Source organism: Mixophyes fleayi, chromosome 1 (assembly GCF_038048845.1).
Source record: "Mixophyes fleayi isolate aMixFle1 chromosome 1, aMixFle1.hap1, whole genome shotgun sequence".
NCBI lineage: Eukaryota > Metazoa > Chordata > Amphibia > Anura > Limnodynastidae > Mixophyes > Mixophyes fleayi.
Genome location: NC_134402.1, coordinates 454,166,386 through 454,227,333, shown reverse-complemented (window position 1 = coordinate 454,227,333; position 60,948 = coordinate 454,166,386). Strand labels below are relative to the sequence as shown.

At 44.3% G+C, this 60,948-nt stretch overlaps 2 protein-coding genes across 7 annotated transcripts; both read right to left on the bottom strand.

The window, feature by feature from the left end:
• Positions 1 to 1,521: 1,521 nt before the first annotated feature.
• On the bottom strand, positions 1,522 to 18,409 carry VCP (valosin containing protein). The gene is made up of 17 exons (XM_075186841.1): positions 18,235 to 18,409; positions 12,574 to 12,685; positions 12,226 to 12,398; positions 10,436 to 10,578; positions 9,729 to 9,859; positions 9,362 to 9,493; positions 9,168 to 9,270; positions 8,838 to 8,971; positions 8,615 to 8,750; positions 8,382 to 8,494; positions 5,812 to 5,976; positions 5,556 to 5,678; positions 4,418 to 4,630; positions 4,001 to 4,309; positions 3,689 to 3,844; positions 3,408 to 3,562; positions 1,522 to 2,296 (listed from the first exon to the last, which is right to left on the bottom strand). The coding sequence occupies exons 1-17, from the start codon at positions 18,249 to 18,251 to the stop codon at positions 2,194 to 2,196; spliced, it is 2,418 nt and encodes an 805-aa protein (XP_075042942.1). The 5' UTR covers positions 18,252 to 18,409; the 3' UTR covers positions 1,522 to 2,193.
• An 18,360-nt stretch (positions 18,410 to 36,769) lies between these two features.
• Positions 36,770 to 57,516, bottom strand: FANCG (FA complementation group G). 6 transcript variants are annotated; one of them, XM_075186775.1, is made up of 16 exons: positions 57,452 to 57,516; positions 56,455 to 56,618; positions 56,114 to 56,204; positions 51,992 to 52,123; positions 46,855 to 47,039; positions 46,051 to 46,210; positions 44,276 to 44,406; positions 43,544 to 43,690; positions 42,967 to 43,127; positions 42,398 to 42,464; positions 41,301 to 41,593; positions 40,324 to 40,364; positions 39,929 to 40,075; positions 38,810 to 38,934; positions 38,597 to 38,677; positions 36,770 to 37,347 (listed from the first exon to the last, which is right to left on the bottom strand). In XM_075186775.1, exons 2-16 carry the CDS (start codon positions 56,545 to 56,547, stop codon positions 37,225 to 37,227), a joined length of 1,977 nt encoding a protein of 658 aa, XP_075042876.1. In that variant the 5' UTR covers positions 56,548 to 56,618; positions 57,452 to 57,516; the 3' UTR covers positions 36,770 to 37,224. The 6 variants fall into 6 exon arrangements, with proteins under 6 accessions (XP_075042876.1, XP_075042883.1, XP_075042907.1 ...); XM_075186797.1 differs by having other exon boundaries at positions 37,258 to 37,347; positions 38,802 to 38,934; XM_075186782.1 differs by lacking the exon at positions 38,597 to 38,677 and having other exon boundaries at positions 36,770 to 37,345; positions 38,802 to 38,934.
• Positions 57,517 to 60,948: the final 3,432 nt, after the last annotated feature.

Below are 60,948 nucleotides of genomic sequence, written 5' to 3'. Positions count from 1 at the left end.
ATCTCTCCAAAGTATGTTCCGTCCCAGATGTGAGCAGGTCACGTTTATCAGATGCACAAACTGCACATTGGGCATCTGGTTCCTGTCATCCATTTGGCCCAACACTCAGAACAGGTGACGTAAACGAGACTTTCCTCCGGTGGCCCTGGAGCTTAAAACTGAAGCAGTAGAGATGAGAGGCAATAGAGATGGAGCTTTTCTTCCAAGACGTTAATTCCCAAGTGTCCAGCTCCAGCATTGCCCTCTAAGATTAAGCTAGTACCCTCCAGAATGGATTACAGAAGTTTGGATTGTCGTTGAGTAAACGTATAAACGGAGAGGAGGTGCACTGCAGTGGGGACATTGGTCAAAGTATTTCCTGGATTATCTCAGAAACGCCAACTGTAATTAGACAGCTTTGACAAATGAGCCTGTAGAACATGAGCTTTGCGTATACTGAAGACTGTACGATAAAATATGAACAATTCTGGTCATCATAGACCATCGCTTAGGGACATAGAGCATTGTGTTAAGATCAATATTTGATATTTTGTATATGCAACCAGAAAAGGCAAGCAACAGTATTATTGTCTGAACATTTTATTGTAGGTGTACAACTGACTGAATGCATTCATACTTCAACATAGGAAGAGAAAGGGAGGTTTGTACCATTATGTAAAACTCAGTGACCACAAAATAACCATATTACAGTGCTCTGTGGCTGATGGCAAACAACTTATAATCAGCTAGATAATGATACACTGAAAATGTGAACACCTTTATATAGTTATGAAGGTTACCAGACACCTTTTCATATTGGATCGATTTATGGATAATCAGGCTTACCAACGCATGCTCTCATTTACATATATTACCCGTTGGCTAATTTTGGAATTGTGAAATGCTTCTTCGTATAGTACCTGCATCTCAATATCTAGGGTCAGAGATGTTCTGCACAGGTTGTCATACACACGGCTAATGGTATCCAGCATTCCGGTATAATATAGTGGCCCCCTGTCCGAGAATGGTACAGTCCAGCTCAGGTCCATCTCCAGTACCCACAGGCCAGGACACCTGTACTGCACCATAACTGGCCAACTAGAACACACATCTTGGATTATAATACTTTAATTATATTGCGCCGACATATCACACAGCGCTTTTGAATGAATTCATTCAGACAATAATATCATAGCACTAATATATAGCCCTAACACTACTATATTCTGTACTGCTCTTCTTTGGAGATTAATTAATGATATGATGCTTTGTGTCAGAGGCAGAAAATTTACAGGAATTCCCGGTCCTGTTTACCTGCTCATCTTGCAAGAAAAGAAAACCAATCCTGGAAATTGCTGCTAACTAGTGAAACTGGCTTTATTGCCAGAACACGCTGCACCTCTCCCCAATTATTCGACCACTCTACTCCTATCCCCAATACTGCACACATGATTAGGTGTCAACAAGGGAAACTAAAACCAAAAGGTGGGGACAGTTATTTTTAAAGCTACAGTAGAGAAATGAAATGGGACAGCCAGTAAAATCGGTGATAAATCAGTTTATTCTCATGTTAGACGTCAACCTGCGTTTTGTTTTATTTAATCCAATCACATTATATGGCCAATACTAAGATAGAAAAAAAATCCACTGCACGTTCATTTTCTGTTGTAAGATACCCACAGTGAAGCATTCAATTAATATGGATCCGAACATGTATTTGTTGCTTGATCCTCCTCCACAAATCGGACATAAATATTAACCTTCTAAAAGCCAGAGGCCAGCACCAGCATTCTGCACGCAAAGGCAAATAAACGGTTAACTGCGACTCTGCTCGTTGAAGGTCTGGATCCTGGTTCTAGATCGGACGAGTGGCTGAAGGCATTAGCGTTGTGGGCCTAGACTATCAAGCAACAAATTACAGGCCAGTTCCAGGTACTGCGAGTCATAATATCAGTTCTGAGGAATGGCCGCCCTGCGCTCTACGGCTCCTAAGCACAGAGCTGCTCTGGAACAAGGAGATGGAAGGGAGGAGGGGGAAATAAAAAAAAAAAAAAAGTTTCAGCCCAAGAGACCTGTCGCCCGTCTTCTCACACCCAGATAACAAAAACAAAAAACAAGGAGGGGTGGGGTGCGCAGACTGAGGAATGGAAAGCAGAGTGTCCATTAACGTAGGAATTTCCTTGCTGTACAAGTAGGACGGCATCAGGGCTTCGTCTAGCCGTAGAGGTCGTCTTCTTCTTCAGTAAAGTGGCTGCCACCAGCACCGCCCCCTGTTCCTTGGCTTGGACCGGCTCCTCCCTGGCTTCCAGAGGGAAATCTGAGGACAACATGGATATTTTAATGAGTAAATCCACCAACACATAGAACCCATTTAAAAAGATTTGTTCATAGACTCCAACAATGATCAGGAACACCAAAGCAGAGAATGATCAGCGATTTTATATACTGATAAGCCCTACAGGCTCTGTTGATCAGTAAATGAGTGTTTATACAAAGATTAAAGGAGGGGGTTTAGGACCTATCTGTCACAGCATCAGCACCAGGGGCGGGCTGGCCCGGGGGGCATGGGGGCATCGGCCCCCCGGGCAGCTCAGCCAGGCCGCTATTAGGGCCGGGGGGTAGGCCGGCCGGCTGCAAAATACTATGCTTTTCCCCGCGGCCGCATCTGACATCAATGATGCGGCCGCATCCCTTTTCATGGGATGCGGCCGCCTGTGTGCCCCCCGGCCACGCCTCTCCCAGCCCGCGCCTGATCAGCACCTTCCTAATATAACAATACCTCCATTCTCATGACAAACATTCGCAGGACAGCTGGACTGTAAAAATTACCCAGTAAGTTCCTTGTAGTAACCAGTGAGGTTACAGAGAGAACATTATTATTCATCTTTCTTTATATGGCGCCACAAGGTTTCCACAGCGCCATACAAATACAAAAGAAAAACAGACCAAGACAGTACTGGGTAAGACAGAGCAAAACAAGTAGAACCAAGACTCCAAAAGCTCCAGACACAGCAAATACAGTGACGTGAGAGAAGAAGAAATGAAATGGAGACAGAAGGGACGAGGGCTCTGCTCGTAGGAGCTTACATACTAACGGGAGGGGAAACAGACATTATCCCACATATAACTTATTTAACAAAGAAGGAGATCACCCGGCTAGCAGAGGATGTGGACATGGAATACACAGAGCCTCGCTAAACATTTCCAAGACTATTTTATAGTGGGCCCCAAGAAGAGCTTCATTCATTTAGTGCTAAACCCTTCCCCGCCATTAGTGGATCCAGTTATTATTCACTCACACTTCTGCCCGCTACAAAGATATCATAATACGTAGTTTTAAGCTTTTGCCGATAAAAAAGTCAAACATGATGATTTCAGCCAGTTACATCACCACGGTGTTAAGAGGAAACTGAACCCCAACAACCTACCTGAAGCTGCCGAAGCCGCGGCTCTGCTGCAAGGTCTGTGCGAACATTTCATATTTTCTGATGTCATTGTCACTGACTGAACGACGGGCAAAGCGCATCGCTTCCTCAAAGTGGTCGCGGCGGATTTCAGGGACAGGGTCATCCTCTTCTACCTCCTGCATTGAAGAAACAAAAAAAAGTGTACAGATAAGGGGGTCACTAATATAGAATACTAACATTAAATACAGGCAAGTAAACGATGGTATTGTTTTACAAGGTCTTCTGGTTTCTCCGAAACATACCATGGCTGAAGGGTTCGTCTGTCTCTCCCGCTCCCTCCTGATTTCATTCTCAATGGATTCACGGATGGCCAGCTTACAGGCCCGCTGACAAATCTCTGTCAGGTCAGCACCAGAGAAACCATTGGTCATCTTGGCCAGGAAGTCAACGTCCACATCCTACAAAACAAAAGGAGGATCAATGCTAAATAATGCACCACAACACTCTGCAGGGCAATCAGATAGGACTACTCAAGATAGTTAACATAATTTATAAAAATTGTGATAGTTACATAGTAAATGGGATACTATCTGAATATAACAGGGGTAGCTTGCCTTGGCAACTGGAGACTTCCTGAGGTTGGCCTTCAGGATAGCAATGCGAGACTTCTCATCTGGCAGTGGGATGTAGATGAGCTGATCCAGGCGACCGGGACGCAGAATGGCCGGGTCAATGATGTCAGGTCTGTTGGTGGCTCCGATGATGAAGACATTCTTTTTGGTAGACATTCCATCCATCTCGGTCAGGATTTGGTTGATTACTCTGTCAGCTGCTCCACCACCATCACCAATGTTACCACCACGGGCCTTGGCGATAGAGTCCAGCTCATCAAAGAAGAGGACACAGGGAGCAGCCTGTCGAGCCTGAAGCACAAGATACAAACATTAAAGTCTAAATAAAAATATCTCAGGAACTCCTTTGAAATACAAAGACCAGGATCTAATTTCTGCATAGAAATAACAGTTTCTTACCTTGTCAAAGATCTCCCGGACATTAGCCTCAGACTCTCCGAACCACATGGTGAGCAGCTCAGGGCCTTTGATAGAGATGAAGTTGGCCTGACATTCATTGGCGATGGCCTTGGCCAACAATGTTTTACCACATCCGGGTGGCCCATAAAACAGCACGCCCTTAGACGGAGTCATCCCAAACTTCAAGAACTTGTCTGGATGTTCCACTGGGTACTGAAATTACAGGGGGCAAAGAATGAAAAACAGCACAACGCCAACCGTCAGGGTGGACCTTAAATAAATTTAACCTCAACATTGCAGCCTGAGTGAGAGACTAATTGAAATGTACAGTTAATATACAATCTTTGAGAAAAATTGCCTTAAACAAAAAACGAAACCCATCCTTATGGTCATTATACCCTTAGGCATCATTAAAGTCCTGTTGGTGTGGGCAGACATTGCTGCTACACTAAGCTTAGGTCTTCAACTAAACCACTATAAAAAGTGTCAACACACGTCGAGGCAAAGAAGACAAATTTCATCAAATTTGGGCCCCCTGGCTTTATGCCTAAGATCCCCGCAGTTTTTTCTTCTTCCAAATAATCTCCCCCTACACAATTCCAGATAACATTGACCCCCTTACTACTTTAAAATACTCCCATGCAGACCTGATAGCGCTCCCTTCTGAAGGTGAACATGCTTTTCTTAGTATAGCCCATGAGACGGCCATTTCCCCCCCCCCCCATCCCCCCATCCCCTTGCCTACCCTAATACCCCCCTTCAATGCCCACTTCCTTTCCCTCCCGCCCCTTACCCATTACTATCTTGTTATATTGCAATACATTTTACTGTTTTGTGAGTGACATTGCTGGATATCTACTCTGCTCTGTGATTACTTCAATCAAAATGATTGTTTTATGTTTATGTCATTCATACTTTATTATGCAATAAAATTTTGAGTTAAAAAAAGTGTCAACACAATTGTTAAATGGAAGTCTAATAAAATGCTCAACCAACAATGTTACTAAACATCTACACTACGAGTTGTATGATTTAGATTAGACAAACTTAGTTTGAGGGCGCTAGATATTGTTTAGCAAGTGCCAGTCATTAGCACAAAGGTGGACCTGATACGCGACAGGCGTTCTGAGTAACTTACCTGTACCAGCTCCTGCAGCTCCCTCTTGACATCTTCCAAGCCACCAATATCCTCCCAGGTAACTTGTGGGACCTCAACCACCGTCTCACGCAGTGCTGAGGGGTTACTCTGACTTAGCGCCCACTGCCGGAGAAGAAATTAGTAAATCACTTGTAAACATCCATGGTTAATTTGTCACAACGTTTTGTTAAGAGAATGGGTCAGAATGACTGAAGACACCCGACAGATGGATGGAAAGTGAGAACGTTTTACGTACCCTGAAGTCATCCATCGTGACAGCCAAAGAATTCATCACTTCAGCATCTATGGTTTCATCCTCCAAGTCTATGAGGTCCATCTTCTTGCGGATGGCTTGGAGAGCAGCCTCAGAGCACAGCGCAGCCAGATCGGCTCCCACGTGACCGTGGGTCTCATTAGCCACCTACATGGGGAGAACAACAGTCAGGCAGGTCCTAACAGAATATTTGGCTTTATAGGCTGAATCTTAATATTACAACATTTATATTAATTATCTTCTAAAAATGAATCCTTATTCTATGGAACCGTATCACCCCGAATCATCACAGATAAACATAGTATCCTCTTCCAGAAGATGAAGGTGTGAAATGCCATTCAGGCTTCCTATATTTCGATATGCAGCCTCCCTAGAATGTACAGACCTTCTTCTAAAAGGGGTACCTCACTATAGAAGCCTGTATTTGGCAATGTTGCTCTCAAGCAAAATGAATGAATTTCACATTGCTTTTATGTAATAATGTTTATATATTTATCCTAACCTTGGCAGATGTGCTCTCAAGCAAGATCTAAATGCATGTTCACAGTAGTCCGTTGCTTCATACGTTCCAATAATGACCACTAGATGGTGTATGAATACAACGCATGCAAAAAGGTTTCCTTGAAATTGTCAATGCTGGCCACATAAAGGGTTAAAAGCTATTGTTACCTCATGCATAGCTTATTACCACTGTACAATTATCTGTCTTCATCCTATTTATATAGCACCAGCAACACACTACAGCGCTTTACAATTGGGAAGAACCCGTAATAAAATACAACAGAATATTAAACAACCTAAGGGGTAAATTTATCAAGTTGCAGGTTTGAAAAAGTGGAGATGTTGCCTATAGCAACCAATCAGATTCTAGCTATTTTGCATCGGCAACATTTCCACTTTTTCAAATCTGCAGCTTGATAAGTTTACCTCTAAGAGTTAAATGTCCTGCCCATAGGCTGACAAAACATCAGAAATGGGAGTTTGATACATGAGGTTAAGTGGCAAATAGACGGCAATGGGAAAAAGTACCTAGTGAGATTAAAGGATCTGGTCACAGCAATATTGCTTCGGGGGTCAGAAGGTTGATAATAAATGTAAGTAGACTGTGAAGAGTGGGGGTAATTGGGTACTATATCCCAAGGAGGTCGGGTAATTTGATCCCACTGCTTGCAGGTTACACACTGCAGTAGGGTTGGGTGAGCTCGGTTGGAGGTCCAATCTAGCAATATGTGAGCTGCGTAAGCACCTGTTATATGCTACATCTTGTACAGCTAAGGAGTGCTAAGCTACTGAGGATACAGAGCAGTCGGGACAGTATTGTTGGACATTACAGGTGAGCACATCAGAGACCGCTGCACTGAGTGTCATTATATACATATACGTTCATCTGAGATGTGGCTTTTGCCCAAGAAGAATTAGGCTGATTGTTGACATTGTATAACTACCAGCCACACACAAAGCGATTAATACCGATAGCGACATATTCTGTGGACACCTGGATCGGATTTATTACAACTCATGAGGAAATATGTCCATCTTCCTTTCATCACTGACCAACTTTTTTTGCCATTTTTTTGTGACAGCCGTCTAACACTGATTTTATATTGTAGCGATAAGTGGGGATTGATGTATTCAATTATATTTGTCAATTTCGCAGTTCACTGTGCCATTCACATTTTAATGGTGTTTATCCATTTGATTGTGTTTTTTATATTATTGTATTTTGTGTTTTATGGTGTATTTTAGGTTTTCAACATTCATTTTTCTAACATTCTATTTTTACATAGTATGTTTCTATGCTGCTAATAAATATTTGCTATGGTGATTCGTGACCATTTTTTCATGGTTTATTACATGATGTATTATTTTAGTCATGATCAGCCTTAGAGGTTTTTAGCGCTGCAATTTGTTCTAGTATATGTGGTGTTTCGTTTGCAGCCACCTTGTATATTGCAGCTGCTTGACCATTAGGTTATATACCAGTAGAGTTTGATATGGCGCCTAAAAATTGTGAAATGCAAAAGATTTTGTTTTGTTTTGGGCAATTTGATACTCTGCCTGGGGAGTGGACTTTTCAGGGACAACTAGAAGGATTCTAGGCGGGGGGGGGGGGGGGGGGGGGGAGTCTTACACAAAGGAGGGATTTCCACAGAGTGAGAATGTCCCGAAAAGATTCCTGTGTAAGCAGGAATGGGTGCAAATAATGAGCCAGGGGCGCAGAACAGAAGGATTATCCTCACGGATTCACTCTTCAGCTCTGGCCGTGAAGTGGAATAGACGGGAAGGTTCTGGAGTTTTTAATGGGCATTGCTATTTAATGATAAATTGCATTAAGCTGGAACAACGCCTTAGTAATTACATGTACAAATACTAAACTCTGGTGGCAACAAAGTCACTGACTATGAGACGCTCCTGTCAATGAGATACCTCCGTCCAACAATGAACAGATTGACAAAACCTAATGGACAAAGCTACACATTCCTCACCACAAACTCTATCACTGTGTAAAACACCCTCCGCTATGTCCGAGTTCATGAACTAGATGAACTGACCTGTTCTAGATCAACATCATCTGCTAATTTCATGTTCTTAGTATGAATCTGTAGTATCTCCAGTCTGCCGGTAGCATCAGGGATCCCAATATCAACCTCTCTGTCAAAGCGGCCTGCAGGGAGCACAGAGCAGCTTAGAGGAACATAAAGACAGTAGAAGAGGCGCCTGTGGAGCATACAGGTCACCACGGATTACACATTTCAGCAAGACCTGTTCTTGGTTGGGGACTTACCGAAACGCCTTAGTGCTGGGTCAATGCTGTTGGGTCGGTTGGTGGCAGCCATTACAATCACGTGCGCTCGCTGTTTCAGACCATCCATAAGCGTTAGCAGCTGAGACACAATTCGGCGTTCAACTTCTCCGTGTGTCTGTAGATGGACAAGAGACGGTTACACCATTATATGTACCCAGCAGGAGCCAGGAATCCTGTACACACCGTCAGCTCCTACACTCACCTTCTCTCTCTTGGGGGCGATGGCGTCCAGCTCGTCTATGAAGATGATGGCGGGTGCGTTCTTCTCCGCTTCCTCAAAGGCTTTGCGCAGGTTACTCTCAGACTCACCGGCCAATTTACTCATAATCTCGGGTCCTGGGCAGAGCAGCAGATATTATTACACCAGGTTACACTCGAACACATATAGCAGCAGAAAGCCACAGTTTATATAGAAAGGACTCCGAGCAGGATATCTGTTTACTAAACACTATATAAAGGTTACGTACAATGTGAGGAGGGAAGAGACACATTGATAGAGAATCAATCTTCCGTCCAATCCAAAACCTCTTACCATTAATGAGGAAGAAGAAGGCGCCAGTTTCATTGGCAACAGCTCGTGCAATGAGGGTTTTTCCAGTTCCTGGGGGTCCGTACAGCAGGATACCACGGGGAGGCTGCGTGTCACAATTAGATACGTATGTGTCACTTGGAAAGATGGAGACTCTACATCTTACAGGCACTGATACAGTAAGACACAAAATTTACCTTCACGCCAATAGCTTTGAAAAGCGCCGGGTGTCTCAGCGGCAGTTCCACCATCTCCTTGATCTGAGCCAACTGCTTCCTGCACCCCCCAATGTCGTCATAACCCACTTCATTTAGAGACTCCTCCTCATCCTGTCAGTACAGAGATTATAGAACAATTGAAGCGTCGCAGTAGGGAGCAGTACATGTTGGTCAGAACAGAATGAACACATCAATCACACAGATGTATCTCGCAGCCTCACGTGACACTTTTGGAAGGGGAGAAGTTGATAGTTACTCCCAGCCATGAGTGACTGACGTGAGCCTACAGACCAGACATACACTTTAGCACCACCTATATGGTTCCCGGATAGGTCAGTGTACCTACCTCACGTTTAATAGGCTCTCCTTCACAGTGGATTACAGTATCCGGGGCCACTATACAATATGGGCTGGGATCTGTCTCCACCACCTTGAACTCCACCGCACGCATCCCACCACGTACCAGGAAGATGTCACCTGAGAGACAGCACCAGTTACACCGCTTAGTAAATAAACCCACACAGGTTGCTGCAGTTTTCTTATTACAAACTGAAAAAATAAGTGTGCCAGAGCCCGAAACCACAATAGGGAAAAGATGGGCAGAAGTGCAGACCAAATGTAACGCTTAGTCAGCGTTTCCTATCATCAGGACATATAACAAACAAATGTATGTATATCTTATACAGGATTATAAATTAAAAAAATTATAGCAGAAAAGGATACAGCATCTATTGTATTTAGCATTTATCTACCAATAAACGTTACACTGCTATATTATGAAGTATGGTTAGGTCATAACAGCGTACTAGGAAAAGACGTTAGCATATTATAAGTGTATAATAGAGCTATTAACCTCCCAAAACCTTTACATGTATGACTGTATATGGCGTTATCAGAAGTGAAGATTTGAGATAATGTGATGGGAGTTATTTTAGTAAATACTGTACACGGCCTTGTGAGTTATCCTTATAAGAGGCTGAGCCGGTCCTCCGCCGCTCAGCAAGTGCAGACAATAGAGGGCGGGGCTTGTATGGCTCCTCAGCGGGTGATTACCTTTTCTGATTGGCCTGTAGGCTTCCAGGAAGTAAGGTTTGAGATACACTTCAAACAGATTGCCGGTAATGCCCTCAACAGTGTCATCTATAGGCAACACATGGATCCGTTTGCCGTACTTCACATCTGGATATGGCTGAATGCTGCAGACAGAAACGAGTACAAAGAGAGAATGTACATTTATCATTTACAAACATAAAACGAGATATAAAAGATAAAGTTGTACACAAACGTTACGAGTAGCTCTGATCACTTTCACCCCAATTTAGCTCAGTTTGGAGGAGTCCATATTAATCCTATTAAGAACTTGAATAAACCCAGTGTAAGAGTAATATACTTCCACCAGGATGCACAGCCACTGCTGCTGGGGAGTAAATGATCAGTATTGCATTTAATAAACCATACATCTGCTCAATTCTTCACATCATGATTGGAGAGTTTCCCATTCCCTCGTTCTACTAACTGTACCCTTCAAATCACCCAAAACACTGAGAAAACCCCCCCAAAAAAAACAAGGGCTGAAGCTAAAGTGTGACGACATGCGTGACTGCCTAAAATTAAAGATATATTTAAATCCTTACTCTGTCATTAAAAACAGACTCGTGTAAACGTCCATTTTTTCGGCGGGTTTGAAAAGTAGAGATGTTGCCTATAGCAACCAATCAGATTCTAGCTGTCATTTTGTAGAATGTACTAAATAAATAAGTAGAATCTGATTGGTTTTTCAAACCCGCCGGAAAACTCTATGCTTGATACATTTACCCCGAGGTCTGTGGATTACAAACGATTACCTAACCCTTCCCCATGACCGAAGAATAAAGAGCAAATATCACGTCAATCCAAGGAAGCAGAATTTCTGCAGAAAAGGACTCAAATGTGAAACATTTTTTATCAAACTACCTCGTTGTTCCAATTCCTCCTTGACCCCATCTCTGACTATGCAAATCTGCTGGAGACATCAAGCTATTCAGCCAGTGATATGCTACAAGTGGCTCAATCCCTGGCCCACAGAAGGAGGTCCCATTTTCCTAGCGCCTAATCTGCTGGAGGTACTGGGAACTATGCCCGATAATGTAACATCAGAAAATAAATGTATCATCCCCAGCACTGCCCTCTATGTATGCTGGATCTAGCAGACAGATCATGCTGTACAGTCCTCAGTAAGGAATGGAGCACAAGAGTTATGTAGTCAGACTGATCTTGCATACCAGCTATTAAATCAATGAATGTGACCTTTCAGTCCAGTAACAGATCAGCACAATACAGTCATGCAAGTAGCTGAACCAATAGGGTAATATCATCATCACCATTTATTTATATAGCGCCACTGATTCTGCAGCGCTGTACAGAGAACTCATTCACATCAGTCCCTGCCCTAATGGAGCTTAGAGTCTAAATTCCCTCACACATACAGACAGACACACAGAGACTAGGGTCAATTTTGATAGCAGCCAATTAACCTACTAATATGTTTTTGGGGTGTGGGAGGAAACCGGAGCACCCGGAGGAAACCCATGCAAACACAGGGAGAACATACAAACTCCACACAGATAAGGCCATGGTTGGGAATTGAATTCATGACCCCAGCACTGTGAAGCAGAAGTGCTAACCACTAAGCCACCGTGCTGCCCTACATAAGAGCACTTCTAATACACAGAACCAAACCTAGCGAAGTCATTGGTTCTTTGACATGGCTGCTCCACTGCATGCAGACAACATGTAAACATTTGCTCTATAAGTAGTCAGCTGAAATGAACTCTTAAAGAGGCTGAAACACTGCAACACTGTACCTCATAACATCTCCAAGCCGCACCCGCAGGTTATTACGGACAACCCTATTCATACGGATTTTCTCATCCGGGCAGGTGTCATCGGACAGGACTATGCACACAGCTTCTCGTCTCTTCTTCCCCTTCAGAAGGACCGTGTCTCCCCGGAACAGCTGGAGCTCGTCCATTTTACACTACAAGAAAGAGGAGGCCGAACTTACTAAATGTTATACTTATCAGCCTAGAAGCGGCTAACTACAAACCCTGACATGTATTACTAGTCCCTCCAGGTTATGGTTGAAACAGTGTAGGCCTAGCGCACAGCGCACTGACCAATAGCGGATCCTGAAGCTGAGCCCATATACACACCTGGGACAGAGACACCACACTGTTGTCTTCATTGATAGCTTCATCTACAATTAATCGATTGGGTCGGCTTTTTTGTTTCAAAATTGCAGTGGATAAATCATCCGCTTTAGAGCTGTGGGAGACAGAAGAACTGGTGAGAGCGGCAAAGGACAAAGATCTTTCCAGAGATAATCACTGACATTTTATATGGATGGTTAATATCAAACAAAAACATTTGTACAAATTTATCACAACTTTATTAAATCACAGATAAAACAAACTAGTTATGTTTTTAGGGAAGGGGAGTACTGGCCACTTACTAAATTGGGTTGTGTCTGTTACTGAATTAGGATGAAGGCTATAAATGAGCAGAACAAGGGATTACATAATACATATACTGAGACCTCTTGTGATATACCCAGCATAGTACCAGTCTAACGGCTCACAGATACATGGGGACAATGTTTTGCTATAATAGAGCTGTGTGGTGTTTTACTTCCTTTACCAATATAATACCAAGCTAATTTTTTTAGCTTGTTTTTTATGCCAGTATATGGATTCTGCAGGAGTCCGAATAAAGTACCAGCAATGTAAGATGATAGTATGAAGATGCAGCTTGTATATCAATGAGGTCACAACTCACTATATAGACTAATCTATTAACACTGCTTGTGTATAACACTACAGCATCATACCTAGTACAAGAGACGTACATCAGGATAAGTGGAAAGAACCTATCTAGCCAATACAAAGCAGTATTGCACCAAGATACGGACTTGCTGGATGAGATGAGCCCATAAACAATGTACCCAGACCTATACGTGCCCTCTAACTGGACAAAAACTCCACTAAGGAGGTTGTTCTGGGCCTCAATACAAGAAATAAAAAGCAATAGGTCTCATCCATTCAGATCTAAACCAAAACCAACACAGCCCAGAGGTGGGACTGGAGAGTGGATGGGTACAATCTATATACAATGACTTCTGCTCAGTGAATCACTGACATATACATTCTAGCTACAAGCTGACGTGTTACTCCAGCACTATGGGAAAGGAAGGTGATTTCTACACTTCTTTGCAACTTGTTCTCTGAAACGAAACTGGTGGCAGCTGTGTGACGGCCGTATTCCCTCCCACCCCAGGGCAGGGACAAGTGAAACCTGAGCAGGATCCCTACAGGGACACCAGGGAAACAAACAGCTTATATAGTACTTGGCAACAGAACAACTACAGCAACAGAGAGACTGAATCCACCGAGACTCCGTCACAACACAAAGCAGACGCCAAGGCAGGTCCTGGCACATATTACATCACTGATAAGAGGAGAGGAAACGTGCTGGGAAAGATCCTTCATTGGCTGATAAAGGGACAAATGAGATCTGCTCAACCTCGGCTTTCAATTTAATATGAAAGAAAATTACATCTAAACACCTTCTGTAACAAATGTAGAATACAGCACATGGTTGGTTATAAGTGGACAGGAATGATATGTAATCGCACTCATTAAAATAAAATGACATTACAATTTAGTCAGGAGTAACAGTTATTTGTTTTTCAATTACAACATGTTGATGATTAAATCTTTTTTCCTTGTGTATACACTTATCAAGAGCACCCAGAACGCAGGTTAACACAGCCATCTGCAGAATTGTGCTTCCTATATGTTGCTTTAAGCAAAATGTCAACTGTCAGTGACGACTGTCCTGTGGACTGAAACCCCTGACACTTTGCAACTTGCTGCTGTTCGGTTAGGCTGGGTACACAATGGAGCATTATTGGCCAATAACCAGGTAAATCAGCCGACATACGACCGTTCGGTCGGAAGTCGGGTTTAGTGTGTATAGTGACACGATGGTCAAAAGTTGTGCCAAAGTGTCAATTGTCGGCTCATTTGGTTGGTCGTTCGGTTTAATATTTTCCAACCAATCAGCTAACGATCATGTACTGTGTATGCACTCATGCTCACGATCCCCATATAGTTTACAGAGTTGGGTCCTTTTCAGCCGTTTACTATTATTGTTCTTTGTTTATATGGCACCACGAATGTCTCGGTGAATAAATGTAGAGAGTGCTTTAGAAGGAATAATTAATTTGTTCGTTCTGAGACAGAATGTTTTGTTTCCGAGTCACTGAACCTAACAAAATTTGTTAGGACATGTGGATAGCTATAACAAGGCGGTTTTAATCAGTATGACAATAATGAATGAATGAATATTGTGCTGTCATTCTCTGAAGACTAGAGGACCAGATGAAGAGCACAGATCTGAAAGTAAATCGTATCAGTGTGTATGGATGAATCATCAGACTGATCGGACCTTCAGTCGTAGGTATAATCGTTTGAGATAACATGTCGGTCGGAAAATTCTTCAGTGTGTACCTAACCTTAAGACTCAGCTAGTCAGTGTAATATGTGATAAGGAGCAAGACAGAAGTCTGTAGTGTAAAATGACAATTTATTTACGCTCTAACACTTGCCACAGTCTGGGGACCATTTATCTACAGCAGATCTCCTGTGTGATTAGTGGCAGTACAAATAAGATGTAGTACAAGATTCTATATTTAGATGATGCTTGTTTGGTTATATCGGTATGAGACCCATTTCCTAAAATTCTTATAATTTAGGGTTTTCTGAAAAATGCCTTTAGTATACTACATTACTTTTAAAAATAATATCTGATGGTCCTCACGGCACCTATATGAAACGGTTTATTGGTGCTCCTCACAGTGACTGTATGAGTAAGACACACTGTGATTATGTCCGTCTATAATATCACCAGAGATCAGCACACACTTTATTTCTGGTTTACAGGACGATCAAGATAACTATTTGAAATACAGTCTGTACTCTGAATACCCAACTACAACCCAGGATCTTTAAGCTCTGTCTGTATTATAAGCTGCGTTACAATCTGCAGGTCATCGGACCATCACTTCCTGTAGTAACAGTCATGTACCCAAATTTGAGTCTGGGTAAAATCAGGGATTCTGTATCTCATCAATGCACATAATATTTGTAACAGAGAAGTGTTTTACTCTTACACAGAGGGCTGCAGCCTGAGTGATTAAAGAAATCTGCAAGGATAGGCTTAATAGGTGAATTCTTTCTATTGCTGGTCAACGAGGCTCCTCAGAAAGAAAGATTGAATTTGATGGGAAAAAGTGTTTTTTTTCAATGTCAACAACTATGTTGCTCCATACACTAATGGAGGTGCAACTGTTCTAAATACACTGACAAATACTTTTAGAGCTTATAAGTAAGTCTAACATTGTAAATAGCACATACTTGTAACAGTGACTATTATATATATATATATCTATCTACATACATACATACATATACACACACATATATATATATATATATATATATATATATATATATATATATATATATACACACACAGGTGTACATAGCATAGTGGCTGGTGTATGAGTACATGAAACAAAAGCATCTTAGTAAAAGCCTCAGAGCTATATTAGGTATCAATGACAAGAAAGAACGTGTACAATGTTTCAGGAAGGCTCCACCACCCTCGTCAGACGCATCTCCCAAAAACATTGTGCTCGCTCTTTAAGAATATCTTTTTGCATTTGTTTTGTGTACCCATACACCAGCCAGTAAACTGTATAGATCTACACAATCTAATATTCATTGTACTTCAAAAGTACATATTTATATGTGGGTAGAATTGCATGCTGCAGTGTTCAGACAGCTTCTTGCATCCGTAATAAAGAGCAATAGCAGGAAGGACCTTGAATGCTGTAGTATTTTTGGTCCTTCCTGTATTTCAATAACTGAACTTCTATCAATGATCCAGTGAAGCTGCAGCCACTATCTCCTGACCACAATACAAATAATGTGTAGCATATACATATCCGAATCAGCTTACTGTATGTGTAATGCTATATATAACAGGCCACACTATCAAATTAGTCTATCATGTGTGTATAATAAAATACACAAAAGTAAAGGTAACATGTTAAAATTCCTATGAATATTCTGCATAAATGCTGAGTCCTCAGATCATCACTTCAGCATTCATTAGGAAAACTGTCTAAGAAATGATGTATTCCCTACTGGGAATTGTTATGGATATTAAATATTTTTTATTTCCTTGACCTGGATAAACGACCTCAGTGTGGAGCTGTTAGATGGTAACGTAACTCCACAGTGTTATCCAATATTCTTAAATGGGGAGGATTGTAATCCCAAATATTAAGGAATTTCAGGGTCTATTGTGAATATGACAATGAAATACGTTCTGTATATCCTACACATGTATCTATACCCCATATTAATGTACTATGGCACAGTTTGACATAAGTTCCCCTAGGCTGACAGTGGGCATAAAAAGATGCCATCCCTGAGTAATGTCCACATCACAGCTCACTATAAGTGATAAGGTGGAGGGTCCCTGGCGGTCCCTCCCAGGTGCCAGAACTTATGTATGTAGCAGTAACACACAGAGCCACTAGGGCTCAGATTTAAAGTTATAAACACATGGGGCTGTGTATGATCCAGGGGCCCTAGTGTATATATAATGGTAGTGGGACATGGGCTGTGTATGAGTCAGGAGTCCTGAACATGAAATATATATAAATAATGGTAAAAGGATATGGGGCTGTGTAAGAGTCAGGGGTCCCTGGATATATATATTGGTAATATACACCACATGTCAGGGGGCCCTAGCCTGTATATAATGGTAATAGAACATGGGGCTGTGTATGAGTCAGGGGCCCAGTGTATACATAATGGTAATAGGACATGAGGCTCTGTATGAGTCAGCGGTCCTGGTATATAGATATATATAGGTAATATACACCACATATCAGGGGCCCCATGCCTTTATATAATGGTAGTAGAACAGAGGGCTGTATAGGAGTCAGGGGCCACTGAATATATATAATGGTAATATACACACGTCAGTGTCCCCTGGATAGATAGATATATATATATATATATATTGGTAATATACACACGTCAGGGGCCCCTGTATATATAAGGGTTATATACACGTCAGGGGCCCCCAGCCGGTATATAATGGTAATAGAACAGGGGGCTGTGTACGAGTCAGGGGCCCCTGAATATATATATATATATATATATATATATATATATATATATATATATATAAAATATGATAATATACACAAGCCAGGGGCCCTCAGCCTGTATATAAAGGTTATATACACATGTCAGGGGCTCCTGTATATATAAAGGTTATATACACACGTCAGGGACCCCTGTATGTATAAAGGTTATATACACACGTCAGGGGCCCCCAGCCTGTATATAGTGATAATAGAACAGGGGGCTGTGTACGAGTCAGGGGCCCCTGGATTTTTATATATATATATATATATATATATATATATATATAATATGATAATATACACAAGCCAGGGGCCCTCAGCCTGTATATAACAGTAATAGTACATAGCTCTCTGTAGGATACAAGGGCCCCGGCCACCATCAGCCTCCACCACTGGGGGCACAGGGCCAGGCCCAGCCTGCATGACACAGCAGGATGCAGGAGGAGGGGAGGGCCGTGCTCACTAGGCCGCACTCGGCTCCGGCCGGCAGTGGGGGGGATGGGCAGACAATCAGCCCCCACCACCCCCGGGGACGGCTCAGTCACAGGCCCCGGCCTCCAGCTGCGGCCTACCGGCATCCCGCACTCACTCTGATCCAGAGGCCATCCTCAGTGTCCGGGCTGTGCTATATGCTGAATCCCGGGATCCCCGCTGCTGTCGGATGCTCCTCCCTCGGTGTCCGGTACAGGCTGCTGGATACGGTCGGCGCCCGGTCTCTCTCACTGTCTGACTGACTGCGGCGAGGGGGAGGAGCCTACAGCACGGCAAAGAGCTGCGTCACTCACCGCCACTGCGCATGCGCACTGCCACCGCAGCCAATCAGTGGGTGCCAGGAACCGGGGAGGAGACTGAGAGGAGGCCACGAGCCGAGAAGCCCGCCCCCTGCGTTCTACCCGGGGTCCGCCTCCTGTTGGCTGACTGCACTGGTCGGGGATAGCATTTGCCTGCGAGAGCTACCTAGCAACTGACGCTGCGGCTGCTGATAGGCCAGATATTGTGTAGAGAGGCGTGGCTGACTGAAGACAGAGAAAGCAAATTCGGTCATTGGAGGAAGTTGTTATCTGGCTGCTTATCATTGGATAGAATGCCTGTCAGTCATACTAACTGCCATATAACAACCTGTTCTCAGTGCTTAGTCATAGACGTGTGGGAAATTCAGGTTCATTGTGTGCAGTCAGGGCCAGGCCCTGTATCTTACCTGAGAGTATAATAAGGGGCTTCATATGTACTGTAACACCATGACTGATATATTGTCCTGGGGATAGTTGTATGGCTGCTTCCATTCATAAACCTGCAGATAAATAAACATCCCTCTGTGCAATGTCACATGTTTAATAAACATTTATATGTTACCACAAAGTGTACATAACGCCTTATAGATAACAGTCTAGTTTACTGATGAACAAGAGCTTATGCCTTCCCCGGGCAATACAGAGCCAATGCTCCACCTTGGCCTCTGCATTACCTAGACCTCGTCTCGACCCCACTAGTCCTCTGCTCCATTTAGAGCCCCGTCTAGACCTCTGCCCCATCTAGACATCTGCGTTACCTGGTCTGCCCAATCTAGACCTCACATCTGCATTACCTGGTCCTCTGCCCAATCTAGAGCTCTGTATTACCTAGACTTCTGCCTCATCTAGATCTCAGCCCCATCTAGACCGCTGCCTCATCTAGTCCATTGCATTACCTGGTCTTCTGCCCCATCAAGACCTCTGCATTACTTAGACCTCTCCCCCATCTAGAGCCCCGTCTCAACCTCAGCCCCATCTAGTCCTCTGCATTACCTAGACCTCTGCCCCATCAAGGTCTCAACCCCATCTAGACCTCTGTGTCATCTAGTACATTCCATTACCTAGTCCTCTGCCACATCTAGTCCTCTGCATTACCTAGACCTCTGCCCCATCTAGACCTCTGCATTACCTAGACCTCTGCCCCATCTAGATCTCGACCCTATCTAGGTCTCAACCCCATCTAGACCTCTGTGTCATCTAGTACATTCCAGCACCTAGTCCTCTGCCCCATCTAGTCCTCTGCATTACCTAGACCTCTGCCCCATCTAGATCTCGGCCCCATCTAGGTCTCAACCCCATCTAGACCTCTGTGTCATCTAGTACATTCCATTACCTAGTCCTCTGCCACATCTAGATCTCGGCCCCATCTAGGTCTCAACCCCATCTAGACCTCTGTGTCATCTAGTACATTCCATTACCTAGTCCTCTGCCACATCAAGACCCATCAGGCAGGGGACCTACTATGTCCACAGCCACTCGCTGGAAAGGTTCCCCAACTATTGACAAGGAACTGAGTGGAGCACGAGCACTGGGGCTCCCAGACACACATCACAGGACTTACAGTAGGCCCGGATGTCATCTGATACTCCTGGCCAGAAAAACTTCAGTTTTAGGCGCTTCAGTGTTCGGTCTCTTCCCTTGTGTCCCACCATAGGGATTTCATGGGCAACTGACATCAGTTGCGTGTGAAAGCTCCATGGTCCCACCAGTTTAACTTGTTCCCAGACTGGTCTATCCCCATCTAACGTCTTAGCTACAAAGCACCCATTCTTTCACCTCCAGTGCGCATTGGCGGTGAACCTGCTCTTGGCACATTAAATCTATTACCTCCTCCCGGTCTGGGCACCAGCTCCGCGCACCCACTTCCTGGCCGACTTCTACAGCAGGTTGGCAAACTCCGCATGGGTGGCATGGAGGTTTCTGGCAAGGTCCAGGAACGTCTGACAATAGGTCTCTGGGGTAATAGTGTACCATTTAAGGAGTGCCCGTTTCACTATATCATAGTCCGCACATTCCTCTGAGGGCACCCCACGGTAGGCCTCTATTGCACATCCTTGCAGTGTGGGCACCAAATGCTTAACCCATTCCTTTCTGTGTACAGCGTATAGCCTGCAGGTCCTTTTAAATATCTGCAGGTGCACATCAATATTCCCAATACTGTCCTCAAATTTAGGGCAAGGTAAAGATGACAGTTCTGATCCCATAGGGGGCACCTCACAACTGGGCTGCATTGCTGGTGCCCTTCCCTCTTGGCGCCATGCCTCAATGACCTGTGCCCGCTCAGCTTCCATTGCCTTGTCCTTTAAGGCCGCCAGCTGGATTATTAGGTTGCCCTGCGCTCATTATCAGACAGAGGGACTGGTTCTGCGGGTACAGTCTGTTGAGAAGAGGTCTTTGCTGTCTGGGGGTCTGGCTCACCTAGCTACTGGGCCGCCACCTTGGCCACTGCCGCCATCAGTCTCCTCCGGCTGGGTAGCATGCTGTAGGTGCCATTTTCTCAGCTCTGCTCTCATCTCCTCCCTGTTTGGCGAATGTCTGATATCAATGACTTTTGCACTGCACAGAGTCTCAAGGTGTGCCCTGGACACGTTGGCGTAATCAGACATCCTGTTCATTCTCCTAGCTGCAGTTATTCCTGTCCTGAATAACTCGTCTCTCCTGACTGCCGCACGATAAGTCGTCTGGGGTTATACCACTGTTTGCCACTAGAAATCTGCGACAGGATGGTCCTCCTATGCCACCCTGTCTGTTGTGTTCCGCTGGAGACAGGCTGGACTTACCTTGCCACAATCCTCTTTCTTCCTCCCAAATGCGCCCTTTAACCGCAGTAGGAGGGGCTTTTGCTGCTGCCACCAATAGTTTCCTATGGGGCACTTAGAACCGCGTCCTTCTGGGTAACTGTTATGAGCCGCGCCGGCTCCGGCCACCGCCGCGACTCACTTCCGGGCACTGCTCGGCGTCCCGGCCATCGTCATTAAAAAAGTCCAGGGTCAGGTTCACTACCTCATTCATTGGAAAGGGTACGGCCCTGAGGAAAGGTCCTGGGTACCATAAAGAAATCTTCACTCAGATGAGTTACTTGCTGAGTTTTTTTAAAAATTTCCCGGAAAACCCAGGTGTCAGGGTTCTTTGACCTCTCCTCAAGGGGGGGTACTGTTACGAGCCGCGGCGGCTCTGGCCACCGCCGCGACTCACTTTCGGGCACTGCTGGGCATCCCGGCCGTCGTCATGACGACCGGGACGTCACTTCCTCCTGCTCATTGCCCCCAGCGCCGCGTCCCGGCATCTAGGGGAGCCAGGCGAGTGCGCACATCATGGCTAATTATAGCCGAGCTGGACTTGATATACCTGCAGTGCAGGAGTAGTTCTGATTGGAGGACATCTGTTTATTAGGCAGGAAGGGACAAGCCCTCCCTGCCAGTTATAGTTCCAGCTTCCTGCTACTAGCCTGCTATCGTTATTGCTCCTGTTACTATTGGATCTGATTTACTGTTGCCGACCTTTGCCTGTTCCTGACTCCGTTTTGATTGCCTGTGCCCTAGACCTTTTTTCCTGGACTCCTACGCTGCTGACTTGCCTGTGACCTCTGACCCCGGTTCTGTGTACTGGATATTCTGTCTGCTGCCGGCCTCGACCCTTGCCTGGACTTCACTCTGCTACTGCTCCTTTACGCTATCTCTGGGTTCTCCCCAGTCAGCGCACAACTCACGACCCTCAGCTGTCTGCGGCCAAGTCTGTCCCCACCACTAGGGGCTCCAGCGAAAACCAGATTTCTGAGTAGACTCCGGGTTTTGTGTTGCTGGCTGTTGGGTTTCCTAACATTATAACCGGCCAAAAAATAATACTAGGAGTGAGTGAATTATCGGACACCCGGTCCTATGGAACCAAGTCCGGCTCAAGTGTTGGCAGGACAAATCCAGACCCTGTCCCAAGAGGTCCAGGAGCTGTCCCAGCAGCAGGCTGCCCAAGAACAGGCGTCAAGAGCCTCACACGCTGCCCAGTCCGCAGTAGTGGAACCTAAGATGCATTTACTAGACCGCTTCTCGGGAGATCGCAGACTCTTCCGTAACTTCCGTGAAAGCTGCAAGCTTTACTTCAAATTGAGACCACTCTCGTCTGGATCTCCACAACAGAGAGTAGGGATAATTATCTCTCTCCTACAAGGGGATCCGCAATCTTGGGCATTCAGCCAAATATTCCGACAGCCCTCAGTTGCAGTCTGTGGATGCCTTTTTTGAAGCACTCGGATTGATTTATGGAGACCCAGACCGAGTGGCTTCTGCCGAAGCACAGCTTTGATCCTTATCGCAAGGACAACGTTCTGCAGAAGATTACTGCTCCAACTTCAGGCGTTGGTCCTCAGACTGTGAATGGAATGATCCGGCTCTTCGTAGCCAGTTCCGATTAGGTCTGTCCGAACGAATTAAGGACGCTCTTGTCCAGTATCCTACTGCTGGATCGCTAGAGGAACTCATGCAATTGGCCATTCGTATCGACAGACGATACAGAGAAAGGGAAGCTGAGAAGGAAAATCCTTCTGCCTTTTCACCTGTGCCTTTTCCTACCTCTCCCGTTGATCAAGTGGAACCCATGCAACTGGGAGTATATTGGTTGTCTCCAGAAGAACGCACTCGGAGACGCAATCTGGGTCTCTACTTATACTGCATTCCTGCCCCGTCAGACCGGGAAAAGACCAGGCCAAGTGAACGTGGAGAGAGTACACTTAGGCCTACAAGTAATCTCTCCGAAGGATTCCCTACTAATACCTGTCCAACTCCAGTACGGTGGACAGGAAATTTCTATTCCTGCATTTGTGGATAGTGGAGCCGCTGGAAACTTTTTAGACTTGACGCTTGCCCGGTCCCTGGGTTTCTCAGCTGTTCCTCTGGAAACTACTATCGCTGTGCACGGGCTAGATGGGAATCGCTTGAACAAAGGTGATATCCATCATCGCTCACCTCCTCTTCTGCTGAAGATGGGTGCCCTTCACTCTGAGACTATCTCTCTGTACTTAATCCATTGTCCTTCGGTACCTCTTATCCTGGGTTACCCGTGGTTGGCTCTCCATAATCCCAGTATCGATTGGACTACAGGTGAGATAACCAAGTGGAGTTCTCAGTGCTCCTCCTCTTGCTTATCCCTGCCGCTCAGGGTTACTTATACCTGCCCCGAGCAGCTACCCTTTCCTTATCGGGAATTTCATGATGTTTTTTCCAAGAAGGAAGCAGATATTCTCCCTCCTCACCGGGAGTACGATTGTGCTATTGATCTTGTCCCAGGTTCCAAACTACCCAAGGGGAGATTATACGCCCTGTCTATTCCAGAGACGCTAGCTATGGAATCATATGTAGAGGAGAATCTGCAGAAAGGGTTTATTAGGCCTTCCAAGTCACATGCAGAAGCAGGCTTCTTCTTTGTGGCCAAGAAAGATGGCAGCCTGAGGCCCTGTATTGACTACAGAGGGATGAACAAGATAACTATAAAAAATACCTACCCATTGCCACTCATTTCAGTCATCTTTGACCAGCTTAAGGGTGCCAGGATGTACTCAATAATTGATCTTCGGGGAGCATATAACCTGATTCGTATCCGTAAAGGCGACGAGTGGAAAACGGCTTTTAATACCCAAACAGGCCACTACGAATACCTCGTCATGCCTTTCGACCCCAATAACGCTCCAGCCGTCTTTCAAGACCTAATTAATGATGTCCTTCGTGAGTTCCTAGGCTCCTTTCTAGTTGTATACTTAGATGACATCCTGATCTACTCCCACTCACTTAAACAACATCGTGAACATGTACAACAAGTTCTTCGGAAACTCCGCCATCACCATCTCTACGCTAAGTTAGAAAAATGCGAGTTCGAAGTTTCCACAGTCACGTTTTTTGGGGTATGTCATTTCCCAGGAAGGGTTCGCCATGGACCCCGAGAAAGTGCAGGCCATTCTCGACTGGGTGCGACCTTCGAATCTCAAAGCTATACAAAGGTTCCTGGGGTTCGCTAACTATTATAGAAAATTTATCAGTTCCTTTTCTACTCTCGTTGCTCCTATCACAGCCTTGACTCGCAAGGGAGCTGACACGAAAATCTGGCCTCCTATCGCTATCTCTGCCTTCGAAGCCTTGAAACGGGCCTTTGTGTCAGCACCCGTTCTGAGACATCCAAATCCAGACCTTCCATTCATCAACAAAGTGGATGCCTCTGATGTAGGTGTGGGAGCAGTGCTTTTCCAGAAAGATTTGGCAGACCATCGTCTTCACCCCTGTGCCTACCTATCTCTGAGATTTTTTCTGCCGAGGAACATTACGATGTGGGCAATCGGGAGTTGTTGGCCGTCAAGTGGGCACTGGAAGAATGGCGCCACTGGCTTGAAGGTGCTAAACATGTAATTACAGTATACACCGACCACAAGAACTTGTCCTATATAGAATCGGCTAAAAGGCTAAATTCTAGGCAAGCACGGTGGTCCCTCTTCTCCCGTTTTCGCTTCATCATCACCTACCGACCAGGCACCTCCTGAAACCCCAGCAGACAAACTCTTTGTGCCTGTGCATCTCAGGAAGTCGGTCCTCGTAGAGTGTCATGACAACAGGACTTCTGGGCATCCCGGTGTTGATAAGACCATCAAAATCGTTTCTCGTGTTGTCTGGTGGCCTCCATTATCTGCAGATGTTAGAGAATATTTATCATCTTGTGATCTGTGTTCCAAGAATAAGAGTTCTCGAAATTCTCCGTCTGGGTTACGAATGCCGTTACCAGCCCCAATCAGACCTTGGACCCATTTATCCATGGATTTCATTGTTGATTTACCCCCGTCTTCCGGGTGCAACACCTGGGTAACTGTAGATCGATTCAGTAAAATGGCCCATTTTATCCTGTTGACCAAGTTACCCTCAGCACGCTTGTTTTATTAAACATGTTTTTCGATACCATGGGTTGCCGGAGGATATTGTATCAGATCGAGGATCACAGTTCATTTCAGCCTTCTGGAAGGCTTTTTGCTCCCTCTTAGGTATTAGACTCAGTCTTTCATCAGCCTACCATCCACAGTCTAACGGGCAAACCAAGAGGGTGAACCAATCCCTGGAGCAATATCTGCGGCTATATATATCCAAAAATCATGACAATTGGTCTGACCTTCTCCCATTGGCCGGATTTGCGTACAACAACGCATGCCACACTTCTTCCCTTTTATTGTAACTTTGGATATCATCCCAGAGTCAACTCATTGTCTTCACTATCTACTGATAAGCCATCCGAAACCAGGACCATGGCCACCCGGCTTAATAAGATCTGGAAATCAGTTAATCAATCTTTACTCCAAGCATCTTTTAGATCTAAAGTTTTTTCTGACCTGCATCGCTCGGCTTGTTCCTTCAAGGTAGGAGATTCAGTGTGGCTTTCTACGCGGAATATAAGACTCTGTCAGCCCTGCAAAAAATTAGGACCCAAGTTTATTGGTCCGTTTACCATCATAAAACAAGTCAACCCAGTGGCCTTTAGACTGAAGCTTCCTGATTCTCTAAAAATTTCCAACACGTTCCACTGCTCCTTGCTGAAGCCTGCCCGGTCGTCTCAGAAATTCAGACCTCGACAGTCCTCTAGGCCTCACCCAGTCTCGGTGGATAGACATCAAGAATTTGTTGTCGAGAAAATCCTCGATTCGAAAAAAGTCCAGGGTCAGGTTTACTACCTCATTCATTGGAAAGGGTACGGCCCTGAGGAAAGGTCCTGGGTACCACAAAGAAATCTTCACTCAGATGAGTTACTTGCTGAGTTCTTTAAAAAATTTCCCGGAAAACCCAGGTGTCAGGGTTCTTTGACCCCTCCTCAAGGGGGGGTACTGTTACGAGCCGCGGCAGCTCTGGCCACCGCCGCGACTCACTTCTGGGTACTGCTGGGCGTCCCGGCCATCGTCATGACGACTAGGATGTCACTTCCTCCTGCTCCCGGCCGTTGCCTAGGGCCGGGACGCTCATTGCTCCCAGCGCAGCGTCCCGGCATCTAGGGGAGCCGGGCGAGTGCGCACATCATGGCTAATTATAGCCGAGCTGGGCTAGATATACCTGCAGTGCAGGAGTAGTTCTGATTGGAGGACATCTGTTTATTAGGCAGGAAGGGACAAGCCCTCCTTGCCGGTTATAGTTCCAGCTTCCTGCTACTAGCCTGCTATCGTTATTGCTCCTGTTACTATTGGATCTGATTTACTGTTGCCGACCTTTGCCTGTTCCTGACTCCGTTTTGATTGCCTGTGCCCTGGACCTTTTTTCCTGGACTCCTACGCTGCTGACTTGCCTGTGACCTCTGACACCGGTTCTGTGTACTGGATATTCTGTCTGCTGCCGGCCTCGACCCTTGCCTGGACTTCACTCAGCTACTGCTCCTTTACGCTATCTCTGGGTTCTCCCCAGTCAGCGCACAACTCACGACCCTCAGCTGTCTGCGGCCAAGTCTGTCCCCACCACTAGGGGCTCCAGCGAAAACCAGACTCCTGAGTAGACTCTGGGTTTTGTGTTGCTGGCTGTTGGGGTTCCTAACAGTAACTCTTGATGCTAGTGTACCCCCTGGTGGTACACCTGGGCTGGTGCCCCTGACCTCTTGCCTTCAGATCAGGGTTGCCTACCACACTGGCCAGAGCTGCAGGGTAGCGGGCAGAGCTTTAGTACTAGATGCTGAGTCCCAACCTCAGAAGAGCCGGATAACGAATTAGGTTTAGTCTAATTGTAGGTCACAGGAATTACAGCAGGTAAGTAGGCGTCAAAGCAGGCTCCTTAAGCAATGATGTTTATTAGCTCAGGAAGTCCTAAAAAAGACAGTTACTCACTAGTTTGAGGTACTAGTGATATCCAGAAATTACAGATGGTATAATACTGATACATGGTCATACAGTCCACTTTTTATACAGATTTACACAGATACCCTGGCAGGAGGTAATCCAGCCTCCTGCCCCTCTAACCAATCCAGGTGCTTCATGCAGCCTGCACATAAATCAGCCTGGAGGGGTTTAACACCTTTCTATATTGCTGCTAGCGGCACCACAACGTCTGAGGTTTTCTATTGAATGTTTACCATCAGGATATAACATTTCTCTAATCTTGTTTTGAACGTAATTTAACTCGCAAAATTCACATTCATCTGTGATCACTTGCACGTGGAGTCTACCTGCAAGTACAATTACCTCCTACCGCCTTTCAGGCTCACAGTTGTATTGGTCATTCAGCGATGAAAAGGTCTAATAAACATGAGATTACCTGTCTCCAGACAGTTGCAAAACCCAAACATGACATACCAATATAAAAAGGTAAGTACGTTTGGAATGATACACTGCACTCCTAATTAAAATCAATATCTACAATAACTTATTTCTACGGGATCCAGCCACAAATAAGTTATTTATAATGATCGAGCCACACTGAACCTGTCCAAACAGTTCCCCACAACCAGGCCTGCTAACCCTACCGTGTCCTATCTCTCTCCCACCTTACAGTACTAAAACTACCTTTACCAGATCACACCCATAATCTTCACACCCGGCCCTACATGTCCTCATGAGTGACCACCTTTACCCCTCTAGATTGTAAGCTTGTACAACCAGAGCCCTCTTGTGTTGTTCATTTAGTAAAAAAAACAGTCCCATATGTTCTTATGCTAAATTTAAGTGTTCCGAACTGGCTGTCTGCCTCTCTCTCACCTTCGGTTTGTAAGTCATTTTTTCCTTCTGTTTCTTCATGCATAACTTGAGTGTTCGGCCAAGATGGCTGCCTCCACTGCATACGCCTGTCCATAATGTACCCGTATACTGTATATGTTTTCATATACATTGTTCTTTATGTTTTAATTGTTAAGTGCTGAGTCCAATTGGGAGAAAAGCACTATATAATTAAAATTATTATTAAAAAGGGAATAACAGCAACTTCAGATACAATGCAGAGCTTACAATCTAATTACACCTACTTATTTAGCCCTTAGCTGCCCTGTAGATATTAATGGGTCTTTTTTTTACCTGCAGGTGACGTATCTATTGGTTTGTACATATCCTCCTGCAACCTTTACTAAATGCATAACTATTTATTTGTGCTACCCTTCTACGTCTTTATCACGCACAGTACTTTTTTTTATTATCCAGAGATACGACACAGCTTTCTAGATATATCTGTGTCCAGTGCAGGGAGCTCAGCAAAACACCTTTGATAGTATAGAGGGAAGCTAAGATTATATATAGCTATTAAATCAGTCACCATTGTTAGGCTGCTAGTGGTCAGATAACGAACCTGCAGAATGGACTGGTGGAGGTCTTCGTCTATAGCAGCCGCCTTTCCCGTAGAGCTAGACGCGCTCACAGGTACTCGGATGGCCCCAGGACTTAACTCCAATGTAGTGTAGGTTCGTTATACTAACCACAGCGCAGGCCTGGAGACAGTATAGATGGTAAGGGATGGTCAGACGAAAGCCAAGGTCAGGGGTCACTTGCAAGGTAGAATAGTCAGAAAACACGCCAAGGGTCAGGGTCACAAGCAGATCAGCAGAATCCAAGGTTCAGGCCAAAAGGTCAGGGTCACAGGCAATAAGGCAAGGTCCAGTAAACAGGCAAAAAGGTCACAACAGAAATCCAGCAGTATATCAGAGCAGGTCAGCACAAGTAACAAACTAGGACGCTATAACCAGCAGGGAGGCTAAGCCCTCCCTGCCTTATATACTGACATTGGCCAATCAGGGCTTAGCCCTGTAATGAATAACAGGTTTAGACTTAATAATTAATTACAGAAATTAATTAGCCCACAGGCTATACACTAGCGCATGCGCCCGGCTGCAGCACTTGCCGGGGCGCACCGCTTAATACCCTCGGCGTCCGGTCGTTGCCTTGGCAACGGTTGGGCCCGAGTAACAGGAAGTGATGCCCCGGTCCTCATGGAGACGGCTGGGATGTTCACCCAGGTAGGAAGTGAGTCGCGGTGGTGCCCGAGGCCGCCGCGGCTCCTGACAACCATGACGCTTACCTGTACTATGGAGATCTGAGAAGACTGTGAATGTCAGACTAGGATCATGTATATATTACTATTGCCAGCATTGGCTCGCATCTGCCCGCTCTCACCTACATCCCAGCTGCCATGAGAACAGCCGGGATGTCACTTCCAGTATCACTGTCCCGGCCGTCACAAAGGCAATGGTTGGGACGCCTTTTCAGCGGCGCATCCTGGCAGATGCGTGCAGCGGGGTGCGTGCGCAGTGAGTGTAATTAATTAAACAGTCTGCTGACCAGGTTCCCCTGGCTGCCTGCTCTCTCTGATTGGGCAATAGTTGTATTTAATGCAGGGAGGGCTAAGCCTCCCTGCCAGTTATAGCGTCTGTGTTCTGAACAATTGCTGACCAGCTCTGTCCTGTTCTATCCTGTGGATACTCTGCATTTGATCGGATTCCTGTTGTGACCTTTGACCCTGCTTGAACGCTGATTGCCCCTACCTCTGCCTCTTTACTGGATTAACCCTGTTTGCTACCTACCCTGACCTCTGGCCTGTTTCCTGGTTATCCTGCTCGCTACTGACCCACAACCTCTGGCCTGTCCCCGTAACCTGCCTCCAGTATTCCAGCTTCCTCCACCCTGCGCTACAGTTATACTGATAAGCCTTTACTACTCTAGAGCTTAAGTCCTTGGGGCATCCGAGTACCTTCAAACAACATCAGTTCTACGGGAAGAACAGCTGCTAAAGGTGAAGACCTCTATTAGCCCGGTTCCAAAGGCTTATCTACTCGCCGTAGCCCTAACAATTACATAGCGCTTTACCAATAATGTCTAATTATTTACATCAGGCCCTGGACCAATGGAGCTTGCAGTCTAAATTTTCTACCAAACAAATGCACCCCTGACAACCACAGCAGAGAGCTCATTAAGCTTGCTGTGGACTATAGGCACTGTGCTCAGAGAAGAAGCAGGGCCGCAATGTGCTGCCAGGACTTACCCCATGTCGACTTTCTAGTAGATGTCCTTCATCAGGACTCCAGCCTCACATGTGCATACAGTATGGTTCATAGATTTGCACGTGTTTAGAAGACGGAAAATTAGTAAAAGGGGAATTAACGTTAGCTTCCACTGGAAGGAACCTTTCATATGGGCAAATTAAAAACACTTTGAGGAGTCCTTGCGAAGAGGTTCGCTATCACATAGAGGCCCTCGCACCAAGGATCTGTTATATTTAATTTAAGCTAAAAATTCACCAGTATTACCATTACCGTTTATAGAGCAAAGAGCAAGGCCCCAGTCCCCATAGCTCTAACAAGAAGAGCGATCACTCCCCTTCCAGGCTACACTGGAGATCTGAGAGACAATGTAGTATCAGGACCTTCGTTGTCAGGGAATGCAGATTCTTTCAGTCCATCACAAGCCTCATCATGATCAGAACCTCTTCCTGGGGACACAAAAGTAGAAGCAGCTTTTACATGAATTATTTTATTTTGCACCTGTGCTGGGTCTTCCAAACAACTCTTCACTTTTCACTCTTAATTGCCATGAACAGGTGGGAGTTGCTTCAGGGATGCTTACACATGAAGTCAAACACAATTCTAATGCATATAACAGTACACCTCTTAACCAAGGAACCTACGACACCTCTCCTTGCCCGTTCGAGATGTTGCTGCAACTGTAGGATCCTCAGAACCTCTTGTTCTGGATGTATCACTCACTGTAGCTGTTCTACACGGAGCAGCTGCTCTACTATTAAAAATAAAGACAAAACACATGTCCCATGCCAAACTGACTAGATATTATTATTATTTTATTTATTTATAAAGCGCCACAGATTCCATAGCACCGTATACAGAAGCAAATAACAAATAGATGGGGTAATACACATAAGTAGCACAGACGAGTGCGAGTAATGCTATGGGGACTCACACAGAATGCAGAAAAATACATGACAGGGCGTACAAGGAAGTCAGACATTAGACGGACGTGGGACAATTGGTAGAGAGGACCCTGCCCGTGAGAGCTTACTTTCTAGAGGGAGGGGTGGTGAGAGATAGTAGGACCAACTGGGAGAAAATGGAGATGGCAGACGAGGTGATGGATAAGATGGTCAGGAAGTGGTAGGATAGGCAAGCTTGAAAAGGTGAGTTTTGAGTTAGTGTTTGAAGGACTGAAGGTCGGGGGAGAGTCTAGTGAGATGAGGTAGGGAGTTCCAAAGAATGGGGTCAGCACGGCAGAAGTCTTGGAGTCAAACATAGGAAGAGGTAATGAGAGGTGAATTGAGGCGGAGTGGCGTGGTCGGGTAGGTATGTATCTCGAGACTGTTATGGCCACCAGTGCATCATAAACAGGTAGAACTAGCGGAAGAGGTCTTCACCTATAGCAGCTGTAGAGACTGGTTACACTCACAGGTACTTGGATGCCCCCAGATCTTATATTCAGTGTAGTACAAGTTTATGGTCACACAGCAGTACTCAGGAGTGGGAGGTAATACACGGAGTAGGGACAGGCCAGAGGTCTACGGACTGGAACAGAAATGATAATGTCTGACTGGCCTGACGGAGACGTCAGATAAAAGCAGGGTCAGGGCCACAGGCAACAATGCAAATCCGGTAACAGGCAGAAGGTCAGGGCAACAAGCAATGGTTCACGTCCAGGTAACAGGCAAAAGGTCAGGGCAACTAGCAATGGTTCAGAGTCCAGGTAATAGGGCAGAGGTCATACACAGAAAGCAATGCAAAGGTATTCACCAAACACAGCACAGAAGCAGGTAGCAAACTGGAACAGAATGCTATAACCGGCAGGGAGGCTAAGCCCTAAATACAGAAAATAGCCAATCAGGGCTTTGCCCTGAAATCCTCCCCCGGCACTGTTAATTAATAGGAAGTTAAATTAGCCCGCAGGCTGTATGTGTACCTGCGCACGCACCCGGCTGCCCTATGTTGCTGGGGCGTGCTAATCTGAGACATCCATGATATCCCGGTCGTCATGGAGACGGCCGGGACGCCAGGGACAGGAGGAAGTGAGACGCGGCGGTGCCTGCTGCCGCCGCAGCTCCTAACAGAGGCAAGGTCAGAACTGTAAGGGGGAGAAGTGAAGGTAAGGAGCATGAACTGAATTCTGAAACGGATGGGGAGCCACTGAAGGGATTTACGCAGAGGAGTAGCGGAACAGGAGTGACAGGAGAGGAAGACGAGATGAGCCGCACTATTCTGTATGGATTGAAGGTCATACAAATGAGAGTCAGGGAGACCAGTAAGAAGGAGGTTGCAATAGTCATGCAAGAAATGATGAGTGAATGAACCAGGATTCTGGTTGCTTCCTGAGAGAGTAAGGGATGGATTTTTGTGATGTTGAGGAGGAAGTGGCAGGATTTGGTGAGGGACTGGATATGAAGGGTAAAGCTGAGGGCAGAGTCAAGAGTGACTCCAAGGATTGGGTGACAAGAGAGAGTGATGTTTTCAACCAAAGAGGGAGATATTGGGAGGGACAGCAACGGCGGGAAGAAATATGAGCTTAGATTTGGAGATGTTGAGTTTGAGGAAGCAGTGTGACATCCAGGTAGTTTACAGCCGAGAGACAGCTACATCCTTGGGTTAGGAAGGTGGGAGAGAGGTCAGGGGAGGAAAGATAGATTTGCGTGTCATCAGCATAGAGGTGGTATTGGAGGCCAAATGATTGAATAAGTTCACCAAGAGAGGTGGTAGAGAGAAGAGCAGAGGCCCAAGGACAGAGCCTTGGGGAATCCAATAGAAAGAGGTAGAGGGGAGGCAGGAGGAGTCAGAAGCAGAGACGCTAAAAGAGCAGCCAGAGAGATAGAAGGCAAACCAGACGAGAGCTGTTTCGCGAAGACCTAGGGAGTGAAGGGTGGCGAGAAGAGAATGATAGATGGTGTCAAAAGCAGTAGAGAGCTTGAGGAGTACGAGAAGGGAGAAGTGACCTTTGGACTTAGCTGAGAATAAGTCGTTTGTTACTTTTAGCAAGGGCAGTTTCAGTTGAGTGAAGGGGACGGAAGCCAGACTGGAGAGGGCCACGAAGAGAGTGGGAGAAGAGAAAGCAAGTCAGACAATTGAAGACAAGTTCGAGAAGCAAAGGGAAGCAGAGATATGGGGCAATAGTTGGAGAGAGAGGATGAGTCAAGGGAAGGTTTTTTGAGAATAAGGGAGATGAGAGCCTGCTCGAAGTCCAAGGAGAAGATACCATTGGAGAGAGACAGGTTAAAAGAGGAGAGAGCAGATATCATTGTGGATAGAGTCAATCTCTATCTTGTCTTTGAACTAGATGGTAAAGTCAAGAGCGGTGATGGACGAGGGGGGAGTAGCTGGGGGAAGACACAGAGAAATAATAGTAGCAAAGATGCATCAGGTTTATTGGACAGAGAGGAGATGAGGGATGTGAAATAGGTTTGTTTAGAGAGAGGGCAGAATAGTAGGAGGAAAGGATTAATTTAAAGTGGATGAAGTCAGCGTTGGAGCGGGAATTGTCACAATCAGCACTCACCTGAGCCTGTGTGACGCGTGTGTGACAAAGGGTTAATCAAAAACAACCACCTGGTCTGTCTAAAATGATTAAATCCTTCCCTATCTATGCCACACACTAGATTTGCCGTACCAACTATGCCATCACCAAGGTTTTTTGTGAAGAGCTGACACTTATTTAGGAAGTCTTACGTTCTCCCTTAGTACTAATCTATCACGATTTACTTTAATGAGAGTTAACATAAACCACAATGTTCTACCCCGATTTCAACAAACATTTTGATTTTATGTGCTGGTTTTCCTTACCTTCTTTTACCAAATAATCTTTTAATGTAAGTCTAGTTGCGTGCCATCTTTTGAATGAAATAGCTCTACCCATGCGCCGGAACGGGATTTGCGCCGATGAATTGCATTAAAATCCTATTTGAATGCAAATGACACTTACGACTCAAAGGACAGACAAACATAGCACAGGTACAGCATGCTAACATAGATGCGGCCATTCAAAGTCAGGACATCTCTTAAATACGTGCTTTTTAGCTGCATCATTTGCCCCGGCTACTGGGCAGGTGTAAGAGCCAACTGATAGTGATGACTACACGTATGTGTTCCAATAGATTCCACAGAACATGTGTTTACAAGTAAACTAGACCATAAAAATGCATTGTTTGCACAGTACACATTAGGAACATACTGACTTAATGTAAAACATATTTTAATACATATAGTATTTAGTTGTTAATTTCTTTTTAAAAATTTATTTTTGAATGCCTTCTAGTGGGACTTTACATTGCACTGTGTTCCTGTCTACACTCAGTAAGTAACATATAGCGAGCATAATTGTACCTAGATTGAAATGGAACAGAATCTTGAGAGAGATGCTTGATTTGAATACGGTTATATGTGCGTAGAAGTTCAGTGCGTTTTTGTTTTAAATGCACGTTGCGTTCAGGTTACATCTGAAGTTGAATTAGGCAACAGGTATCCAGTGTTAAATCCTGCTTTCCTCTTACCTTTACCTGCTGAAAGAGACCCACACGTCTGCATTCAAACTACACAACTTGCTCTGCCACGTATAGATTTTCAGGGCACACCTTTACACAACCCTGATCACACATTTCATGTAGACGAGTCTTGCCTTAGATAGACACGCAGTTGCAGCATCTGCTGTCTGTTCACAGTATCAATAAATGGAAACTGCCCATTTACCATCTGCCAGCTCAGCCCAAGTCGTGGAGTTAGTGGTCATTAAGATTTTTAGATGATAGAGAGCGTATTCTTGTGTATTACTGCGAGATCCCTTGTGGAAGTCTACTGCTGGTCGCTTAGAGCCACCTATGGCTCTACTGCCATATCTTGCTGCCATCCACCATGGGTGGCACATGCTAGTAAATGAAGGATGATTTCATTAGTGAAACAGGATTGGTTTGCCCCAATCTGACATCGATGTGGCCTATTTGTCAGGTATATAACATAACATAGGCAAAGTTGAGAAGACAGAGACACAGTAGGCAGGACAAACCCCACATTGAAGACCTTTTCTAGATAATCACATTGATTTTATTCAAATAAGGAATATTTACATGCAATTATTTGTATGTATTTTGATTGTGTTGAAGCTCATGTAAAAGCAGATGCACTCACGGTTAGGAAAAAGTTGCTTAAGTACTTTATTCTAAGTTTTAGTATACCTTTCATCATCCACTCAGATTGAAGCAACACTTCAATGGTCAAGAAAATAAAGGTGTTAAACCAGAAACTGTGTTATAAAAATAATGGTATTTAGAAAAACGAAGTCACTACAACTTCTGCAGGAACAGGTCTAAGTGGTCTGACGCAATCCAACTTACAGTCATGGCATAAGATCCACCTCCAACAGTAAAAACTACCATACATGAAATAATAATGGGAAGACAAATGAGATTCCCATCATATCCCTCTTTACCTCTACCAGCCTTCACCTTCAGCTATGCAATTGGGTGTACATGAAGCAGTAAAGTGTAAAGATCTGCAACAAGGTTCCAAGAGGATTAGCCACTACAATAGAATATTGACTATTTTTTGCCTCCGAGGTTTGGATACTAATTTCCTAAAACTATTTACTTCAGTTTAAAGAATAAGCAACAAGAAAGTGAAATATTTGTAAATGCACTCATTAATTATGAATTTGAACCAAAAAGGCTCAAAAGCTGGGAATGCAGAATAAGGCCGTAATGGACTGACTTTCGTTAGATAAAGGAATTTGTAAGTGGGACAATAACATCTGTACATAATTCACCGAGAGTGCTGAGGTTTCGATTGTTGGGAAATAAGACTTTATATGAAGGGAATTAAACTACCAAGAAGAAAGGAATATGTTCTTTTTATACAGGAAGCTGTTACTCTTTCAATCTTATTGTCTACTACCCATGTACTTTATTTTAAACTATTTTTTGTATTGTTTTATGCTATAAATACCAGTGTTTTCATTCTCGGGGGGCAGAGTTCTCATGGTGTGGTAAATCTAGGCTGGTGTGAATGCCCTCCAGGTGCGAACCAGATTGTCGTTCTCACTTTATAAAAGCATCAAGGTCTTTCAATATCCCTATAGCGCTGCTAATTTTTCACAACTCTATAGGTTAAGCAGCTCTTCTTTATAGCACCACTATATTAGATCTGCAACTTTGTGTGGACAATTCTTCCTGGGCAGTTGGGGTTGGGGCCTTGCTTACAAACATGCAGAGGTAACGGTGCTACATTTTGGGCCCAAGAATGGAAGATGCTGAGCTCCATGTTCATTAGATGGAAAAAATCAAACTTGTGGCTGTTTCATAGGTGTCAGGACTTTATCCCGACATCTAAGAGACAGTCACACAGGGGAACATGCATAAATCCAAGACCGATAAAAGAACAAGGTGAGTTTAAGCAATGTATTTCACAAGCACTTATACAACATCACTATACTATTCCATTTCTGTGTATCACAGCTCCCAAAATATTAAAAAGCTTCAACACCTCAGTGTTCCAACTAACGATACTTCCACTTTAAACAAACTAACTGACAGCCCCGCACTAGTGTAATCTCCAAGGCATTAGCCACGTTATCACTAAAGTCTTTGGTCATCCTGAAAATAAAAGATTACAGCAAAGTAATAAAGAAAAGTGTCAGATTCTGGTCAATACTGCAGTAATTTCTTACAAGAAATAATTTCTTTTCACAATATCCAACGTAGTTTCAGTCACTGAAATGATGGAGTAACAGGCTCACGATTTTCAGCTACACTCCGCTTCCCAGGGATATAGTAACAGCCGCGTAACACGACATCCCCGTGCGAGGTGACTGAGCGCTCTGTGAAGCTGAGGATGACAAGCTAGGAGTCAGCGTCAATCTTATGGTCTTCATTTCGTAAATAGTCCTCCAATTCCTTAGCTACAGATTCGTCCACTGAGCTGTCTTTCTGGACGAGCAAAGACAGATAGAGGGGGAGATCCCTGAGGGAGAAAACCGGATTCCCTGTCAGACAAAGCGATTACAGACAGCAGAGGCCATGCACATCGGCTTCTCAAGCTCAAACTGATTAACATCCATATGTCAATACTTACGGAGTACAGTACAAATTCACAGAGAACCTGAAAGGGATTCTGTAACTTTATTTGCTTGTACATGCCCTGCTGCAGCTTTCACTGTGTATTATCTTTTCTCTGTGCTTACCAGCTATGTCTTTATATAATCAGGCAGAGTTTATCTGTGTTGCCCTAGGATAGGACACAGCTCTGCTGACCTCTCTGCATTAGATATTACGCTGTCTATAGAGCGGTCTGTTAGACATTACAGGAAAAGCTGAGAAGGAAGCTGGACTAGACATAATAGGAGAAGCTGAGAAGGAAGCTGGACTAGACATAATAGGAGAAGCTAAGGAAGCTGGACTGGACATAATAGGAGGAGCTAAGAAGGAAGCTGGACTAGACATAATAGGAGAAGCTGAGAAGGAAGCTGGACTAGACATAATAGGAGAAGCTAAGAAGGAAGCTGGACTAGACATAATAGGAGAAGCTGAGAAGGAAGCTGGACTAGACATAATAGGAGAAGCTAAGGAAGCTGGACTGGACATAATAGGAGGAGCTAAGAAGGAAGCTGGACTAGACATAATAGGAGAAGCTGAGAAGGAAGCTGGACTAGACATAATAGGAGAAGCTAAGAAGGAAGCTGGACTAGACATAATAGGAGAAGCTGAGAAGGAAGCTGGACTAGACATAATAGGAGAAGCTGAGAAGGAAGCTGGACTAGACATAATAGGAGAAACTGAGAAGGAAGCTGGACTAGACATACCAGGAGAAGCTGAGAAGGAAGCTGGACTAGACATAATAGGAGAAGCTGAGAAGGAAGCTGGACTAGACATAATAGGAGAAGCTGAGAAGGAAGCTGGACTAGACATAATAGGAGAAGCTAAGAAGGAAGCTGAGTTCAATAAAAGCTGCAGGAGGTCACACAGAAGCAAAGCAAAGTCATCTAGATATGGAAAATCCCCATCAACACTCCCCCATCTCTAGTTAATAATCCATATACTATATTCATATTGTGAATTGGGCACAACATTCAAGACAGAGGCTCTGTTTATTTTGCTATGGGCCCTAGTGACAGGGCCACAAGCATTTCCAGGCAGAGGCATTTCGAGGATCTAATGGGGGTGCCCATTGGTATACATTACTACAAGAAAGCTGGAGTACTGCTCCCTAGTATCTCCATAGATGGTAGTATTCCTCTACCCGACCATCCAGGGAGATGGGGCCAGTCCTGCATAGGTCCCTGTGAGTACCAGGTTCCTGTGTACAAAACATTACTAAGCAAAAATGTATAGGTTTGAAAAGACAAAACCAAGTACTCAGAGGAAAATGTCAGTTACGTAGAGCGTGGCGTGTTCCGCTATCTAGTATGATGGACACTTACCTTCTTACCGCCTCCCACTGCTCATGTAGGTGCGCCTCGTCGCTCTGGAACCTCCGCCACCGACTCGCTGCTTCTTTCGTGTGGCCCAAGTTACACAGTACATTCACCATAAATGGCGTTGCATAAGGCAAAACTGAGGAGGGGGATATGATGATCTTGTTACTGCTCTATACATATACCATTTAGTTCAATGTACCCAACATGGAAAATATTAAATGAACCGTATCATTTTAATGGATCCCTAAACCTCAAAATTAAGATTTCCAGATATGAAACATAAAAGTAATGCAGATAATTCAGTGTTAAACGGTCATTCCACTAAAGCTCTGCTCAAACTAATAGAGTTTATTAATAGTGTTTAATAGAGTATTACTTCCACACTCCATAACAGACACCTGAATTCACACCCCACATCTGTAGAACAGTATCCGAACCTGATCTGAGAGTGGAGATTTAGTCAGTTAAGTGGCTGTGACATCACTGACCTGTGTGTGATCCACCAATCCACACAGTTTATTTCTGCAGAACAAGCCTGTCACTCACACTCTGCTGGCTGACGGGAGAACTTCTTCCCTCCTAACACGTGAATAAGAGCATTGTGGACATATTCAGTTATGTACCAACCCTCCCGTTATTCGATGTTCTTAGATCGGATATAGACATTGATATATATATTAACGACAAGCAGTCGCTCTCTCACATCATCCCCAGGACCCTCACAGTGTGTCCACAATGAACACAGAGAGACAGATCCTGCCCAGGGTCACAGTAGAAGGGAAAAAGAAGACAGAGGTGGTTTTAGCTTTGGGCAGCAGTGTGAAGAGTATATCCCTTCGGTCAGTTAGGTTGGGGCAGCGATTCAGTCCAACCTTAGTTCCAAAGTTTTGGAGCGTTGCATAGACATCACACAAAACTCTCTGTTGAGCCAGGAAAGGGTTTTGAGAAGCGTTGGGGGCATCTTATGGATTAATGAAGGAGTCCAGTAAGATCAGAGAGGAAGGAGAAAATCATTGGATCTCGGCCAGTGCAGTTTGGACGGTTTATATATTAAGGGATTGGGTTCAGTTGGGCAACACTGAAGATTGACACCTGTCACTAATGTCCTATATCCTGGCCGTGCGTCTCACCTGGTGTTCCCTGCAGGCTGAGCTTCACATTCATCAGTGCGTTCTTGTGGTTCCCCAAATGCCGGAACTGCTGAGCTCTTCCAAAGAAAGCCGAGGCCTTTAGGATCCTACAAATTGTATACGCGCTACCGCCATCATCTGCAGAACCTGAAACACATCGAGAGGAAACCTCAACACCGGCAGGACAGGACGTCCAATCATTTCACAGCTGATAACCTGATTGTGAGAGCTTCTTATTGGTATTTTCCTATTAGAAGCTCTACAGAGCACTAGTACAGGTCTGGTCAACCTAGCGAGCTTTAAATCATCTACACAATTCTCTAACAATCTGGAAATATCAAATATTCTGTGCGGTTAGTGCCAATATAATTTTTATTGGAAAGTGCTGAACTCACCAGGATCATCAAACTGGACTTTCATCAGTAGATTTATACACCTGAAAAGTAACAGAGATGGAAGCATCACACACCGTCATCCAGAAAATACAATTATTAAGGACAATGACCTTAAAAGAAAAAAAGAACAACGAGCTGAAGTACAGAATTATAGATCTGATAGGTGAGCAGCGCTAAAGGGATATTAGCATCAGGATCACACAATAATCTGGATGTTCTAGAAAATACATCAGTGCCCAAATGAGTGTATTACTCCTGGTACTATGGCTGGAAGGGAGGGAATGGTTAATATGGGCAGCACTTATGCATAGTCATTCAGTCTGTGTAGAGTGTCAGCTCTTTCATTACTATTATAGGGTTTGTTTTACCAACAATCCTCATTATACATCACCGGAACGTACAGAGGGGCCCAACACTCAACCCCTTCATGCAATCCGGGTCACTATAATGTGAATCATGCTACACAAAGATGATTCACTTTGTATAAACTGTGCATAATCTGGCCTTGTACACAGGTGTCTCTAGAAATAAATAAAATAAATAAGCACACAAATTACTTGAATACCTTTTTTGGTGATGAAAACAAAAAAATAATGGCAATCAGAAAGAGGGCTCAGGAGCAGTTGGAGGGACACCCCATAGTAAGATGGGAGCTGGTCATGTGACACTCGTATCCAATTCTAGGACAGATACGCCCCCCGCTACTGCCAAGCATCCGGGCAATCATGATAAATATTGTAATACGCAAACAGGATTCCATCCTCATTATAAGAAAATAGATACAAGGTATTATAATAGGGAAATTCAACTATATTAAGGGTGTTATTAGTGTTCAGTAGTTACAAAAACAAAAATAGACAAGAAAATATAATAAACAGGGAAACGGGCGAACAGTGGGCAGACTAGACGTTGCAGCTGGGTCTTTTCCACTATTATATTCTATGCTCCTATATTACAGGCTCAGATAATAGCCGTACTTTGTGAAGTCAATGATGGATTCTTTGTGATCTCCCAGCATGCCCTGGGCTTCCCCCTGCAGCAGATGAGCTGCAGACGCCCAGAAGATACAGTTCAGCTGCTCCGCTCTCTCCTGGTCGGTCTGCGCTCCGTCCACGCGGATGATGCCGGCTGTAACGTGACAGAGGCAGCCAAACAGTTCCGCGCACACCGTCATGGCGTCTTGGAAGCTCTTCTGCTCCAAAAGGGCTGTGGCAGCTTCCAGATAAATAACCGGCATCCTTGGCAGAGGGGCAGGGCTGGGGTATAAGCCCTAGGAAGAGGATATACAGCTGTGAGTTATTATAAAATACAGTTCACAATTGCATTTAGTTACATGTATGTACACGCAGGAATATCTACACTGCTGAAGAGTTATTTGACATCCAGCTAAGACGCTCCTTGACAACCATCTCCACGGTGCAGTTGTCATTAACACCTCCCCCTTTCCTTAGAGTATTATGATAGGCTGCCAGCTCAGACAGTTGATTCCGTAAGAAAGAAGGCGGAGCTGACAACTGCACAACGGAGATGGTTGTCATGGAAATTTTAGCTGGTAGCACAAAATGTGCAGGAGGGCGGTAAGCTCATACTATGCACTGGTAAGTTTTATATAACCGTACAATATATTGTTATTACAGGTGTTTAATTAGCTCAGCTATACAGACATTTCTATATATTGGTGTATTTAGCTCGCTATCATCATCGTCTAATCCTATATTGGTCCCTCACACACCTCGCTCTGTCTCACACACACCAGGGGCAAACGCAGGATTTGTAGAGGGCGGTTTCCACACCACGCCGCCAGTGGGCGTGACCAGCATGCATGGGGGCGTTGCTATATTAGACAGTGCTTGGCTGCTCTCCAACTCTTCCTATCCCTATAATATACATGGACAATGCTGCGTGCACTACAGTTAGGAGCACGCAGCTTTCCCTTTTCAAGCAGAGCCGTGTGAAGCGGGAGCAGGGTCCAGTCACCTCAATTATACAGTGTCCCAGGCTTGGAGGGGGGTTTCCAGGCACTAGGAAACCCCCTCGGTTTGCCTATGCACACCTCGCTCCGTCTCACACTCACCTCGTGCTCAGACCCGTCCTGTAGAGCAGCCATCAGATCCATGTAATGGTCCACCGCTTCATTGATGCTGTAAAGGACACACACATACAACTGGTTACAGTCTCTGTACATAGAGCACCGACCGTACTACCCACATAACAGGTCCCTTGTGGGTCATGTGCAGGACCTAGAAATAACCATTTAGTGGGGTTTTGACTTAAACACACAAATCCACATAGGTGTCTATAGCACACGGAGGGAGGATTTGCTCAAACGAATTTTAGCCTAATATTTAAATTTTATTTTGTCCTCAGTTGGCCCCAATAATGCTGCTCATACACTGCAATATTGAAACAGTACGGGGCCAATATTGGCGTCCGTCTGACCCCCATACACACTAATGACCCTATTAATGTTATGCTGGTAAATGACAGACATCTGCCTGGGCTCACTCTCCTACAGCGCTGTACAATACACTCAGTCACATGACCTGGCACAGGGAGGAGCAGGTGGACCAGCCTTTACCGCAGAATGTGGAGGCGATATAAAGGGGCTACGCGGGGAGACAGACCATTAAACATGGGGCGTACCTCTTGTTCCGCAGGCAGCGGCTTGCCATCAGATACTTCACCTCACAGGAGGTCGGTGTGTGGAGGAAGCGGCTTAGAATCGGGGTGCTCAGCAGAAGCTCGGTCCTGAAAAGAAATAGGGTCTCTTTGGCGGAGGGATCCGGATGGGAATTTTCTAACGCCTGAAAGTCAATTTGTAGGGTTAAAGTGAACTATATAACAAGTTAAACACTGAACAGAAGGATGCACAATGCTTCCATTGCAGCTCAACACATACTGTAATTAGTTACAATTTTATTCACTGTAATATAACGTTACTCAGCTGACAGATCAACAGCATATGACTATTAACAGTCCAACTAAATGTGGCCACTAAGGGGCGCTGTGCTGTACACAGGAGCAATACCCAGACTATATAATGTAATACTACGATGAATAATACTATTCAAATTATTTGTATGGTCTGTGTGGTATGTAGTCTGTATGTTCAGGGCGGCGTGTATGATCAGGGTGACATGTATGATCAGGGTGACATGTATGTTCTGTGTGGTTTATATGTTCTATAGGATATGTATGATCAGTATGGCATGTGTGTTACCGTATGAAGCAGCGAGAGGGCCTCCAGCTCAGAATCTGTCCTCCCCATGTAGCGGTATAAGCAGGAGCTGTGGTACAGGGCTGCCAGGCAGTGGAAGTCCACCCGCAGAGCCTGCTTCCAGTACTGCAGGGCCGTCTGCGGCTTTGCCTGGAGAAGACATCACAATGTGAACACTGAGGCCCAATCCACCACTTCAACGGTCATCCCCAAACAAAGCATTTTTATGTTTTCCCCAATAGACTAATAAATTAATATATTTCTACACACATTAATATAGAAAGGCTTCCTGTACACTCGGTCACTGTGCCCAATATAAACCACCATCACTGTGCGCCAAGCTGCACTGCCGCGGAGGGCGAGAGCATCTTCCCCTGACTAGACGCAAAATGGACACCCGTCAGCCGGAAGTTAGAATCCCTCTAACCCCCTGCTGACCTCTACAACGCACCTAAAACAAGCTGCCCATAAAACATCCCACCCAGACAGGATATGAAGGTGAAGACAAATCTTATCCACCTCCCCCTGTAGACCCCAATCCCTTCTACTCATCCATCCCCAGCTGGTAACCTCTGACACCCACCGACACCCCCTGCTGACCACAGCACCTTGTACTAATCCACACCTGCTGGCCTTTATCCTTAATGTCGGGAGAGGCCCCTGTAAAGACTGCAAGTGCTGAAAGACTACACAGCGAGTGGAGGAGATTAAACTAATGTACACAAAGTATTTTACCATCTTGTAGGAGGAGTATCCCAGACAGGTATAAACCTCCGCCAATACCCTGCTGGAACATAGGCTGCCAGCAGCTTCCTGGAGGAGGACCACCGCCCGGGGGAAATCCAAAGAGTCCATAGCAATCACCCCTGGAAGATAGATTCATGTGAGACCACCAAACGGCCATACATTACAGATAATGACATTAAAATGGATTTGCTGTAATATACCCATACTGCAGGGTTTACCTAGGTTATATAAAAGTGTTTTGTTACCATGTCCCACAATCCACTCATCTCTTCCCAAAGTCCTCCTGTCAATCTCATTCATTTATGATAATCTTCTTTCAAACACACCAGCTTTAAGAGTAGCTTAATGGTGTCATTATATATGAGGTAATTGGGGGTGTGGAAACAAATTATTAGGGGTGCAGTCAAGACTGGAAGTAAAAAAAGGTTAGATGGAAATCCCCCCTAATGTTATAGCCCAAACAGAAATATTAAGCTATAGCTAAGTAAACTATTATTTAGGTTGCCTGTCTTTATACAAGAGACGATCAGTGCAACACACAGACAACACAGCCAGACGTGTGTGCGCCCAGGATATGGGGATTCCATGTTCTAATCTGGAAAGAAGGTTGGCGTTTCTGTCATTAGATAAAGCAACCAACAAAAATATCTTAATATTGCTGTTGCTTTGTCTCTGTAATGAATCATCTGTAGTCGGCAATACATTTTTATTTTGTTTAACAAAAGTGAAATTTATATTGTTTTTCTCTGGATAAAAAGGATTTTTTAGTCTGTTATATGGGGGAAAATAATCAAATTAGGGGCGGGGGGTACACTTTTCAAGATTCTACTTTTCGTAACTTTCACACAATTAGAGCAACCATATTAAATTATATAAAGATATAACCAGAACAGTAACAAATAGTTTATTTTAAATTTGAAGGAATAACAGGGATGTAAGAAAAATATGTTTATTTATATTTTTATTTTTAAATTGGGGACACATTGGTCTGTTTGACGGGTCTCCTCCCTTTTGCCAGAACTAAAGAATTCCATGTAAACTGGACCCAATACAGATGCTGCTTATTACATCCAGATTACACGGCTCTGCTGGGGCTGGAAAATTCATCCGCGTTCAAGAAAGGGGAAAACCATGAAATCCTCCCCCGCCACCTTGTCAGGATCTTTCGTTTGCCAATGATTCAAAAGGAAACAACGTTTTTTTGCTTTCTGTTTTAAACTAGCAGTCCAGGACTAACAGGACACCACCGCCCAGGTTTAATATTAATTTATTAAATAATTTAATATTTACCGAAATTCTGCATGACATTTTTTTTTCGACCTGCTTAAAGTAGGACTCCAGACATACATAAATTTGGTAAAACGGCAGGACCAGGTGTAGGGGACACCCTCCGTCAGTGACATAATCACCCCTCACAAAATCTGCATGGGTCGTATTCTCAATGCCACAGGAAGTGAATATATGGAACACACCAATCCCTGGTGGTGAAAGTCATACTCGTTCTGGCTTTATGGTTGGCGAATTTGCTTTCCAGTCGTTAAGGAGTTAACCATTTCTTTATAGATTATTATTATTTCATCACACAGTACATAAATTTCTTCCCTATGAGGTTCGCTGATACATCACAGGGTATAGAATAACGTTTACAAGCGTCAGATAACCGGACACAACCACATACAGCTCAGATTGTGAAATATCCAGAGAGCGTTCTGGTATCTCACACAAATAAACTCACGGATCATTAGATATCCCACAGACGTTACCTTGAAGGAAGGCGGCAGAGGTGTAGAGAATATCTTTCATATGACCAACGGTCTGTAGCGGGAGAATGGTCTCCTCCTCCGGCGGCGGCACGGTCCAGGCTTGTATCAGTGATAACAAGTTGTTTTCCTCATGGGCGGAGGTGTCAGAGGGGGGCGGAGCCTACGGGAAAGGCCGGAGTAACAGGCTGGAGAACTGGACTCAAATCCGTGGTGGCAAAAATAATCAATTTCAGAGCAACTATACGGATTACTCGTCCCGTTTACAATACAACTTGCTTGATTGGAACAAATTTCCAGGGGCCAAATTGTTCAGACTTTGGACATAAACTTCACTGGTTTCCCCAGACAATAACATTAATAATGCAATGTTATTCAATTTTATTCAAGGAGGGAATTCAATTAGCCTCATTATTCGTGAAACTAACGCGGGCCGCGCACTATTAGCTATAGTACGGTAATTTTAATGCTCGTGAGCAAAAATCAGCGTTGGTATTACCGCACTAACGGTAGCAATGCGCACCGTTACCATAGTAACGGTACTAATGCACGGACTGCGTAACTTTCACGAGCAACGCGCCCAATTGAATTCCCCCTAAGACTTGGCATTATGCTGCTTTTCTGCAAGAACACACACCATGTGCTCAAGCACATTTTAAAAAGGAATATCCAAATAATCAAAAAAAATATCTAAAAATAAATAAAAACATTAAAAAACCCAACAACTTCATGCAGAACAAGACACCAGGTAATTAAACTAATGGAGGTCTGGTCCTGACAACACTTCACCAGCAGATGGCGACGAACCTGATTAAGTGCTGTAAACAATTCCACCACGTCCGCCAACTGATTGTTCGCCAGCCAGTAAGCGCACTGCAGCCCGGCCAACCTGTTCAGGGCCGAATCCACCTCCGGGGGGTATTCAGCAGCTCTGACCTTCTTCCAGACCTCCGTGCCAGCCGTGACACTCACCTCGCCCGAGGCCTCCAGCACTGCAATAAACATGGGTACATTTATTGAATGATGTATTTACATGGCAGGATGGGTAAGGAGATCAGGTGATGCAGATCATGGTGGAGTGTGCTTCACAAGCACGGTGCTACGACTCTTACATAGGAGACATTACAACAATCTAGAGGAGATACAGTGAAAAAAAAAAAAAATAAGACAAGAGAAAAAAAATACTGCACAATTATAAAACGGGATGTAGTACTACAAGCGCCAGCATGCCCAAACACTTAATGGCATGCTGGTACCTGCAGAAAACCAGGGACAAAATGGATTGACACATTTAAATTGACATTATTACCCCAAACCCACAGCCCCAGGGGTGTGGGAAGAGCCCTAGTGTGGGGGTCACCCAATTCCACCGCCTGGCGCAGGTTTGCATTATAGAAGGGTTTCCCTGCTATAGTGCCAACAGCCCCAGCTGGTAATAGGAGAATTGGAGGCAACCCACACCTTCTGTCCCCCCGATTTTGCTGGTACCAGCCTAGGCTGGCAGGACTAGGCTTGGCCAAGTTGTCTGGGAAGAGGGCACGGCATTTAATTTTATTATTGTTTACATCGGTTTATTTATGTCGACATTTTGAACGTAAACTTTACAACCCTGCCCACATTTTACATGTCGACATTTTTACTGTGTAGACATTGTGGCTATTGACATTTCATATCCAACCGTTATAAAACAGTAGTGGGAGGGGGTCACAGAGTTCTGCCGGATATAAAATAACCGCATTCAGGAGAGCTGATCTGTGTATGTAATAAAACGTAATTGATGAGCGACAGGTATAGATCTCTCCTTTGCAGCCGGATCACCGCAGAGCCGCATTACACCGTATAATTGTCCCTGACATGTGCTGTAATATATGCACAGAATTATAATGTAATAACGTGTTGTATGCAAAAAGCTTGCTATAAAAATAGTAATGCAATTTGTAATTTTCCTATATACATATCCATCTGCATAAGGACCAATAAATTAAATTCTAAAACAGTTATTATTATAGTTATAATAGCCAAAATAAATATTTGCCCCAGTAGGTGTTACCGCAGAACCAGTAGCAGTATTCTATGTTAAACAGAATTGTAACATATAAATAAGGTGTGACAGGATGGACCTCCTATGCCACCCTGTCTGTTGTTGCTGGGAACCGACTGGGCTTACTTTGCCACTGTTCCCTTTCCGTATCCCAAACGCGCCCTCTCACCGCAGTAGGAGGGGCTTATAAATGCTGCCACCACTGGACTCCTTACCGGCATCCAGTACCAGGTTTCTTCTGGGTAACTGACGGTGCGAGTGTACCCCGTTACTGGTGTACCTGGGCCGGTACCCCTGACCTCTTACTATGGACGAGGGTGCTGTGAATGCATCCCCCCCCTGGCCTATCACACTGACCAGGGCTACTGAGTATACAGGCTAAATAGGTGTTTGTCACTTCACATAAAGACTAACTTAACATTTCCTGCTATCAGCAAACAGACTTCCTCTAGCAATGTTACAAGCCCAAACCATGACACTTGCATACAAAACACATCCCAACGTAACACGATAAGTGTATTTCAAATTATACATTTGTGCCTGCACCTCTGATTGAAATATATTTCTACATAATCTCGCTCCCCTTCGATCTGATTTTAACGCTGCCGCTAGGCTTATTTTCCTTTCTCGCCGCTCCTCTTCTGTCTCCCCCCTCTACCTAGCCCTTCACTGGCTCCCATTCCCCTTCAGAATCCTCTTTAAGCTCCTCACACTCACATACAAGGCCCTCGCCAACTCCACTGCGCCCTACATCTCCACCCTCCTCTCTATTCATGCTCCATCCCGCCCTCTCCGTTCTGCCTCTGACCGTCGCCTCTCTTCCACCCTTATAACCTCCTCCCATGCACGTATTCAAGACTTCGCCCGCGCTGCCCCCCTCCACTGGAACAAGCTCCCTCCCTCCATCAGAACTTCCCCTAATCTGTCCAGTTTCAAACGGGCCCTAAAAACCCACCTTTTTCTTAAAGCTTTTCAGTCTCCCACTTAACTTCCTACCTTATCTTCTGCCTCCGTCCCCCTACTCTCCCTCTCTCCCCTGCGTCTCTCTGTCTGTCCACCCCTCCCCTTAGATTGTACGCTTCTCTGAGCAGGGCCATCTCTCCTCCTGTTTCCACCACTTCTAACTCTGCTCTCCAGCTACTTATCCCTCCTCCTCGAGGGTCCTCCACCCCACATCCACTCTCGGTCCCCCCTGGGGGTCTCCCTGTCTTCCGCGCCCTCCTTCTTGGGCCCTGCCGTTTGTAGATCCTCCCTCCCCCTTCCCCGCCCTCTCTAGCTGTGCATTGAGCTTATTGAGTTACTGTGCTTACTGTTTACTGTACTGTGCTGTCTCCCATTGTATTGTAATTTGTTTGTCCCTGTACGGCGCTACGGACACCTTGTGGCGCCTTATAAATAAAAATTAATAATAATAATTATCCAGCCACAAATAAGCTATTTATAAGTGATCCAGTCACATAAGTGTAGGGACATGAGTATGAACAGTTCCGTCCTTACAGCTATGGATACAGCAGAATACGGAATACGGAATGTTGGTAAATGTAGTTTCGATATCAAATGTGCATAGAAAATTTACTTCATTCATATGAATATTTTCTATCTGATCGATCAAATGTTGTTTGGTAACATTAAACGTGTTTTATGCTTCTTTTTTTTTAAACAAAACAATCTATTGTTACTTTTATTATTACAGAAGAGCGTTTAGAGTCAGAATTTAGAACATATTGAGAACATATAAATAAAGCAACAGATGTGCGTGGAGTTGAAGTGTAATTTTTAATAAATCGATACGATTGTATCTTTAATAGTCAGTTTGTTTTATATTACTATGATGGTATATTTGTCTTTAATAAGCAAGATAAATAAAACTAAAGATTCCTATATTAAATCCTTATTAATTTAAGTAATATGACTTCGCTAACTGTAATATTTCTATTTAAGATACACCTGTGATTAATTGACCAAACAACCAGATGTCAACATTTTCTGATGGACCGAAACAAAGATGTCACTCCATCCGCCCAGAGAGACAGAACTTACTGTATATTATAATTAAAAACTCGACTGTGTGAATCTGTAACAGAGGGTTCAGTCATGAATTCTCCAGCTAGCACGTTAGCAGCGCTGCGGAATTCAATTTTAAACTAACGTTTTATTAACAATTGTTTTTATTTTCCCTTTAAGCAACTGGATCAAAAAATCTATTTTATCCACTTTATAAGTGGAATGCCTCATATGCGGTCAATGTCCGTTCCCACAGAACTCTTATCCAACTAGTTCTAAGCTCTCTCATAAGCATGGTCCTCCCTACTATTTGTTTTCATGTATGCATTTACTCTGTCTACCTTGTATGTCCCCATTTTATCTATGTCCCTGTTTTATTTATGCTTCTTTTCCCCCCACTGCTTGGGGCTGCGGAGCACTGCGGCACTCACAATACAAATACAGTAATAAAAGTTCTACGGAGAAGAGAACACTCATCAGACACTAACACAAATACATCATCATCATCAATTTATATAGCGCCACTAATTCCGCAGCGCTGTACAGAGAACTCATTCACATCAGTCCCTGCCCCATTGGAGCTTACAGTCTAAATTCCCTAATGTAGACACACACAGACACAGACAGACAGAGAGGGAGACAAACAGACAGGGAGGGAGACAGACAGGGAGAGACTAGGGTCAATTTTGATAGCACCCAATTAACCTACCAGTATGTTTTTGGAGCGTGGGGGGAAACCGGAGCACCCGGAGGAAACCCACGCAAACACGGGGAACCATACAAACTCCACACAGATAAGGCCATGATCGGGAATGGAACTCATGACCCCAGTGCTGTGAGGCAGTAGTGCTAACCACTGAGCCACTGTGCTGCCCTGGAACGTTCACACGCAAAGGAAACTAATCAGTGTAAGATAAATGCTCTCCGCCAAGGCTTGTGTGTCGCCTAGTCACAGGTGGTAATTAGGGTGATGGAAGATGTAACCTAGATGGAATAGATGAAAGCTCTGGCAGGTGGTATATAGAGGTGACAGAGATAGGCAGTTGCAGCATTGCGCGAGGGCTTTGTAAATAAGAAAAGTTGCCAGCTTTGGGCTGGTTCATCCGGTATACCCAATAATCATGGCAGTAGAATTTGTATCCTCAGCCTTTATTAAGGGAAGGACTGATGTGGGCGTGATTTGTAGAAGTGAGATCTTTTAGGAGTGTTAGAATGGGGGAGCAGGAGGGGCACCATGAAAAGTGACCCTTAGACAACATACTGGTGGAGCAGGAGTAATAAGAGTACTGCTAGCAGAAACAGGGAACATGGAAGGTGAGAACATTCACACTTTAGCCTCAGAGAGATTTAAGGCAGCGGGCATGATGGAGCAGGCAGCCGGGAGGGGCCACAGCGGAGCGGGCAGCAGGGAGGGGCCACGGCGGAGCGGGCAGTGGGGGGACAGAAGAGTAGAACATGCAACGGAGATGCTGGAGGAACGGCTGGAAAGACAGGAAAAGAAGTAGAAAAGAGCAGCGTTCGTACGACCAAACCTATCAGGGTCTTAAACATTCTGATCAATTGAATTAATAGGACAATTTAGCTTTTTACAATTATATTAAACAAGCAGATTACTGGGGATTCTCCAAGACTGCATTGTGTCAGCGATCCTGCTCCAGATGCATGCGGCCTGGTTAGATATTCGTGAACACAACATCATGGATTTAATCATAAAAATAAGAGCAAGGATAAGTAGCATTTACGGTGCATTGTGTAGCAGCTCTGTACTATAGAGATCAATAATCTCTATGATTACATCTACACGTGTCATCCAATAAGAGGCCATGCAGAGCCAAACGTACCCTACATGAGACGCATGATACATTATAACACACAGAGAACATACAGAACATCCCAAACCTCTGCTCAGAGCCGTCTCCATCTCAGTCTTGTGTCCAGCATGAAATCCTCCACTCATATTAATCTGCATTATTACTGCGTTACACAAGACGGTCAGCTCCAGCGGCAGGGACGGCAGAGTGGGTGGTAATCCTGTAATTACAGACAGAAAAAAAGAGTCATAGATTCTCCTATAGAGGGACAGTAATAATAATTGTATCTTTCCTGGTCCTATTAGATACATCCACCTTACTGGACAAGGAGGAGTGAGGTGCCTGTGTTCTGTCTCGCACATGTAATGAAAACAGTTATTTGCTAGATTTTGCTAGAATTGTACCTAAATCTGCATCTGCCAGTGGATGAAAACAATCAAATGAAATAAATAAAAAAAAAAATCTATTCAGGCTGATTGTATAATTAAGATCGGATGAATTGGAAAAGACACCAATAGAATTGTGTGCACAATCTGCCAAGGTGATCTCTGCTTGTGTGGGGTTAAGCTGGGTACACACTACAGAATTTTCCATCAACTTTTTATGCCGATCGATTTTACATGTGATCGATGGTCCGATCGCTCGGTCCATGGACTGCATACACACTAGCCTTGTTTAAGACGATAACGGGAAGAGCGGACGTCACTTTAGTGACTTTTTACAGCCATGTTGTTGTGAGCAATAATTTTAATTTCGTACACACTGAAGCAACATTTGCGTGGCATGTAACGATATACCAAAGACATTAGCATAAAGGGACAGAGCTTGAAAAATATTTTGTTGCAATGTGTATGCTGTTTGGAACTGTTCTGACACAAACCAGTTTTTCACTTGCCATATTCTGCAATAAAAAATGTTGTACTTTTTTTCCTGCAATAAAACTGTTGCATGAACACTGTGTGCTTTATTCTGGGTATTTTACAAATATTAGTTAATAAAGGTTAATATGACTTTATAACTTTAATAGTTTATAAAGGGTAAATATGAATAGATTCACAACTTAGACGCAAAGGGTAATAACACACGTGCTTTATACATGTGTAATGGTCTGCAGCCAGACAGGTACAATACACATCTATACAAAACACAAGTCAGTGATGTGCAGATACCGCACCATGTGGGACTGGTACAGGCATCACAAATTTACATACACACCTCCCCCAGGTCGAGGTAGTATTGGAGGATTATCGTGGATCGGTCGGAAGTTTATACACACTACACAACGGAAACGAGATTGTAACGAAAATATTTAACGGTACGACCAACCAAATGAGGCGACAATCGTCCACTTGGGCAGACTTTCGACCATCGTGTCTCTGCACACACTGACCCGACTTCTGAACGAGCGGTCCTATGTCGGCTGATTGAGCCGATTATTGGACAAAACCCTGTAGTGTGTACCCAGCTTAATCTTTGGAGGGGGGTTATCCAACCAATTCCTTTCTAATCAGATCTCATAAAAAGCATTGTGTGTGAGAAAACTGCAAGACAACAGATACAACCTACAAATGAAAACTGTGATTAGTTTGTTAGAGTCTAATGTGTGTGCAGCTTTGGGTCATCATTACATATCTGACAAATGTAACTGAAATATACAGCGTGTTTTATGTGTGTCTCTATTCTGGGACATCGTCACCATGTCGCTATATAGACTGTGTGCCCAGGGAGTTTATCATTTATATCTGAACAATCACTGCCTGGTGTTCTGGTGTTCTGTCCCTCTTCTGTATCCCAGCCCTGATAAAACTGCTAAACATTAATTCATGCACTCATCATCTCCCACATGGACTATTGCAATTCCCTCCTTACTGGTCTTACCAAAATCAGACTCGAGCCTCAACAATCTATTTTGCATGCAGCGGCTAGATTGATTTTCTTTACAAATGTTTTTCGTCTACTGAGCCACTCTGTCAGTCTCTACATTAGCTGCCTGTTTTTCAATGAATCCAATATAAAATTCTTCTACTAACCTACAAGGCCATCAATAAAATTGCAACAACATACATTTCCTCACTTGTCTCAAACTATCTCCCAACTCGACACCTAGGAGTAAATGTATCATACTCCGGTTTCTTCAACCCGCGGGAGTTCGGCGAGAGGACAGCTAAAATTTAAAGCGGCGCTGCCTTGTAAAGGGAAACTTGCCTTAGCTGTCTTCTCGCCGAACTCCCGCGAGTTGAAGAAACCGGAGTATGATACATTTACCCCCTAGTCTTCAAATGCTTTCTGAAAACCCACCTCTTCAGACAATCTTATAATATTCCTCTACCACCATCTTAATCTCCCTAGGTTGCCCTATTACTACCCTCTACACAGTCAACACAAGACCACAACCCTCTGACCAACGTGTCTGTGTGACTGATCACACAGCCCACTAAATACTTTGGAACCTTTGCATTCTAGCTGGAAAAATATTCAATATGATGTAGCACTTACCCTTGTGTATCAAACCATTGTCCCATAGATTGTAAGCTTGCGAGCAGGGCCCTCTTACCTCTCTGTATGTATTACACAGTATTGTTTTATTATTGTTTGCTCCCAATTGTAAAGTGTTACAGAATCTGCTGGCGCTATATAAATAAATGATGATGATAATTATATCAAGCAAGTGAAGAGACATCTGAAAGGAAATCTCCAATATCCTGACTGATTTTCCTTGCAAATCGTTATTCCTCTGCTGAATCACTCTGTATGTCTCTACACTGGCTGCCTGTCTTCTACCGAATCCAATATAAAATACTTTTACTAACCTACAAGGCCATCAACAAAGCTGCACCAACATACATCTCCTCTCTTGTCACAAAATATCTCCCAACTCTGCAACTCTGTTCTACACAAGATCTGCGTCTCACATCCACCCTCATTACATACTCCCATTCCCGGTTACAGGACTTTTTTCTGGCTGCACCCACTCTATGGAATTCTCTCCCTTGCACAATAAGACTCTCCTCTGGTCTACAAACTTTCAAGCGTTCTCTGAAAACCTACCTATTCAGACAAGCTTATAATATTCCTCAACCACCATCTTAACCTCACTACCTTTAGCCTGTTTCCGCCTGTTACACAATTTCACACAAGACAACTACCCCCTGACCAACATTGTTGTGTGACAGGATCATTTAGCCTATGAGTCACTTTTACCTTTGCAGTCTGGCTGGGCCAATATGCAAAATGTAGACTTAACCTCATGTGTCAATCTCCCATTGTCCCATAGATTGTAAGCTTGCGAGCAGGGTCTTCTCACCTCTTTGTCTGTTTTACCCAGTTTGTTTATTAGTTTATTATGTTTGTCCCCAATTGTAAAGCGCTACGGAATATGTTGGCGCTATATAAATAAATGATGATGATGATGATATCCTGACAGTAAGTTATTATGTGAGGATGTTTCACTGTCTATAGAAATCAAAGTATTCTTTCTTGGTGCAAAATAAAACATTTATAGGAACTGATTTCCGCAAATTGCTTTCTGTGCAGATGATGCAAATGAGCACCGGACGCCACAAAACTCAGACATCTCCTATAATAAATATATATATATATATATATACACACAAGTTAACCCGTGCATGATACTCATGCATTCTAGTCAAATCAAGATACTTAAGGTCTTAAAAAGGTTCTTGTCATGCATTTGGACCTAGCCCAGGCCTCCTCAGGGGAAGATCGTTACTTCCCGACGCAAGCGCCCTTTTTAATGTGTGTTCATGAGGTAAAATTACCTCACAAAAATGAGTTTGACCCCTCAACTCGTAAATTTAGCCTTTACTACCCCTCCCACGGGGGGAAGGGGGGATGATGGAAGTTAACTGACTTGACTATTCTAATTTTTTTGTCAAATAATGTCAGTATACCAAATTTCAGGTCAATTGGATGAGCCCTTTCTGAGAAAATAGTTTTTTCCACACACACACTAACGCACGCCTCTACACATGTGTGTTCATGAGGTAAAATTACCTCACGAAAATGAGTTTGAGCCCTACCAAATTTCAGCCCTTTTTGAATTTTTTTTCCCACACACACTAAGAATTTAGTAGGTCAGTGTATAACTCTGCCCAGCAGGTGGCGCTGCAACTTGTTTTTTTTTTCCACACACACACAGACGCCACTAAGCATTTATATATTAGATCCCATGCTCTGAACCAGCCAATACCTTGTATTTTCGCGAGTAGGAGGAATAGATCGGAATAACACTGCTCTATCTTCTGTCTTACAATATGGGAATCCCTGGTGGTGTCTGTGTCCTAAGCAAAAAAAAAAAAAAAAAATATATATCTCAAGCTCCACAAACAGAGAACACAAGACTGGCTGATGTTAGTCATACACTAGACAATTAATAAGTGACATTGACAGAGTAGGAGGACAGCCCAAATTGTTTCAACTGTGTCAGCTGCCAGAGTTTATAAAGGCATATCGTTATTTGTTTATAATCAAATCCATTACTGTTACCATAACTACCAAATTCATCTGATCAATACAATATAGTATACGTACCTTCCATAACTTAACAATGGCATTATTATCCTGTATCCACCATGTCAGGCAGCTTTCATCCTCAGGGACTTGCAAATCACAGTCAACCTCCATCTCTCACCCAGGAACAAATTTATCTTCAAGGGTCTATCTGACCTGGGCACACCTGAGCAGGTAACACATTCCTAGAGAGACAGTGGGAGAGTGGATGTCAATTTGGAGGTTTAAAAAATAAAATTAAAAAGGATAGATGGAGATATCTATCTCTCTCTCATGTATTGCAATACAAAGGACTACCATTCCTGCCTTTTTAATACAGAATACAGCTTGAGTTAGCTAGAACGAGTATAATGTACACACATGTAAAATATATGTAATATACAAACACACACACTAACAATGCAAGAAAGCATTTGCCCTGCAAGGGGTGAAAGGAGGGCAGCTGGTTCATTTGACGGTGAGATAGTGGCACTACTCTACCCATACCATATACACATTACTGGAACAAGGAGGTGACACGGACAAAACAGACTCTGATACTATGACTGGTGTAGTTTGTATCATGCAAAGAATAAAATATTAACATTGTACTATATCGGTTTTTTTTTTTACTTCAATAATTATTTTTTTTTACTTCAATAATGCACTATACAGTTTTATATAATAAAGATCTCCTGGGGTTTATTCAGCCATGCAGTAAGAGAAGCAATATTAGATATATACATATATTATACTAAATATTTTACCAGTGGATAAAAACGAAACTAAAAGTAAGTTCTGGCATCTGCATTAGTCCTGGGACATTCTCTCTCTGGATACATTGTTACACACTGGAACGTTCTAATTAACATGAGAACTTACACTACTACTTTCTAGAAAGTTTTCCATTCATTCCATGGTGCTACAATGTAACAACAGTATATACTACAATAGTCACATGACTTCCTGCAGCCCAGGTTGGAGCCTCTCCCCCTCGATGTTGCCCCAGTGGCCCCAGTGGCCCCTGGCTGGTACATACTTGCAGTCACTGTGTGCAGCCATCTCTCTTTACTACTACAGCCGGTTCCTGAGCGCCTATTGGCTGAGCCGAAGCTTCTGCGGGCGGTGCTGGGAGTTGTAGTTTAAACAGAAGAAACAGGCGGGGGAGGAGCGGCAGATGCAGGTGACTGCGGACTACAAGTCCCGGCAGGCATTGCGCCGCCATTGTCAGACACTGAGTGGCAGCGGCTGCTCTATGCACACTCAGCACTGTTTGTCACTATCAGAGCTCTGTAGTGAGGGAGAGGAGAGTGTGACAAGCTCAGGGCCAGGCAGATCATCTATAGCATTCAAAAACAGAGTTAGAAATTAAAGTGCAAGCTCTTGGGCACAGCTTGGTAGCTAATTAATCAAGTTGCCACAGAGATTCCTTATAACATGCAGCCTGTAATGGAATGGCACAGTAAAAAGATCAATATAGTATTGAACCTGCAGCCCTAAAATCAGAATTTTAGAATTTTATTTATTCATAAAGTATTTTTCCAGGAAGAAATACACAGGGGTCACCTCTGGTTTCCACTATGTCCTGGATACATCACATATAACTGACCTGGTTACAGATAGAAGATATTAAGCGTTACAATCACAATCGTGTTATAGAGCAGCGTGACAGATGTTAGGTTGCACTGGCAGGTTTAAGAGACTGACAGGTTATTTCAGATATCTAGGGCAGTGGTTCCCAAACTTTTGCAGTTCGCGGCACCCTTAGAGTCTCCATAATTTTTTCAAGGCACCCCTCCAAAATAATTACTGAGCAGTCCTGTTTTAGAAGTATTTGGGTCAAAAAATTGTAATAAGTATTTAGGTCAGGACAGAAATACTTATTTAGTTGTATGCAGAAATGCCCCCTCTGCATCCAGACACTCTGCCCTCTCTCATGCTGCCTCCTCTCACGCTGTCCCCCCTCTGCCCTCTGTCACGCTGTCCCCCCTCTGTCACGCTGTCCCCCCTCCTCTGCCCTCTGTCACACTGTCCACCTTCGTCTGCCCTCTTTCACGCTGTCCCCCTCTGCTGTCACGCTGTGTCCTCCTCCACTGCCCCTCTCACGCTGTCCCCCTCCTCTGTCACGCTGCCCCCCTACTCTCTCATGCTGTGACCCCCTCCTCTGTCACGCTGTCCCCCTCCTCTGTCACGCTGTGTCCTCCTCCACTCCCCCTCTCACGCTGTCCCCCTCCCCTGTCACGTTGTCCCCCTCCTCTGTCACGCTGTCCCCCCTCTGTCACGCTGTCCCTCCTCATCTGCCCTCTGTCACACTGTCCACCCTCGTCTGCCCTCTTTCACGCTGCCCCCCTCTGCTGTCACGCTGTGTCCTCCTCCACTGCCCCTCTCACGCTGTCCCCCTCCTCTGTCACGCTGTCCCCCTCCTCTCTCATACTGTGACCCCCTCCTCTGTCACGCTGTCCCTCCTCTGTCACGCTGTGTCCTCCTCCACTGCCCCTCTCACGCTGTCCCCCTCCTCTGTCACGCTGTCCCCCTCCTCTCTCATGCTGTGACCCCCTCCTCTGTCACGCTGTCCCCCTCCTCTGTCACGCTTTCCCCCTCCTCTCTCATGCTGTGACCCCCTCCTCTGTCACGCTGTCCCCCTCTGTCACGCTGTCCCCCTCCTCTCTCACGCTGTGTCCCCCTCCTCTGCCCCTCTCACGCTGCCCCCCTCTGCCGCGCGCCAGCCATAGAAAAAACAAACAACACAAAAACTTACCAATCCGCGCGGCGCCGGGACCCAGCATCCTCCTCTCTCAGCTCGTGAGAGTGGAGGATGCTCGGTCCCGGCGCCGTATGGATTGGTAAGTTTTTGTGTTGTTTGTTTTTTCTATGGCTGGCGCGCGGCTCCCCTGTGACAGCGCCGCGGCTCCCAGGGGTGCCGCGCCGCACACTTTGGGAACCGCTGATCTAGGGGGTATATTTACTAAACTACAGGTTTGAAAATGTGGAGATGTTGCCTATAGCAACCAATCAGATTCTAGCTGTCATTTTGTAAAATGTACTAAAAAAAAGATAACTAGAATCTGATTGGTTGCTATAGGCAACATCTCCACTTTTTCAAACCCACAGTTTAGTAAATATACCCAACAAACACACATATATAAGGGGCGCTAATTACCCTAAAACACACGATTGAGATGCTGCTGTCTAAACGGGATCTGGACCCATTGGGAAAATAGATACTAGAAAATAAATAAATAAATATAAGATAGCGCAAAGCTCAAATCGGCATGAAAATTTAATACATAAAAATATACATATAAATATATATATATACCCAATATAAATGAGCAAGTTGCTACAATGTACACTGGAGTAGGATGGAGACAATATTAAAAATAACTAAATAGTACATGTGATTATATCACTTGAACGCAATCTATAAATTAAATGGAATTAATTTAGGAGAATCTATAATGGAAAAGGATTGGGAGTGCTCGTAGACAGTAGACTTAGCAATAGTGCTCAATGTCAGGCAGCAGCTGCAAGGGCAAACAAAGTATTGGCATGCATAAAAAGGGGCATAGATGCAAGGGAAGACAGTGTAATTTTGCCACTGTATAAATCATTGGTAAGACCTCATCTTGAATATGCAGTACAGTTCTGGGCACCACTCTATAAAAAAGATAATTTGGAACTAGAAAGGGTTCAGAGAAGGGCGACAAAATTGATAAAGGGTATGGAGTCATTAAGTTATGAGGAAAGGTTAGCCAGTTTAGGCATGTTTACTTTAGAAAAGAGGCGCCTAAGGGGAGATATGATTACTATGTACAAATACATTAGGGGTCTATACAGAGAGCTTTCATGGGAACTTTTTACCCCAAGGACCATACACAGGACACGTGGTCATCCCCTAAGGTTAGAGGAGAGGAAATTTCACAACCAGCAAAGGAAGGGGTTCTTTACAGTAAGGGCAGTCAAGATATGGAATTCATTGCCAGGGAAGGTTGTGATGGCAGATTCAATAGATATGTTTAAGAAAGGGTTAGACAAATTTTTAGCGGAAAGGTGTATCCAGGGATACGACCGTTAATTTAAAATAAAGGATAGTATTGGATATAGGGTAAAAATTGGATTGCAATATTGAGTCTGGGGGGATTTTCAAAATTGAAACAGATGGGCGGTTGCCTACTCTGGATTAATTTCAAATATAAGTGCAGGATCGCAGGAGATCCAAAATAGGTTGAACTTGATGGACTGGTGTCTTTTTTCAACCTCATCAACTATGTTACTATGTTACTATGTTACTTGGATAATATGCATAACATTATTTAGTGTCCTTAGAATGCATCACATAATAAATAAAACCAGGTTCGGAAAAGGTTTTGAATGTCCTGTATATATTACTCGTATCGTATAGACTACCATCCGGGATGATTGCAACGCTGTACGTATGTAAATTCTCCTTCAATGTCCATATGAATAAATCGAAAACCTGGTTGGCAAACAACAATAGAAAGTATACACATATAGTGGCAGTTGATAAACAGGTTT

Excerpts from the sequence above, each read along its gene's own strand:
- FANCG (XM_075186775.1), bottom strand. The coding sequence starts at position 56,547 with ATGGAGGTTGACTGTGATTTGCAAGTCCCTGAGGATGAAAGCTGCCTG. Across the intron at positions 56,205-56,454 it reads CCATTGTTAAGTTATGGAAG|GACACAGACACCACCAGGGA; the intron begins GTACGTATACTA and ends TTTTTTGCTTAG. Across the intron at positions 46,211-46,854 it reads TGTTTACAGCACTTAATCAG|GCTCCGCCCCCCTCTGACAC; the intron begins GTTCGTCGCCAT and ends CCTTTCCCGTAG.
- VCP (XM_075186841.1), bottom strand. Across the intron at positions 9,860-10,435 it reads CTACAGGCCAATCAGAAAAG|GTGACATCTTCCTGGTACGT; the intron begins GTAATCACCCGC and ends GCTGTCTCTCAG. Across the intron at positions 3,845-4,000 it reads GGAAGTCTCCAGTTGCCAAG|GATGTGGACGTTGACTTCCT; the intron begins GCAAGCTACCCC and ends TTTGTTTTGTAG.